Raw genomic sequence first — 72,089 nt, 5'->3', positions numbered from 1 at the left:
AATACCCAAACACGTAGACAGAAGACTATCTAGTGAGAAATATTGTGAAACTTTATAAAATTCTCCAAATTAGAATTAACATTTACTGGGAATCATTCATTATGTGCCAGCGAGCATATGGTGAGCAGTGAGCACAGGGGAAATAATTACGAAACTGTTTGCAAACAAAATTAGGGACGCTAATGCAAGTGCGACAACGGCATTTTTTCTTTTTTTGGTATCGTCATGAGTTTTACACATATGTTACAATTTGAGTCTTTCCCACATAAAAAAATTAATTAAATTTCCCTAGTGATAAAAACGGCAACTACATTTCCGTGGGATCGAACCCATTACCTTCTGCATACAGACTCGTTGCTTTAACTAACTGAGCTATTTGTTTTCTTACATAAACTGAGCCTGTGCCGGTAAAGACGATATTTCATTACAATCGTGCTACCAATTCGTCCTTTTCCGTAGATAATTTCCACTATTTGCTCTATCTTTACGTTAATACTTAGCATATATTCATATATTTGGAGTTTGCAGATAATGCACATAATAAGACATATTAGAAATATTCGTTAAAAGTTTAGTTTGTAGATTTAATCCACATTTCTCTCAATGACATAGATGTCGCTCCTTCGTGTTGAACTGCAGAATTCCCTCGCGTTCTTGAAAATTTCCCACTTTAGCAGAGTTGGTAATTCTCGAGATTTCTGTCGATTTAATGTTTTCTGCTTCTAATTTATTTATTTTAAGCTAATATCTAACACAAATATTAAAAACAGGTTTGTTATTAACCTGTCCTGCTGGGGAAACCTTCCGAAATTTCGAACATATAAAGAAAACGTTGATATTTTCAAAAAACTTCAAAATAAAGAGACGCGTCATTTATTTTGCTCATAGTAATATATGATTTCATCCTCTCGTGATCATTTCGTCATTTGATTAAGTCAGTCAGGCAAATAATAACAACGCTCATATGTACATGATTTCATCCTCTCGTGATTAATCCGATTAAATATCAACCACGCTAGTACAAAGGCCGTGTGACGTCAGTATGCCGTGACCATACCTCTTTCTCTAGTCATTTCAACTCGTTTAGTCAATGTTGAAGGATGCCTCTGCAGAGTTGTCCGTACACGCGGAAACTTCAGTTCATATCTTCAGTTCATCTGTGATGGATGTACGAGAACAACTCTCTATATATGTAGCTACTCCGTATACGACGTCTTTCAGATTATAATTCCCCCAAGTTTTCTTTAATGAAAACGAACCAATAAATGATGAAGTCCCGCATGAATAAAGATTTACCTCCCATTTTCATATGCTCACATAATTTTAACAAGAAGTTTTTTTAACTTCTCACACATTGTTCGAGTAATTATTTTTACAACTAGCTTCTAATGAAGCGCAAGAATGAAAAAGAATATTTAACATAAATATAATTTCATTTCTTAATTCATTCATTCAGGAGGAGGAGGGGGTGGGTCATTTTCTATAGCTGGCCGCTGGGAACCAGGGGCAGACTTCAGGGGCTATTTTAAACAATTACTTAAGCTGGGGGATCATCCGGTGTGTCCCTGAAGAACCAAGGAAGGGTCATGAGGCCTGGGGGACATTCAACTGCCACCAGGAAAAAAACCTAACTCAATTTTATCAGCCTCTTGCATCAGCTTCCTTGTTGTGAAACATACTACGTATCAGCCTTATCCATAGTTAAACAGTAGCTATATGATATCAAAGCGCGGTATCTCTTTACCGTGTACAAAAACCTATCTTCCTACTTCGGTCATTGTGGATTATTTTTACATGTCTCGTGATCCCCTTTATAATGCCTCCGTTCCTTACCTGTTGTGGTATAAATGTGAAAGTAAACGCGGTTTTCAGATTCACCAGCGACCCCGAAAACTATGGATTTGACATTAATATCGGTCATTTTAGATTATTTTTACATGTCTCAGAACTCCCCCCTCTGGTGAACCAAGGCCCGCATACAACGGTGGGTGAGTTTGAAAGTCATCGCTAATGGTAGTGTCACCGTTGATTTCACCAACCGCGAAAACTATGGATTTGACACTAATATGGATCATTTTGGATTACTTTTACGTTTCGGTTCCAACCTCCCTTGTTGACCCACGGCCCGCAGCCGAATAGGGTGAATTTGGAAGTTAATGCGATCGGAGTTTTACCATTGATCTTAGCGACCGCGAAAACTATGAAATCGACACCGATATCGGTCGTTTTTTACTACTTTTACATGTCCCGCTACTTTTACATGCCCTCCTGAGCCCCCTGGTTCGAATTTTGTCAAAACGCTTCGCTTTGTTGTGGGACCTAGACCAATGTATCTTTGACCAAAATTTGGTAACTCTCGGTCAACTTGTCTGGTTCCCAGGCCGGTACCGGTAAACTCTCCCTGAGACTCCCTAGTTCGAAATTTGAAAAAAAGCTCTTCGTCTTCATCTGGGGTCTAGACCAAGCTACCCGTAACCAAATTTTGAAAAGTTTTGGTCCACTCGTCTGGTCCACAGGCCGCGCAAAGGTAGACAGACAGACACGAACAAACTTTATTTTATTTACATTAGAATGTTCAGATCCGCCCTTATTGTAATAGAGCGGTGCTTGAGCGATTGATCGTAGAAATTCAAACTCCGATGAGTGATAATTTCATAGGCTTGTTTTATTACAAGTTTAAACTCTTTAGCCAGTAGAGAAGAGGTCGTGAATCATGGATCAGAGTTGATGACAACGAGTTTTGGTGGGTCTGTGTGTAACGATGGGTAGTGAGTCAATTGGCCATGGCTAACGTTTTCATTGCCCCACGCCCTCTCTGAACTACAGTGTTAAAAATTAATCAGTGAAAATCAATTGCAATTGATCAATCAATTGAAAGTAATTGCTGTGGAAATCAATTGCAATTAAATTAATTGCCAATTAATTTCAATTGCAATTGAATGACTGGATTCAATTGCAATTACTTTCCACTGCAATTACTTTCAATCAATTGATTAATTGCAATTGATTTTCCATTATTAGTGGCCAACTGCAATTAACAATTAACCATTACTTACTTCAATTGTTAATTGCAATTAACAATTAAATTTACAGATTAATTGTTAATTGTTAATTCAATTGAAATTTGCCCAACACTGCTCGTAAGTTAGAGGGTAAAAAAAGATTTACTTATTCTCTTCCGTTTAAACAGTATTTTTTTCAGAGATGACAAGGACCGAAGATGTTATCCCCAGAGTACGAAAAACACGACGCCGAAGTGGTCGATTAATTCGATTTTCCAGACCAGGTCCATCAGGCCATTGCTCCATTTCAACTTGGAACACACAGAGGCACATGAAGTGCGTGAGAGAGAAGGGGAAAACGTGAAAGATGCAAAGACAGGATAGGGAAACTTCAAGAAAGAGAAAGAGACAGAGACGAATATAAATATGAAACATAATTATCGTTACAGTGTATGATGAAGACCGCACACACTGTTTACTCGAAATCTTGCCAGTGATGTCTTGTCAGTTCTCCAACGGAAGATCAATCTCTCTTTGCAGCCATTATTTTATGCAAAAAAAATATGCTATCTGACGGGGAATCGGACCGACATTTTCCACTTGGAAGTCTACCACTTCGCCACTACTTCACCGATTGCTTTAATAAAACTGTATTAATTTTGTTTATTGTAATATTTCTTTCTGAGAAAGATAACACGAAAATTGTATGCAGCAAATCAATGAAGTGTTTTAAATGTTCTGGTTTTTCAATTGCCCTATCCCTAATTACATTCGTATATTGTCTCAATCATGATACATGTGTTTGCTTCTACATTCTTAAGTATTGCTAATTTTGTATGACAATTCAATTCTTCACAATAACTTTTAAAAAAGAACAACTTTATAACGGTGACGGTAACGGTTTAGGTTATTAGCGGTTAAAAAGCGGAACAAGTTTTTCACAACCTCCCGTTAGCCAGGACTTCGGTAGCAGGAGCAAACGCTCCGAAAACAGAGCGTATCAAGAAATACTGAACTCAAATTGAATAAGAATTGGTTTTATGATTCGTTGCTGTTGTTTGCCATCAACACTAAAATATCAAATTAATATTAAAACACTCTTGGGTCGTAATCGAATACTTACTATTCAAGCCTTCAATATAAATCTCCACATTGATGAGGTTCACGATGTTGTCAGACGTAGAGTAGACTTCACTGAGACGACGCAAGGAACGTATACTCAGAACTTTCAATATTTGCTTCAAAACTATATACATCGATGTATTGTTTCAGAAAGCATGCTATTAACGAATTTATATGTATTTATTTACATCATTGGTTCCTATAATACCATAAAATTTTATTAATATACACCACTGGTAACACTCACTACGAAAGAAGATTTTTGTCACAGTCACTTCAAAATGATTTCAGAATATAATAGACTTTATTTAATGTTACCGTTCAACACAAAAGTGCATCAACACTAATCAGCCTTTTAATTGATATTCACAAGTATTCAAAAGACACAAGATACATAGAACAATTAAACATACAAAAAATACAATATACAAGAAAAATATTACATGCAATAACGTTCCACTACTATACTTCTATAAGCCTTTGCAAAACGAATCAGAGTCCACACGGTAATAGCGAATTACATTGTTATTTCATATGTCTAGAAAGAACAATTTATATAGAAAGAATTGTCTTTATTCTTATTTTATTTAATCTTTTTCTTTCTTGGATTCAGATCGTGATTCCGATTGTCATGTTCAAAATGTATATTCGTATTCTATCAAATTTAAGTAAAGTGCCATTATGTTATTACGAATAATACTTATTTAGCCTTGCACAAATGTAATTCAACTTTGCTTCACATCTATTTTCATTTAGGTTCTTAATTTTTCTTTGAATTAATACTGTACCTAACGAAGCCTAACCTAACACAATCCACTTATTCAACATAACAGTATGAAACTAGTGAGTGTTATAACACATAAATGCTGTACAGAACTTTATACTTAATCGACTGATATCACTGTATTATATTTGCGTGATTTCAAAGTAAGCGAATAAAACGAAATCATTTAATGGAGAAATAGCTAGTAATTTATTTGATATTTGGATAGTTTTCACTTAATTAATTGGCCAATATGAAAGACAATATAATTAGCCCTATACTTATTTCCAAGGTGTAATTTTACGTGATTAAATGAAAGATTTAGTTTATACAGACAACTTTTGTAAAATGCTTATGGTTTTTTATATTTCGTTGACTACCGGTAGTAAGATTTTATATTCAAGAGCTCTTTATTTTAATTGAGTTTTTTCTGATTGTTAACAGTAATCACGTGACTTGAACAAGTGTCTAATCAAATATACCTATGTGAGCGCAATGCTTCCTGAACATTAAAGGCTAATTTTCTTTTGTCTGTATCTTAAACCCGAAGAATGTCTAATAAACTTTGTATCGAACTATTATTGATTAGAATGCAGGCAATTAATTTAGATATGTCGAAGGTCGTATTAATTTCCAGTTCCTTTCATAAAATCCTTGGTAGGCAGCCTCATGCTAAGAACAGGCTGCTTGATGGATGCTGTTGCTTTGATTTTGAAATCTTACCTTGATGTTTACATACACTACTTTAGTCTGTGGTTAAATAGCACACTTTGATCAAAACAATATCACGCTTCCGTAGTTGCACTAATACACAAAATGAAGTATTCTTTTAAAATTTGAGATGATCTTTTTCTCTGTACCTTCTATCTCTTCTTCGTACATTCCTGCCGGTCATGCGCTATCAATGTTGGCAGTCAAGTTTAGACAGCTAACGTGGAGTTCAGAAGGTTACAGAGCGCAGCGCTCAGTTAGACCGATCGAAATGAGTGAAACGTTAAATTCGCCAAACCAACTAGTTCACAAATACTGATGGGGTGGCGTGGCGTGTTACATATGTCGTACGAATAGGTTGGTCCCTGCGCCGTCGCTAAGATTTCAGATATTAACTTTCACTTAGTAAACACAAATACTTATGAGAGCACGATAATACACAAACAAATGTAACCTGACACTTACACTTATATACATATATACACAATATTTCGAAATGGGTACAGTCTGCAATCTATTGCACAGTATTCATCCGGGAAGTCGTTAAAAATTTCACTGGGAAAATTCTCCTCTGCGCTCTACCGCTATTTCCAGTACACTTCCCTACTGCGCTACCACAATTTACACCGATCTCCGGATAGGTGTCCTATCGGTTTTTCATTGTTCGGTTTAATCAACTCCACAACCTTAAGACTTGCCTTGCGAACACATAAGTATGCTCCTGAGTACAGATTGAACATCCTTTTTTCTGCTATGCTGTTAAACCACTGGTGGTATGTACCCTGAGGAACACAAGATCGACTACATTAGCATGCCGATCCGATGTAATTTTTTCCTTGATAGGTTGATTCTTCTTCGCTATCTGAGACTTCTCGCGGTGTGCAATCATAAGTAGCCGATTGTCACATGAGTTCCCATCTTCATCAGTTTCTTCTTGAAACAGTTGTTTCATCACAAGCGTTATATCTTTTACGTTTAGATGTGCTTGAACTGGAGTAACTTTCAGATTTTCCACAATAGTATAATTTAGTAGCATAACGATATTGCACAAATGCTTACAACAATCCACGTGTTGTCCAGCACAGTACAACCTCCAAAGCCTATTCTTTTCTCTATGCATCTTCTACACAGGATTTGCTTGAGGAAGGTATGATGTGGTATGGTATACTTTAAGTCCTTAGTAGCCATAGATCTTAAGAACTTACTAGATACAAAACATGGACCGTTGTCACATATAATGGTGTCTGGTATACCTGAATTCATAGAATACAAATCTAGGCATCTAAGAATTGTAGTAATCGTAGCTCGCCACATTGTATACGCTACTAGATGTCTGGAAAACACACCTACGCACGTGCACACGTATGCCATGTTTAATATACTGCTTGGAAGCTTCCCTACCACATCAAGTGACAGTAATTCTCGAGCTCTCGAGACGGTGACTGACTGTAACTTCCTTGAGAGAGGATGAGGAACAGCTTTGTGTCTCATACGCAATACACAATTGTGGATGTATTGTCGCACATCGGTATACATGACTTTCCAAACGAAATTTTCCAGAAGCATCGTGTGGCCAAAATGACCCCTGTCGTCATGGTGACATCTCAGTACTGTCTTTACTAAACTTTTGGGTACAACTATCCTCCATTTATCCTTCAAATGAAAATCGCGCTTTAACAGCACACCTTGTTGAATCTTATAATACAGCCGTACTGATTTACCCCAACTTATCCCTGGTACTTTGGTCTGATCCTGTTCTAGAGCATCAATATACTTCGTTAACTGTCGATCTCCACGCTGGTATTGCTTCCAATCTTCACTGGTCATATTTGCTAAATCTCCTGAAAGGACATGAAAGTTCAAAATTGTATCAATTCTAGGTGATTGACATACGGTAATACGAGACAAAATATTCTCTGCAACATTGATTACTCCAGGCATGTATTGGATTTCCAGTTCTACATCTTGCATCTCAATACACCTCCCATACAGACTGATATTCCAATATTTTATATTCTTAAAATGTATCATAGCCTGATGCTCAGTTTGTACAATCACATGATGTCCAATTAATAGATTGTGACATTTCCTTACAGCTTTTGCAACACCCAACATTTTTATCTCGGTAATAGTATAGCGAAATTCGCAAGGCTTAAGTGTATGTGCAGTGAAACCAATAACTCGCTTCCCATCTTCATATTCTTGTGTCAAAATAGCGGCAGTCCCAATACTCAAGCCGTCGACTATGACAATGAAATCTTTAGACCTATATCGATGCACCAAATGTTTATTTTTACAGATCTCGTGTTTTATTTTCTCAAACCATTTCGTATGTTCAGGCACTCAGGTCCATTTCTTCCCTTGTTTAACCAGCTGTTATAAAGGTGCTGCCTTACGAGCAAAATCATGTATGAACTTGGATCAACACTGAAAAAATCCTAAGGTCCGTTGCAGTGTTTCGATAGCTGTTGGCCTTGGCAATGACTTTACTAATTCCACGTATTCTGGATTTTTCGCTATTCCCACAGGTGTTACTACAAAACCTAAGAAATTTTCATAAGACACCATTAATGTGCCTTTCATCAAGTTGACTGTCATATTGCTTCCTCTAACTTGCACAATACTTGGTCTAACAACTCAATATGTGTTACTGCATCAGTTCATGGAATTAAAGTGTTACCTATATAAAGGTCTTTTCAAGGATAGCAACTCCCAACACTCTGCAGCGCTGCCATTAAATAAGCTCCACAATTCTTGTAACCAAAGGGTACTTTGCAATGTTGATACATCTAACATACAAAAGAGAATGTTACAAGATCTCTAGAATCCTCGGTTAACTCGATCTGGCAGTAGGAATGCAGCAGTTCGAAGAACGTTGAACATGCCATCCTATTAAATATTGCAAAGAGGTAATCGAGGCGTTCGACTTTCAAATTTGTCAATGATACGAAATTATTAAGTTGGACCAAATCAAGAGAGACTCTAACCTCACCTGAATTCTTCTTTCTCACTACTACCAGAGAATGGTGATGTTCTGACACTGCAGGCTCAATAAACACCAAAATACAAAACATACGACATACATAAAAACACGCAAAAAACTCAATAAAACAAAAAAAACACGCAAAATCTCACAAGACTAGAAATGAGAGTAGAGTTAAGCAAATATTAACTTGTTATTTTTGTTTCTTTTTTGTTCGCTTTTTGATCTTTTATTTTTCGTCCAATCCCTTGTTTTGGTTTCACGTGCTTTTTCCCTTCTCATTCCTTCTTCAAAATTATGAAATAAATAAACCCAAAAGATAAATCATTCGCAATGATGATACTTCGCCTGTTTTGAATATTCAAGGCACCGACTGACATAACGCGGCTGAGCGAATAAAAAAAAACAGCATAGCAGTTATTATCACATTTCACATATCTATATGAGTTCCGTTATGCTATTCTGCACAATTTGCTAAAAAATGGTAATGACCCTCAGATGTTAGGTTAGACTGAGGTTCGGGTAGCTTACGTTAATGGCGGGTTTTTATGTGTCCTTTAGCTCCGTGAGTTGCGAGCGATTGTGCTAAACCGCCAATGAAATCACGCTTCGGAGATGGCGCGTTATACCCGCGTCAGAGTAGAAATTTGTTCAATGCTGACGGAAGTAGCGCGCGTACACTGTTGTATTGACTGTAGCGCCCTCAAACGGGTCGGGTCGGGTCAGTCGGGTTAGCTCGGGTCGGGTTGTCACATTCTTCACTTATTTTTGTAGAATTCAATTCGAAGTTGGTGAATGAATAATAATTATGACTAATTGTAGCTGAAATAATAAAATTTTAATTTAAGCCTATATTAACTAATTGGCACGGTAACTGTAGTTAATATTACGACTGACTTTTTTCTTTCCTTGTTTTCTGACAAGTTAAATGTCACATTAAGTGAAATTGAAGTGAAATATATAGTTAACGTCCCACATTATGCACCAGCGCTAAGAGAGACAGTGATGATGAGAAATGGGAGAACACCGAGAAAACCCATGGACACGGTGTTTTTTCACCAAAAAACTTACTAGGCACGAGCTGGAATCAATACCCATGGATCTTTGAGTCAAACATCTGCCTTTGGGCAAGATACATTATTATTATTATTTTAAGAGTGACCAAGGAAGTTCTATCGCTTTTTAACCCCCACCTTCGAACATTGATATGTAACCTAAGACGTACCGGTACCTGGAATATGAAAAATAGTCTTCATCGGCATCGACAACCTTCTGCCAACGTTCTGGAAGGCTACGGATTCCATCGCGGTAGAACTTGGTGGGACGTGAAGCGAAGAATCTATCAAGTGCATATTGCACCTCTAATAGCGTTTGAACTGGCGTTCTCTAAGGTGATTGCTCAAGGAATGGAACAGGTGTTAATCGAAAGGTGCAATGTCCGTGGAGTATGGCGGATCCAATTGTGTTTCCCATCCAAGGCGTAGAATGGTGTCCAGGGTCATCTTAGCCACGTGGGGCTTAGCGTTGTCCTGTAACAGGAGGACGCCTTTGCGATTCAGAAGTGATGGATCCAGAGTTTTGAGTTTGTCTTGAACACGGCTCAACTGCTGGCAGTACACAGTTGCATTGATGCTCTGACCAGCTGGTAGTACTTCCCGATGGACGATGCCGCGAGCAGTCCAAAAATGCACAGGAGAACCTTGTTTTGTTGTAGTGCTGGTTTGGGCTTTTTGAACCGGTTCATGGAATGCTAACCAACGGTGACTGCGCCGTGAAGCTTTGTACAATACCCACTTCGCATCACATGTCAACATCCTGTCCAGAAATGGCTCCTTCCTCAGACGAGACACCAAAGAAACACAGGTGTCTACTCGCGTTGCTTTCTGGCCCCAAGTCAAATCATGTAGGACCCATCAATCCAACTTGCAGTGCTTCTCAAGTTGATGGTGGTGGGTAACTCCACTCGCACTGAATTGTAGTACCAGTTTCTCACATGTTTGTCTTCGCCTCAATCGCTCCCTGAAGATCTTTATTTTGAACATCTGTTTGTGTTCCAGTACGTGGTGCATCTTCGAGTGTTTCGTCACCGTCCCTAAACTTGTTAAACCACCGGTGCTGTCCGGGTAGTCACGACAGCCTCACCAAAGGCCTGGCATATCTTCCGCCCCGCGGAGCAGCGTTTTACCCCAGTTTGAACTCGTACAGCAAACAAGCCCTTATGACGCTCTATGGAGGTCTCATGTTCACTCTGTCCTTACGCACGTTCAGGGTGTAACTGAACAGCCACAACCAGGTAGTATGTTGGATATACCCACTAGTGTTGCTCACGAGACCAGGTTTGGGGCACTCTCGTCTCGAAAATGTGTTGTGAAGGTAGTCTCGTCTCGAAAAGTACATATCTTTCTATTGAAAGAGCTCTATCTCGTCTCATACCCCTTCACGAAAATTCTTTCTCGTCTCGTCTCGTCCAACAACTGCCGTCGCCTTATCTCCATTCGCATTCAACTCACGGTGTGAGGGCCAATTGAACACACACCTCCACAAAAAGAGACAGAACTTTCTTGGTCACCTTCATATTATTATTATTATTATTATTATTATTATTATTATTATTATTATTATTATTATTATTATTATTATTATTATTATTATCAGTGCGGTAGTGATTTGACTTTCTCGGCACTAAATTACTCGCTGATTTTATATAACACTGCAAATATCTTCTAGATAAATTAATCAAGAAAATCCCTACAGAATATGATATTTCAGTGCAATTAGTTCTTTATGATTCTATCAGACAGCAACGCTGTTTTTAAATAGAAAAATCGGAATGTTAACGCGATAAAATTTTTGTTTATCTTTATTGCACAGTAAAAATTATTTAAAGAAGTTCTAAATACATTCCTTACTAGAAAATCATGTTGTGTTCAGCACTTCAAATTTTATTTTTACTTTCGACGTTGATTGCCTAAATTTTAACCTTGGAAATTTGGATGTAGAGGAAAATAGAGAAGGTTAGCAGGGTAGAGAGGAAAACGAATTAGGAAATGCTGTAAAAATGCAAGAGACGAGAGCAATATTGGGCGATATAAGGAAGAGAAAAAATGGACGGATCACAAGTTTCGATATTGTTCATATATTACATTCTGAGAGATGTAATAAAGGGGGTGATATCAGGAGAGCGAGTGTGTGTAAGAAGGTTGCAATTGATAGATTGTAATAAGGAGGGTGGTACATTATGTTGGGTTGCGAGGAAGATATTAGCGGGAAATCGCAAGAATGGAAGCTTCTTACCTAGTTCACGGAAACTGGCCTGTCATTAATGGCAGAACACTGAGGAGGAAAAGGAGAATAATTATAATACAAATAAAAAAGCCGAAACAGTGGTTGATGCATACGAATTGACCAGCACTTTTTTCTGGTGGCAGCTTTGTACGGTTGTAGTTTTCTCAAACGGGTTTGACTGTCAGGTCAGGCCACCTCGGATCGAATTGTCGGGTCGGGTTATTCGGGCCAGCTCGGATCGGGTCACGGGTCGGGTCGGTCTAAAACTCGACCCGATCCGACCCGTTGAGAGCACTAATTGACTGACTAACATGGCGAAGATAAGAGCAACTTTTGAAGAACTCCTTTTAGAACAAGTACGAGAAAACGAAATTTTGTACAATGTTAAGCAACCGAAATACAAGGATTCAGTATTAACCCATATATTACCAAGAATTTTTTTATCGAGTTTTTAATTCTTCTTTGGTTTTATCTGTTCATGAAGTCTCATATAACATGAAAAATGTTGTTATTAATTTTTCTGAACATAAACCTTTGCACATGGAGGTCGCTAAAAAAAAAATGGGGCAGTGGGAACTGCAGGGTATGTGTAACCTGATACAATAGAGCTCCAGAAATGGGGCAGTGTGATATGGAGGGTAGAATAACATTAATACCAGATAGCCATGAATGTTTCTGTGAACTTAATTTGTGTTATGCATAATATGTGATTTATTAAATTTAGTGTTAATATTATCCTTAAAGATATAATGAAGTGCTTAAGTATTAACTTATACAATGTTAAAATATCTGAGTCTGTAATAAAAAGGAACACCTAAAAGTCAGACAACGCTTTGTGCTACGATCATTATGAGTGGAATGCAAGAAACATTTAGTATGAAGTCCAACTTCATATTTCACACATATTTTTGTTGTATTCTTGTGACATTGTCCACATCTTTTCTGTGTTTCACTCGAACCAATAGCATGTCCTTTTCCATTCAGTCGAGCTCTCTCTGGAACACGTTTCTTTGCTGACACTGATTGAGGTGTTCTATCCGTTAGTGGGAGTACAGTATACATTGCGAGATACGATTGAACCACTATTCTAGTAAAATCGCTTCGTTGTGCTTGGATACTTTAGGATCCGTTCATAGTTTGAGATGCGGCGCTAGTAGCGTCGTATCCAAAGCTGATTGTTGATATACAGAGCCAATTAATAGATAGCAAATACAAGGATATTTAACATAAGTTATTGATAGAAATAGCATAAAATTTACTTAATAGTGTGCGTATAAGTTAGTTTTCGTAGTGAATCTGTAATGCTTCGTTCATTGGAAAGTAAGCCTGAAATTTAATTAGCGAATTTATTAGTGGTACGGTAAAATGTGAGCAGCTGAAGGTAGTAGGAATGATAAATAATAAATAATATTAGTTTAGATGGATGGAACGAGTGTTTTCATGGAGTATATTTTTTTTGGAATTATATATATATATATATATATATATATATATATATATATATATATATATATATATATATATATATAACTTAATATTATTATTGAGTATGAGATTATTGAGTCTATGGGCTATTTTGTGAATTGGTTGGTGTTTCATAGTATTGACTAGTACTTCAGAATATAGATATGTTAATTCGTGATTATGAATATTAAGAATATAATAGGAACCCTAACATATGTATATACAGATGGTGATCAGAAAAATGAAAACACCTGAACGAAATTGCAACTTACCAGATTAATATGGTGTCGGGCCACCTTTCGCCTTCAGAACATCCTTGATGCGACGTGGGATGGAGGCATAGAGGTCGTGAATGGTAGCAAGTGGAATTTTACACCATTCCTCGTGCAGGGCATCGGCCAGTTCTGTGAGAGAGGATGGAGGTGGAAATCGTCGCCGGAGTCGTGTTTCCAAGACGGACCACAGATGTTCAATTATGTTGAGATCTGGGGATTGGGCGGGCCAGGGGAGGTGTTGAACTTCATCCCGATGTTCCTCAAACCACGCTGCAACAACACCAGCTGTGTGAATGGGTGCATTATCATCCTGGAAGATGGCGTCATTGTCCGGGAACAACATCCGGACCATAGGATGCAAGTGGTCTCCTAAAATTGCGAAATAATCGTTGGCAGTGATTCGTCTGCTAAGTGTGACCACAGGACCAATGAAAACCATGATATGGCGGCCCACAGCATCACGGAGCCGCCACCATGTTTCACAGTTGGGCGGAGACACTGCAGATCATAAGCTTCTTTGGGCGTTCTCCACACATAAACACGGCCCGTGGTTGGGAATAGGGTGAAGGATTATTCATCCGACCATATCACACGTTTCCGGTCCTCAACGGTCCAAGTTGCATGGTCGCAGCACCATTTGCGGCGTGCGAAAGCGTTATGGTCCCTGATGAGCGGTTTGGCCCGTGCAACACGACCCCGTAAGTTCATGTCATGTAATTCGCGGCGGACTGTGATTGTCGAAACAGGGTGGAGGAGGTGCTGATTGAGTTCCTCCGTCAGTTGCTCCGCAGTGGCACGACGGTTCTGCGTGACTATGCGCTTTAATACCCGGCATGACGTGTTACTCATGATTTTCTTCCGCCCACTGTTCCGTTTCCCCGATGTGGTTTTCCCGTGTGTTGCGTAGGCCGTCATCACCTTCGACACTGTCCCACGCGACACACCTAACACAGTAGTCACTGCCGTCACACTCACTCCATATAACCGCGCACCAACAATTTGCCCTCTTTGAAAATCTGAGAGGTGTCCATTTTACACTACCTCCGTCTGCTGCAGCCGTTCCACTGCGCCTGACGTATTATGGAGACCGACCTAACACACCACCACCAGCGGTCCGGCGCTGTGGGCGCCACGACACCACTGTCAACCCATACATATGACGTGTTGCCAACTACAGGTGTTTCCATTTTTCTGATCACCATCTGTATATATATATAAGCCCAATGATGAATATACATATGAGAGGCCACTAGATCAAAATGAGTGAGTGTATGAATGCGATGGGAGTCTCTAAGGAACGCTAGGTATCTATCAGAGCTCGATTTTTATGAATCTTTGTATATAGATAGAGTACCTCGGGAAACACGCACAGCCAAAATTGTAGCTGCAGAGTCCAAGACGTTGGAGACTAGGGCTCGAGAAAGATCAAATTTGGAACGTCAGTACAATAAGAACATGGTGAGAAAATGTACGTTTTTCTTTAAAACTGGTTATTGTAACGACACGAAATGAGCATACGTGGATACGAGGTGATAGATATGATCTGTTAAAAGTGATAAAAGGAATATCCACCATCTTGGAAGATTCCATGTTGAAACTGGTGCGATTGGTGTAAATGAGAAGAGGGTCATGCGATTCATCAATTTGAACGTAAATTGACGCAGAAACCTGTTGGTGAAGTCTGTTGTGGGATTACACTATTTCTATGTTTCTGGTAGAGTGGTTTAGATACAAAATGAGCAAAGGTATCTCATGACATTCGAGCAGATGGAGGGTATGGAGTGCTATGAGTGAACTGATAGGCGTTCTGATTTCTGTTCGAATTAATGGAAATATAATAAATAGTTACAAGTTAATGCTAACCATGGCATTATTATGAAGAACCCGTCGTATCAGCACATCCACACCAATTATATGTTGACTCTGACACAAATCATGTAGTGCTAAAATTATATTTCGCTCTGTTTTTCTAGTTGAACTGATACCACTCATAGCGCACTTTAACCTGCATCTGTTCGAGTGTCATGAAATACACTTTGCTCATCTTGTACCTAAACCACTCTGTCAGAAGCACAGAAATAATGTAATCCCACAACACATTTCACCAACTGGTTTTTGTGAATATTTATCTTCAAATTGATGCATCGCATGACCCTCTTCTCATTTACACCAATCGCACCAGTTTCAACATGGCCTCTTTCAAGATGGCGGATATACTTTTCATAACTTTTAACAGATCATATCTACCATCTCGTATCCATGTATGCTCATTTCGTGTCGTTATAATAACCAGTTTTAAAGAGAAACTTGCATTTTCTCATCATGTCCTTATTGTACTGACGTTCCACATTTGATCTTTCTCGAGCCCTAGTGTCCCAACGTCTTGGACTCTGCAGCTACAATTTCGGCTGTGCATGTTTCCCGAGGTACTCTATCTATAGACAAAGTTTCATAAAAATCGGGCTCTGATAGTCGAAGATTATAATGTCGGAAAAGCTAATATATAAAGTTAGGTTGAGTGGAAATTAGTCGCGATTCGGTGTGTAAGTGAAGGCGAATAGTGTAATGACATCGGTGCGTATTGATATCTTGCGAAACTTCATAAATACGTCCACATATTATTTAGTGATGTTATTATACAATATATTTACTATATTTCCAATAACGAGGAAGATATAGTAAGGAAAAATTAATACAGGTTAACATATCCTATAGATTCTTTTTTAATATTTCGGTATTTTCCAGTTTTTTGTTTTACTGTTTTCTTATATTCGAATTAAGTACCTTCTTCCTACTTTGTTTTGGTGTGAGAGGAAGTTTTCATCTCCTCGTACACTTCATGGCATTTGTCATGGTTCCTTCGGAGCAGAGCGATTTCGTCATGTAGAGGGACATGTGTCTGAGCTCACAGTAAGAAAGATTAACGTTATTTTCCATCACCGATGAACTTGCACTATAACTATGCGATTTAATTTCAAGCTTTCCTCTGGACATGTTATTTATCTCTTATTAAAGCCTGTTGACATTCTGACTGTTTTGATAATGACGCTAATCTATTGCAAAATTTCGGGATGAAGAATTGATAATGATGATGATTCAAGAGAAAAAAGAATATATTTACTTAGTTCATCTTTTGATTATAGTATTTTTTTATTTACATTTTCTTGAACTGGATTTTTTTGGGGAAAATTTTCCTTTTTATTGTTTTCTTTGATTTTAACCGACTTTTGGTGGTAACGAAGTTTGTTTGTTATATAGAATTTGTTTGTGAATTCCAATTCTGAAGGTCATCTAGCGGAGACGGAATAACTAAGGCGCAGGTACTAAGAGGGAACTTTCTAACAGTGGTCCTCCTTCGTATCTCTGCTTGATCACAGACTTCTAGCGGGTTTCAGGATAGTATAATCGGTCTGTATTTTGAGGACCGTATGTTTTTGGGGTCTATGTCTAATTGTTTTGGTTTAAGTCAACAAATGGTTGCAAGTTTTTGTTATCTTCGATTGCAAGATGTTACCTAAAATCATTCGGTTTTTCTTTTTGCTACGTCGGTTTATTTCCTTGTGTCTCTGATCAACGATGACTCCAAGATGTTGATTATTCAAAATCTAAGAGGCTTGCGTTATTAGGAATGGGGAGAGAATAAATTTTAAGTTAGTTGATATTTTATCGGCTTGGAGGCATTCGATGTTCGCTCTTTGAATATTTTTTCTTTCTTATCTCTTTCCTCGAACTAAAAATTTTTTACCACTTCCTATATTCCTTGATATAAGTAATTTTTTTATATCTATGATAGAGACATTACAACGATAACGTTGTATGTATCTTTGGCAATCTGTGCCTATTTTCAGAAAGGGATCAGAGGCGAATTATGTGAACAGTATAATGTATAAAAGAGAAAGAAAGATATGTAGAGATTTCGAGATTATTATTTTGTAATCGATAGTTAAAAATAAGAGTTGTTATTACTATAGCAACGATATAAATAATTGTACATGTACGTAGACATCTTGACGAGGAAAGAAGTGTGTGTATGAAGGTCCATATATTTTGTATATTTTGTTATATGTGCAGAAAAGTTAACAATATATACTTTTCAGGGTCAAATAATAAACGTCAGTTAAGAAAGTGATAATACGCGTTGAATTATTTTGAAGATTAATAACGCACCAGGAGACCTCTTACAAAAATTGGTGCCTCACCACGGGAGTTATATATAGTGTCGTTTCGAAGGTCTAGTAAAAACGGCATTTCAACGTGACCTTAACATCACTATATTAAGAAGTGGAAAAGTAATTAAACGAAATATGGCAATGAGTACAGAAAGTATAAATATGATTGATGGGCAAAGTGTGAATCCTGAATTGATTCCGAGTGACAATTTGGCAGACATTTTAAAAGATTTGACTCAACAGATAAGAAACCAGTCCGAGGAGATGAAAAACCAGATGAAAAGCCAATCCGAGCAAATGCAACATGTGATGCAACATGTGGATGAAAAATTAGACCAGCAAACGCATCATGTGGATGCAAAATTAACTCAGTTAGTCAACGAGTTTGATGAAAAAATGGTGAAATTGAATCAACGTAATGAAGATAGATGGGAGCATGTACATCAGTTAGATCAAATGAACTTACATGTGGTGGAAAAATTAGAGAAATACGAAGAGAAAATAGAAAAAGTCGTACAAAGAAACACAGAAATGCAAGAGTCCCTGGATGTTTTAAAATCAACAATCAACGCCCATGAAAACCACATTAAGTTACTGCAAGATGAAGTTAATTTCATCAAAGAAAGATGCATTCCCGGAACTTCATTCCAGGACACCGAAGGCACGAGTCATCCTATAGCCACAGGTTGGGTACCTGATCATCCTCCAAGAGCAACATTGGAATTTGTTGAATCAGCAAGTGGTGCAGAGAGTAGTGGCGAGGAAGAACGAGAGAGGCAAACATCCAAACGCAGACGCATTTCCAGTAGAGGTATGAAGACATCAACAGGTAATCAGTTGCGTTTTAGCGAAGTAAAGTCGCCCAAAAAGTTTAGTGGCGTACCAGGAGATATACCCGCTAGGGCATTTCTCGAAAAATTCCAGGATGAATGTGAGCTAATCGGTGTAAATGAGTCTAAATTCTTAAAACTATTACCGCACATCTTGTTGCCACCTTGCTTGACATGGTTTAAGGCTATTAGAGGTAGTCTTCATTCGTATTCAGATTTTAAGAATGCTCTTTTGTCAAATTACGAAAACGATTTTATGGTAGCAAATAGAGATGCTGTTTTGCGAACGAACCACTACAATCCAAAGTTACACCGTAGTATTACTGAATTTGTAGTATCGACATATCATGAGCTAAGATCATTAAATCCGAACCATCCGGACTCCCGAATTATAGCTTCAATTAGGATCTTATTGCCATTTAGACTACAACAGTTGCTAATGTAGGCTCAGTGCATTAACTTCAATCATTTAATTATGCTCATTCAGAGTTATGAGAGTCAGTCTGCAATTCAGAGTAACAATAAGATGCAGGATAGAGGTCAGGGTAATTATGTACGTAATCCGACACAATATGCTCCAGTTCGTAATGTAGATATACAACCTGAAAATGATTCTAATGTTCGTCGTTTCAATAATAGAACGAGTAGGTATAATGGTACCGGAAATCAAACGCAACCTAACTATAGAAATGGAGCTAGGAATTTCAGAAACAACAACAGGAATTTCAGTAGGAGTAATAGTTACCGCCGATTCTCACAAAATCAATTTGCAGATGGCAGGAACTTCGTAAATAGGAATCAAAATATGGTATCATCCTATGAAAGACAAGCACGCACACAAGATTGTGCTATACAATGTTCCTTAAATGAACCCTTCGAACGTATAACTTGAACTGACAAAAAGGCGTCCGATGGATTTGTATTAAATTGACATTTGCTTACGTCCATGGTTAATGTGATCTTCATTCAATTTAATATTAAAATGTACGTTGAAAATATATGTAACAATGAAATATTGTTCCAACTTTGTTATTCTATCGTTGAATTTCCTTTAATAGTATTAACTGAGAAAATATTAATCTATGTTTCATGTCTTTTGCAAAGTTATCTTATAATTACTTATTTAAATATTATGAATATTTAAAAATAAAAGATCATAATTTTAATGTAAACTTATGAAAGTAATGACATATATAAAATAGATGCACCTTATTATATGGAAAGAATAAGAATAATGAATATCGAATTTTTTGACTTTTCAAAGTTTATTAATGTGTTAAGTGATGACCGTCAATGCGTTTATATGTACCAACTTTGTTGATTTCTGATCCTATCAATATTTAATATTATGAAGATCTTTGTTTGTAAATAGTGTTGTTTATATATGAAGGAATAGTTAATTTTGTACCCTATAAGGAAACTACTAGTTAGGTTTAATTCTTGAATAGCCTTAATTATAATAATTGTAATTCGTCGTTATTAATGTCGAGATATTTTCACAAATAAAAAAAATGTTATAGTATAGTATATTATATATAAATGGAAAAGTTAATTATGTATGTATATTAAAGGTGATATATATATGAGGGCTATTCAAAAGATAAATGTTTCATGATACTTAACCCAGGGTTCTTTCCTTCATAGTTAAACTATTATGGGATTCCCGTTCGAGGCGACATCTACAACGATAACGTTGTATGTATCTTTGGCAATCTGTGCCTATTTTCAGAAAGGGATCAGAGGCGAATTATGTGAACAGTATAATGTATAAAAGAGAAAGAAAGATATATAGAGATTTCGAGATTATTATTTTGTAATCGGTAGTTAAAAATAAGAGTTGTTATTACTATAGCAACGATATAAATAATTGTACATGTACGTAGACATCTTGACGAGAAAAGAAGTGTGTGTATGAAGGTCCATATATTTTGTATATTTTGTTATATGTGCAGAAAAGTTAACAATATATACTTTTCAGGGTCAAATAATAAACGTCAGTTAAGAAAGTGATAATACGCGTTGAATTATTTTGAAGATTAATAACGCACCAGGAGACCTCTTACAACATCTTTAACAGACGACATGTTACATATATATAATTTCATTTAAAATAACTTATAACTGAGGTTCTGGAATTTTGGTTCCGAAATGGGTTCATGATCTTGAAAGTCGCTTTCCATATTGCTGAGAAATTACTCTCCATTAAATAGTCTATACCTGTAATCCGACATTCATAGTGGTTCAACAGATTATATTTCTGCCAGTTATAGCAAAGTAGTATCCTTAACATCAGCTAGGCCTAGCTAATCACCAATAAGGAGGAATATTAATCACCTGCGTATGCAATTAACATTACTTTTTAATTTTGTAAAAATAACTTGATGAGTTAAAATAAACTGTTTATTGATTAAAAACTTTGGGTTGGAAATTTGCGGAAGTTCTTTTATATTTATGTATTATTTTAATTTTTAATAATTAACGTCCTTACGAGAATACTACTGTATAGATATACAAGCTTCTGTTATTACGAACTTATAATACTCTTACTATACTATTTTTGTAACTAACTTAATATACCCTTTTACTAGACCGAGACTGTATAGCAATATTTGTAGTTAGATGTAATTATCATAAATTTTGTTTCATACTGTAATACCTATGTTTAAGACTTTTAGTTAATTAAATAAGAAAATCTTTTGTAAATTGCTTGTTTGCACTTCAATCTCAATTTTCTGCGCCAGTCTGACTTAGCGATGAGTATACTGACGACATTTTCTGGAACTGTGTCTATGTTACGAAATTTTAACCTTTATTCGAAATAAATTGGTGGAAAGATAAAATATTAACATTTATATTCGATGTTGCCATGTCAATATTTTTGTATATGATTTCTCTGTACAGGAGAGAGTACCATCAGGAACTATGGAAATTTTCGTAATCAGTGAAGAATCCGTAGGAATCATTCCATTGCAAAGGAAAAAAATCCAACACCCAAATTGAAAGTTTAATTTGCGTCAATTTAGTGCGTTCATCTTTATAGAATAGTGTTTCCATAGTTATTCACTTGGAGTTGCCATAGTGCGAAATCACATCCAATTTATTCTAGAAGTGCAAAAAGTGACAGATTAACGCAGATATCCAAATATGCCGGTAACAAAATAATTTTGTAATTTAATAATTTTGCCATGTAATTTTGTAACAAAATGGCAAGCGTCTATTTACTTTTTCCATAGTTCTAGTGATCGGCGACAGTTGCCATCTAAATTCATACAATTATACGCACCCATCTCAAGATTTTTCACTTCGTGATGTAAAGGCAGGAGTTACTCTTGACCCCCGGAGCTCAAATATTGTCCTTCTAATAAAAATTCGTCAGAGAAAAAAAATTATAATAATAACTGCATGCATTTGACTGGCGATAGTTCGTGTTGGTCCCTTTGCGATTCTCCGTGACAAATCAAAGGAGCGCGGATCAAGATGAAGTACTCGCTGTTGCGCGGTGGTAACTTCAATACCCCCCTTCGATTCTAGATATCTGCTTCGACTCGACGAATCCCTGCCACTAGTGGCACACTAGCGACAATCCTTCGACGCGTCGCTATATCGACAATTGCCATTTACCGGCAAGTGGGCCACTAGGTGTTGGCGACGTTTACGGCATGGGGAAGCTAATAAACAAACAAATCAATAAATAAAAAAAGTTTATAAAAAGCCTTATAAAAAAGTTTTCCCAAAATTTACATGTAGCAAAATCATTTGTTGGTATTCCAGAACTGTAAATTCACCTTTATTCACAATTTACTTCTATCGTAGTTTTGATATGAGAATGATATGTCTGAAATTGTAACACAGGTCATTAATACTTTTTTTTTTTTGCTTTAGTCAGATTTAGCAGTTTTACTTAGCAGTCAGTCAATTTGGACCTGTGATTTCAGAGTTTTAGAGATTTCCTTAAATTTTTCATTTCTCCAACAGTTTGCAACTAACACCATTAACGTATCTCTTTCGATATTTCCATAGGTAATGACTTGGTCACTCTCAGTATATTTCAAACAGTAAACTATGGTGTCTTACACCATTAATCCGAACTACATTTAATATCCAACAACTCTGGTATTTTAAAACAAATGTGTTCGATACAAGTTTTCATAAAGTAGTCGCTCTCTCCTATAAATAATTTCAGAGGGGCCGCGGTGGCTCAGTGATAAAATGTTCACCTTTGTTGCATGGGATCCTTGGTTCGATCCCAGCTCGCACCGACTGAATTTTGTGATGGACAGACACCATGTGCATGGAATTTCTCGGGGTTCTCCCGTTTTCTCCCACTTTCTTCATTCCACCATTTCATTCATTTCTCATCATCACCGTCTCCTTTAGCCTAGCCGGTATAACCGTGGGTCGTAAAACTTAAAGATTTGATTTTAAATAATTCCAACCCAAACATTTGCAGGAAGTATGTCATTTCGAATAAAACAAACTATTCTATAAAATTCTGAGTATTATTATTTTTTTATGTATACAATTCTAGCGGACTTTATTTCTAAATCGAAGGGTAAGAAGACTAAATTCACTCTCTTATTATTATAGATTCATTTCAATTGAAGCAGTTAAAATAGTTGGGAAAAGTTAGAAAGCCATACCCTATATTCCAGTGTGCCACAGCCGGATAATACAGCACACTGGCATGCCCAGCAAAATGAACAGTGTGACGCAAACTTTTACCTATTATTTACAAGAATATTTGTCGAGTTTATTTTATTTATTATTATCAACGATTTTTCCACGGATCAGCTGTCTGTATACAGTTAAACAAACAAGTATCACATTGAGGGAATGAGTGTAATTATTTACTTAAATAGTAATAGAAAGGCATATTTTCTTCTATTTTCTACCGGGAATAACTGCATCCGGTCTAAAAAGCTGGAACTAACAACAAAGGAACCCGATGTGCCAACCACACACCACCCTATAGTCGTGAGTGCCACAATTCCTTTTCTACGTATTGGCCCCCTAAGGGTTGTTGCCTTCAAAGAGAGAAAGAGAGACATAACTTAAGTCCATTGCACTTCCATGCTTAAATAAATAAATTATGTAAATAACTCTTTCGTTTTCTGTTTATTATTATTATTATTATTATTATTATTATTATTATTATTATTATTATTAATTTCCTAGAAAGTTGACTGCCATATGTATGCACACGCCTCTCCCGTGCAGCGCTTCGTGTATGATTTTCCATACACAAACTATATATTCCAAGTTTGCTGTGTTCGTGTTATAGGTGTATTTGTAATTAGATGCATATGGCGTAGAATTAGATGCATATGACAATAAAGTTGTTATTTCCGCAGAAATATGACGCGAGGCCATTTTCAGTTGACGGATCTTAAAGGTCTTATAAAATTACATACATGAAAGAAAAAAATATATATGTATTTATTCCGCTATATGTTTTAAATGAAAATATTTTTTCTTTTAAAAAGTAGTAAAAGTCCTCATTTGACAAATGCAGCCTGTTTTTAGCAACGAGTGATTGAAAGTGACTTTGAGGAGCTGAATTTAGCGACAGTTTGCTAAGAGAGTTGGAAACAGTGCTTGTTTTGTTATTTGTCAGATCGTCAATTGTTTTATTTATTTTTAAATCACTCATTCAATGGCACGTGGCAATGTATATAGAGTATTACAGGTAGCACATTTTCTGCTATCGAGAGAAAAAATTACCCAGAGTTCCTGCGCGATGTGACGTCACGTGGAAGAGAGCGAGAAATAAATACATTATAATGCAATACAGTGCGAGGTGTTGATGCATCAAATTTTTAAAGTGTAGTTTATTGTTGAGACATAAATGAATAAAAATAATAATAACTGTGCTGTTGCCCAATGTCCCAATTGGGGAAAGAAGACTCTAGATATAATGTATCACCGTTTTCCAAAGAAATTGTCGGTACAACGAGAATGGGTTTCTCGGTGTAAACATGGGGACAGAATCAATGTAAACAATGCACGTGTATGTTCTATTTATTTCTTACCCGAAGATTATGAGAGAGACTTACAACATGAGCTTCTTGGGCTACCTGTAAGAAACAAACTCCGACCTGACGCAATTCCTTCTTTGCATATCCCAAATTGGCATGGAGATGAATATGTTGTTGAGAGCACTAGTACAACGAACAAAAGTAAACAGGTAAGAGAAAATAATTTATTTTTAAATGTACATAATTTAAAAGATATCTAAATACCTAGAGCCTGGGCGCCGATTCTGGGAACGGGAGATAAAGTATGGGCCCCAAGTTTGCTTGTTCCTTCCGCAACTGGATATATTTGCCTGCATTTAACATATCTCCTTGAAAATCCTCCGCTCCCCAAAAAACCAAATCCGGGCTCGATTCCCGGCGGAAGCTCGTGTGGTTCAGATTCCACGTTAATCAATAGGTTCTGTCTCATATAGCCTTGCTGCTGAAAGGGACGTTAAAATCAAAATCAACTCAACAACAATAATTTTACAGAATTCGGCGACCTTGGCTAGGGCTTCATTCCGTATCGGTCTGCATCAACGCAATGCAAAATTCACTTTTGAATTTGCGATACTTGATATCAGATCTGATTTTGCGCTATAAGTCACTGATGCATATTTTGAGTTCGCGATCATTTTGGCTATATTGAACTGATACACAAATTGCCGTTTGCGACCTGTAGCAGTAGCTCGGCATTTTTTTAATTTTATTTATTTATTTATTTTTATAAAACAGATTCACCATCAAAAGTTCTTAACACATATTTTGCGTTGCGTTGTGGTCAGAAATTTTTGCGAAGACTGATTCGAATTGGTGGAAACAGTCCAGATAGGGGTTTCTCAAACTTTTCCACAGGCGTACCGCCAAAACATAATTATTATACTACCATAAGCCATATGTGCCACCGAAAGCGGCTCACGTACCAAATGTTGTACGCGCACCACAGTTTGAGAAACCTTTATGTAGAGTAAAGTTTTGACACACGTAATTAGGAGGCACGTAAAGTCGAAAATATATTCCACTCTTTATCAAGGTGTGTCTTAATACTGTGTTCTAATAGGCCTATAATAAATCAGTAATATATTTAATATAGAGATTATCTATATATATAAAAGAGAACGTACAAATCCTTTGTTAGCTCATCACGCTAATACGGCTGAACCAATTTCTTTCATTTTTGGGGGGTTATTAAGATTTGGACCCTAGATGGTTTTTATCATATCACTTTAATTTTCAATTACCAGTGTCTTGAGATAATTGACCATTCAAGTGTCCATAACGTAGAAATCCTTTGTTAGCTCATCATAGCTAAATCTAACCGTATTTATATGCAACCCACATGACCGTGTCACTCGGCGGGTTAACATAAATGACAGGCGATATAATGTTAACATTTACTGCAATCTTCTATGGTTTTTATCATATCACTTGAAAGCGAAAAAGTAAAAATTATCTAAGTAACAAAGTTTATTGCGTTCCGGGGTGACCCCAGCGAAGCGGGGTGAACGCTGCTAGTAAGTAATACAAATGAAATTATGTCATTATATTGGACAGAAAGCAGTACCAAAGTTGCATATTAAAAAAAACAATAACTGTGTGATATTTCTAATTCCGGAGGCGCGGTGGCTCAGTAGCACAGCGTTCACCTCTGGTGCTTGGGGTCCCGGGTTTGATCCCAGCCCCCGCCAAGTGAACTTTGTGGTGGACAAACACCGTGTGCGTGGGTTTCCTCGGGGTTCTCCCGTTTCCTCCCACTTTCTTCATTCCACCATTTCATTCATTACTGATCATCACCGTCTCCTTTAGCCTCACCGGCATAACCGTGGAACGTAAAACTCAATGATTTAATTTCATTTCATTTTTCTAATTCCGAACGCTGGATATAGAAAATACGTATTTCCCTGTTCTTTTTTAAAATTTTATTTTAATGTTACTCTTGATCGTGAATAAATGGGAATCTAGAGTTGTGCTGGACGAGATCTACACGAAACCTGGATTGAACAGCTATCGCACGCATCACGAGTTTTTTTTTTTATTTATTTATTTATGGGGGAGATGTAGGCTATATGTAATTAGCCAAAGCAAACATTGCGTGAATGCGATTAAAAAGTCTGGAGTGAGGACTCGACTGTCCACGCATCGATGCTGTCTGTATACGTAGGCCATACGAAAAAAATCGAGCTTGAGTGAAAAATTGAGGAATCAGACAATTTTTTTTCGCTAGTTGTAATTTTAAAAGCACGGAGTGTAAAGCATATAGACCTCCAAGTAAATTAAGGACGTCATGAATGCATACTGGTATTTTGTGAGCCCGGTATCCTGCTATGGTAATATTGTATTTTAACTGCAATGGCGTAAATTGCAACTTTTCCTGCGGCGTGAACATTCCCCCGCCGAAGAAAATTTGAAGTTGGTCCCCTAGGAAAATATAAAATTTGGGCCTACCTAGATTTTAAAAGCTCAATAAACATTGTAATTAGTTATAAGTGCCCAAGTTCGTATTTTACTGAAGTAGAGCCCATATTGCATTTATGCTTTACTTAGAAACGTATATTGGGGAAGCAGCAGCATCCTAAATTATTTTCAGTTCTTTTGGAAATAGCATGATAGGCGCATCCCATCTTTTTCTAGTTCATTTTACGAAACAATATTTGACACAAATATATATATTATTTCTGGGGGACCTAATGGTAACCAATTTACTGAAATTGTCCCAAAACATGTTTTCTTTACCTTTTTTCCTTCGTTTCGATTTTTTTTTTTTTTTTTTTTTTTTACGTGGATATGAGAAATGTATTCCATGCTTCATTTGCACCTTAATGTTCGTATTCTATCATATGGAGTAAGAAAGTTTAATAATGAAGTGAACCGCTCGAACGAAAGGAAGCTTAAATAGGGTCAATTAGGAGGCACCCCCCCCCCACACACACACACAAGTTATGACACTGTTCCACTGTATAATTGTTAATGCACAACCTGAAATGCAAATCTTAAAACACATTATTTTCTTTTTTAGGGCTCGAATGATCGTGGACATAGAAATGAAGTAAGGAACATAAGGAAAAGAGCAATTTCTAATCTTGAGACACTATCCCCGAAGAAGAGAAGACTTGAGAAGACAACAAATACAGAAACTTCAATGGATGTAAAGAAAGATCTAGAAATCCAGCGTTTGAAAGACAAAATTGAAATGCTACAGAGGGAAAATGCAGCTAAAGAAGATGCTCTGAAGAAATGTGACATTGCGTTAAAGCAGGCCAGAGCCACAGCAAATAGAATGCGTTTAAAGCATAGGACTATCCCATCATGTTCCAAGAGCATAGTTTTTAGAGAAGTTGAGAAGATTCTGTCGAAATGTTTAACTCCTGGGCAGATAAAATGTTTAGTAACAGGGAAGAAGAGTGTACGATGGAGCGCAGAAGATATTGCCATAGCTTTGGCTTTAAGAGCTCTGTCTCCAAAAGCTTACGCTTACCTCCGGAGAAAGAAAACTCCTCTGCCATGTCGTGCTACACTTCAGAAGTGGGTCAAAAGTTTTAAATGCAGTCCAGGTATTCTTGAGGAAGTTTTATGTTTATTAAAGGCCAAGGCAGCTACGTTCACTTCCCTGGAAAAATTAACAGTTTTGTCATTTGATGAAATGCATTTAGATGAACGGATTTGCTATGATTCCACCGACGATAGAATTCTTGGTCCTTATAGTAATGCACAAGTAGTTATGATCCGTGGTTTATGCAGCAAATGGAAGCAACCAATATTCTTTGACTTAGATACATCAATGACTAGCAGTTTGTTACAAAGAATTATATGCAAAGTGGAAAACGCAGGATTGAAGGTGGCTGCTGTAACATGTGACATGGGAGGAAAAAACTCAAAAGTTTTGAAAGAATTGGGAATTAGTACGTCAAAAACCTTTTTCACGAACCCAGCAGACGAGACTAGGAAGGTATTCTTCTTCTGTGATGTCCCTCATCTTCTCAAACTTCTCAGAAACTATTTACTCGATGAGGGAATAACTCTTTCAGATGGGACTAAAATATCACGAAAGATGATTCAAGATCTAATAATTAACCAGCAAGGTGATCTGTTGATTTCCCATCATATATCTGAAGCCCACTTAAATGTACGAGGACGAGCACGTCAAAATGTAAGGATGGCTGCACAATTATTTTCGCATCGCACGGCTCAGTTACTAAAGTACCTTTTGCACAAGGATAATGAAAGTGAGTTTGTTGAATTCGTAAATTATGTATTTGATGTTTTAAATTCAAGGATCCCAAAGGATGAAAAATCGCCTTTGCGGAGTGGATTCGGTATAAATTTAAATAGGAGCTCCTTTGTGGCTAAGCGGTTGGCGTACGCGCCTTTGGCGTGGGAGACCCGGGTTCGATTCCCGGCGGGAGCTCATGTGGTTCGGATTCCACGTTAATCAGTAGGTCCACGTCTCATATAGCCTCGCTGCTGAACGGGACGTAAAACTCAAAGTCAACTCAACTCAAATTTAAAGAGTAAAGAAAATACTTTGCTGAGATTTTTGGATGTTTGTTCCAACATGAGAATCGGAAACAGAAAGAGTTTGTTACCTTTCCAGAAAGGATTCATAATTTCAATCAAATCGCTTTTAGGGCTTTTTGAAAAAATGCAAAGTGAGAAACCGACATATATTTTAACATCAAAATTAAATCAAGATTGTTTGGAGAATTTTTTTTCACGAATTAGAGGACTTGGAATCTTTTATAATAATCCTACTGCTTTTGAATTCCGGAATAAGCTCAGACTTTTAATTTTAACACGAAATGCCAGTGATATACCACTATCAAGAAGAACTTCAGTGTGCGAAGATGTTCCTGCCTCTAGTAATGTTTCTGGGCTAGAAGAAGACTCGGAAGAAAACTTTTTAAATTTCGTTACAAGTGAACTATGCATTGACGTAGTAGACGAAGCTTCATCTGAACAAGTGCAGGAGGATATAGAAGTTGAATTGCTGAGTGAGGAAAACTGCGCAGATCACATCAACAACAATGAGGATGTCCCATCAGATGTTGTAAAATACCTTGCTGGATATATTGCTTTTAAGTGTCATAGCATTGACAATTCGTTGGGTACGCCGGGAGAAATGTCGATAAACGAACACAGAGACTGGATAAGTATTATCTCTCGGAAGGGACTTACAGTTCCATCAATGAAGTGGCTTCAAAAGATCTTAGATTTTGAGATAATATTCGCTGCTTTTCACCGCTCTAACATTTCGATCTGCAAAAATGTTATGAAAACCTTATGTTCAGAAATAGGTTCAAAATATCCCGAACTAAACCCAAAAATAATAGAAACATGTAAGAACAAGGACATTTATCCGTGTGCGGCATCTCAACCAAAAACATAAAGCCCAAGTAATGAAGAAATCCAATACGAAGAAAAACAAACAATGGGTTTTGGCTTCTGTAAGTTTTTCCGGAGACTACAATTAGAACCACCACTAATACTCCCTATCAGTACTCAAAATACAATAAAGGTAAGTGTATCATAATATTAATATATACTGTATTTATTACATGTATAACAATTTAACTTGCTTATTTGTAGTGTTAGAATTAATATTTTTCTCTCTATGTTGTTTGAAAAAAAAAAAAGGAGCATACGAAATTATTAATATAACACGCTCTGAGCATACGAAAAGTATATGCTAAAAACAGACGACGCGACTTCCTCTCTTCCACGTGACGTCACACTCCCAGCGACCAATCCAGTTCGAATCGCATATTTAGCAGCCCCTGGGCACGTGGTTTGAGTTGAGTTATGATGACATGACTACTCGTTTCCTCAGTACTATGCTTGTACACATGCTTTTTAGCCTGTAACATTAGTGAGGGAGAGTTCTCATCTTCTCCATCTGTGAAAGGAAGTGAATTATATGGTAGTTTGGCGTTTTCTGCATTTACAGTTAGGTAAATCACGTACAATTACGTTTCTCTCTCAGCATATTTTGGTACAGGTTAACGGGCAAGACTTTAGTTTATGCAATTCATTAATAATAATAATAATTCAATGGGTCGACTCCGTAAGACACATAAAACCAAAGCAAACCCAGCCTACCCTAAGCTAACTTTTCACTACTGAGTATGTATCTTCTCATATAGCTATGAATAGTAACTCAAAAATAGTCATTATATGAATTGCCTAAAACAAAGTGTTACCGGGTAAGGATATGGGAATACTTTTTGGATAAGGGAGTCAATTACGAGTAAAATCCATTAACTTCTGTCAGATTTTTTATATTTTAGGTTAAGTTAGAGCTCCCAGGTTGGTTCTACCAAATTTTGATAGATTTAACATTTTCAGGTTACCATTCATATTTCCGTACAGGTTTAGTTTTGTTGCATCACTAGAAACAGTTTTTGAAAAATTATACGGTAATTTTTTCACTAATTTCTTTCTTATTGTCCCCTAAGAGGTTTCACAGAGCGACAGGTAAATATCTCACTTGGCATAGTTAAAACTCAAGAAGGCCGCCAGAAGTAATTGTTGAAAAGGTACTGTTGTAGCTTTAGCGCACCACATTTTGGAAGATTTACTGGTGAAATTGAATACTTTGTATGAAAAGATGTATTCATTAGAAACATATTTCTGCAAACGGCAAAATATTATGCAAAGTAATACAGCTGTATTTCAGGTTTACAAGTGTAGGGTTACGAGTGTAAAATCATTACAAGTGCTTTACGTTGGATAAAATAAGTGAGTGCATATGAAAGATGACTCTATTAAATGTTATTTTCCGACGGTGGTGTGTTTCTGCACGTAAAGCCATGGCAAGTTTTATTGAAACTCGCATATTTGCCAAAATCCATTTCTTTTACACTGTCCTCGCTTACGCATATACCCATCATCACTGACGCGCCTGCTCCCTTCGGACGCATCCTCGAGCGGGCCCATCTCCTTCACCCTGCCCTGACTCGGTTAGATAGCATTCGTACTTTTTTAGTGGCCACCTAACACAGGTTTGTGCTTTTGCACTGTAGTTCGTATGCCGTACATCCGGAAACCGTATTTGTCCGCTAATCGAAAAACAATTGTAATTCTTCAACAATGATCTACGGTGTCCCCCTTGAATTTTTTCTATGCCAGGCGAGATATTTTCGTGTCATCTAGCGCGAATCCTTTAGGAGACAATAGGAAGTAAATTAGTGAAAGAAGTACAATTTTTGAACAATTATTTGTAGTGGTGTGCCAAAACTACACCTGCGCGATTGAAAAGTTACAATTCTTTTACGATTTGCGTATAAATACGGATTCGGATGTGTAGTATAAAAACTACGGTGCACAAAATGCAATTCAATTTGTGATAGGTGATCACTAAAAAGCATGAATGCTATCTATCAGTCAGAGTAGGGCGAAGCTGGAGGGCCCGCGCGTTATATCCGAAGGCAGCAGGCGCGTCGGCGATGGTGAGCATGCACGCAAGCAAGGGTAGTGGAAAGAAATGAGCATTGGGAATGATACGTGTCTTAATAGCGCTGGTATTCTTTCATAGTATTTGGTCTAGGAATTAATTCGTGCGGTTGGTACGCACACATTGAAGCTGTAGTACAAACACAAAATACATAAATACCTTAAGAAAAATATTGTCCATCGCTAGCCACCACTTTCGCCCATCTGTCAGGCAATGTACGGATTCCGTGGCGAAAGAAGTCCTCATCCTTGGAAGCGATCCAGTCAGAGACCCATGTTTCGATATCTTCTGAAGAAGTAAACCGCTGTCCAATCAAATCGTTGTTCATGCAATCGAACAAGTAGTAGCCCGAAGGAGCAACGTCTGGTGAATACGGCGGGTGGGGTAAAACTTCCCATCCGACATTTTCTAAATAGGTTTTGACCGGTTTTGCGACATGTGGGCGAGCGTTATCATGTTGAACAATAAGTTTATCATCTCCCATTCTGGTCGTGTTCTGGCCAGAGTTTGCTTCAAACGCATTAATTGTCGTCGATAACGTTCTCCATTCATAGTTTCACCCAGTTGCAGCAGCTCATAGTACACCACACCTTTCATATCCCACCATATGCACAGCATAACCTTTGCACAGTGAATATCTCGTTTTGGTTGTGATGGACCTGGTTCACCTGGTTTCACCCAGGCCTTTTTTCGTTTAGGGTTCTCGTAATGGATCCACTTCTCATCACCCGTAATAATTCGATGCAGAAACCCCTTTCTGCTCTGTCGTTGAAGCAGCAATTCGCAAATGGGTTTTCGTCTTTGAACGTCTCTGTCTTTCAATTCATGTGGAACCCAATGTGACATCTTTTGAATCATTCCCATGGCTTTCAAGCGTTTGGAGACTGTTGTTTGATCAACGCCTAATGCTGCTGCAAGTTGTTCCTGCGTTTGAACGAATCCTGCTCGAGCAATGCTGTCAATTCTTCGTCTTGAAATTTTTTTGGCTGTCCAGCTCGCTCTTGGTCTGCCAAGCCGAAATCACTACTTCTAAACCGTGCAAACCACTTCTGACACGTTCGCTCAGCTAGAGCATGGTCACCATACACTTCCACCAAAATACGATGACTTTCAGTCGCACTTTTCTGCATGTTAAAGTAATGTAGCAGGACACCCCGCAAAAACACTTTATCAGGCACAAATTGCGCCATGTTCACTTAACTACAAACTGGTGTTGTTGACGCTTTAATCCACTGCCCTATACTACGAACGATACGCGATGACAGGGGTTTGCAACACATGTGTGGATACACGGAACTGTGGGACGCTCCGTTCGTTGCGCCATCTCTTGTCCACCCGCACGAATTAATTCCTAGACCAAATAGTAACGCTTCATTTGTAAATATTAAATACAGGCTCTGTACACTGTGCAGAAATATACCGCCGATGGAAAATAGCATGTAATAGGGCCACCTTTCATATGCACTCAATTGTTTTATCCTCGTAAAGCACTTGTAATGATTTTACAGTAGTAACCCTACACTTGAACACGTAAAATACAGCTGTATTACTTTGTATATAATTCTATCACCTGCAGAAATTTGTTCCTTATAAACATATCTTTTCATGCAAAATATTGAATTTTACTTGTAAATCTTCCAAAATTGTGGTGCACCAAAACTACACCTGTACCGAAAATTCACTTCAATAGGCTGTGCAGTGACAGAAATTATTTACATTCACACACTCATTTCTTCACGAAAAATTTTTCACATCGTATTTTACCTATAAATTTTATTTGGTACAACCGCCTGCTCGAGTGAACCCATTGTGTTCGTTTAACATCCCAAAATTATGCTCTGAGCTAAAGGGAAACGGAGAAAATGAAGGAAGTGGGTGCAAACAAGAATCCCGAGAAAACCCGTGCATATTATTCACCATAAAAGTAACTTGGCGTGAACTGGGATCCAACCTTGGATATCATTTACCAGATGGTGGTTTGGGGACTCACTGGTAGATCGTTCACCTCCGGTGCTTGGGGTCCCGGGTTCGATCCTAGCTCGCGCCGTGTGAACTTTGTGATGGGCAAACACCGTGCTCGTGAGTTTTCTCGGGGTTCTCCCGTTTCCTCGCACTGTCTTCATGATTTCTCATCATCACCGTCTCCTTTAGCCTAACTGGCATAATCGTGGGACGTAAAACTAAAGATTTTATTTCATTTTTTTTTAATTTACAAGATGTGTGTTATTTAATGATTTTGAAAGTTAGTGGAATGAAAATGTGGTAGGAAATACAAGAAAAGAACACGAACACTTTGTTAATCCACTAAAAACCTCAAATTTGATTTAATATCGAAGCAGGGAGTAGCACGAGACCTCTTCCACGGATCCAGTGTGCCTCCAAATATATTTTGTGACTCATTGAGAAGTATGAGAACCGAAATGAGGGAAATATAATATTTTATTGTTATTGAGCTTTACAAGCAATAGATAACATCCAAATAAGATACGGTTAGGGGGGGAAAAAGTCATAACATACAAACATTCAGTTGCTGGTTAATACTATAATAAACAACCTAATAATACATGAAACAAAAGGACACTGCAAATTACAATACAGTTTCTTCACATTCACTGAACTCGTGGATCGAGTAAAATGGATTTGCTATTAACCAATCGTATGAGTTCTTTCTATAAACCTTTTACGACAGCTGCTGTATGGAGGTTGCTAGTTTATTAAACAGCTTTGGTATTAAGACTAAATAACTACCTTTGATCGTAGATAATCCAGTAAAGGGTACATCAATTTTCGTACATCATCTAGTGTTATATGTATGTACTTCATCTGTACTGTACTGAGGGATGGATTTGTTTTCCATAAATGAGGAAGCTCACTTGTACCACTATTCTTAGTCATTATGGGGTTGCAAACTTACATGCCATACAATTGATTTTCCAGTGTCTGGTGTTCACTTTTACTAGGTATGCGTGCCGATGGGATTTGTTTCATGAACCAGAAGTAGTGTGGAGCTCGTAGAGAACGATATCGAGAGAAGGTAAGCGAATAACGTTGAGGATAAGAGCGCAGAGGCGAGAGATGTTCATAGTCACCATATGAATATAAAGCATATAGGAGCCCAGTCTTTACTGCTTAATTTCCTTACGTACAATAGCATCATAATTTTTCATACTTCTTAAAGTTCTTTCTTTGGGTCAAAGTCGAATGCGTCATGCATAGCCACGAGACAGGGTTGGCAAAAAGCATGGTTTTTATTGGAAAAAACAAAAAAAACTTTTTTTGGGGGTTTAAACCATTTTTTGGGGGGGTTTAAATAATTTGCTCTATATGTATTTATATTACATATGGACAGAAATAAGTTTGTTACGCCTTGGTGTTATTATGCAACAAGAGGGTTATACTGGAAGAGGTCACATAAGCTTAAAGCGGAATCCAAACTGCTTCTCGGTTTACATTCAAGAGAAATTGTCCATTTGGACACGAAACCGGGACTAACTGGCCACAAATGCGATGAGTCTGCCGAATCACTCACGAAGGACTCCCGATAAAAATACGTTGTACCGTTTACGTAGGCCTACTTGTTAATATAATTGTCAAGAGTAATTTGAGAAGAACAAAAAGATGAACAGTTACACAAGTAAAAACATTATACAGAATTATATATAAATCGGGAAACTTCCGCCTTAGCCATTGGGAAAATCCTGTTTACTTTAAATGTATTTGTATGTAAAATTTTAAGGTCAGCATATCGTAATCAGTACGCTAGAACTGAGGTATTAAATTACAAATTTAGTATGTAGATATAATTTAATAAAATTAAAACAAAGGCTAATCCAAGCTAATGTTGGTAGTTACGTTCGTAGGTAATCGATTCTAAGTCCATTTCATTTCTAGTTCAAATGTATTGTTGTCAGTGAATTAAGGCTTACTCTGTATAATAACGAGTTAAACTCATAATTATTTACGTATGGAAATCATATGATGGATATTGAATACAAGCTTTCGGGTAGCTGGGGACTGCGCCGCCCTTCCCCACACACACCCTCATTTGCCCGGCGTAAATGTCCTCGCATCTCATATTTCAGTCTTTGCTTCCGTTCTTCGCACGAATATTTTAAACCCCTTTCTCCCTTAGAATACAAATATCAATCAACGTAAAATGATAAAACCGATGTCGATGGTGAAACTAACAACCTCAGAGTTATCTTTGTGTGTTATAATAATAAAACGAAAGAAATTGAGCCTTCTCGTCAAAAGGGGAATTTCCGGGAACACTATGGCATTTACCCACTTATTTTGAGCATGGAATTTATATACCAAATTTCATATCCCTAACATATGTCTAATTTTTTATGTCTGAGGGACTTCGAGATATAGCCATCTTATTATAACAATTGCAACCTCACTCCTTTTTTCTTTCCTTCGAAGGGAAGTATCAAAAAACTCTGAAACACTTGTCGAATCATTTAAAATGAGAAGTCCATATATCAAATTTCATGTCTCTACCCTTCAGAGATTCGGAGATATGAACATTTTAGTATAACAATTGTTTCCTTTATCTCCCTCCCCTTCAATGTAGAATTTCCGAAAATCATTCCGGAGTGGTACCTTATGCCACAAATACTATAAATTGTCAAATATCAAGCTTCTAGCCTAATTCTTTGGTGTGGTGTTGACCAGGAAGTAACTCATTCACTCAGGACTTCTTTTATGTATAGAGATTTAAAGGAGAGAAAAAATCTTACCGTGCAAGCAAATAGTTTCAAGGGTTTTGTTACTCCTTTTATCAATGTGTCTTTTTCCACTACGCTACCAACTAAAACATGTTGATTGGTTCTTTCCTTCCGTAAAAAGCCATGTTTAAGTATAAAACTTTTGCAAAGAGAAAATAAAGAAGTTCAACTTACACTACGTTTGATTAGAGATGTAGAAAACTCCATCATGTGGAAAGCCACTACAAGGCAGTAGGTGTTTCATATTTTGATGTTAAGAACTCCTTTAATTCCGAAGTATCGTTTATAGCTGAAACGTCAAAAAAGTGGAATCCTGTTATTACAACAACATTAGGTTATGAAATCTGTTGTATTAGTCATTAATTTCCATGAAAATATAACACTAAACACTTTTTGAAGTATCATTTCAGAAACCAAAAATCAATAGTTGATGTCGCATGATATAAAACTTTAATATCCTGCACATTACATATATAATATGTAGACACCCCGAAATAGTTTATCATCTCATGGCTCTCGTACGGTTAGATGTTCCTTCTGTCTGGTATTGATATTCCTTTTGTTTATAGAGCTCCTCCCTGGCTAAGCGGTTAGCATACGCGCCTTTGGCGCGGGAGACCCGGGTTCGATTCCCGGCGGGAGCTCATGTGGTTCGGATTCCACGTTAATCAGTAGGTCCACGTCTCATATAGCCTCGCTGCTGAAAGGGACGCTAAACTGAAATTCAATTCAATTCAATTCCTTTTGGTTATACCAATATATGTGTCTAGGCATGGACATGATATCCCGTAAATGCCGCCAAGAAAATTTTTATCAACGATATAATTTTCGAATTGACTCTCAAACATCTTTCCAAAATTTTAGGTGGTTTCAAGCTAACTTTTAAGTTACGCTTCATTGCAATTATTCAAGTTTTCTAGGTTAAGTATCAATAAACGCGGAAACACGTGTTTAATTATTTTTGAATGAAAAGTGCAAATACCAAATTCCATATCTCCTACCTGGAGGCATTCCGAGATATTGGCATGTTATTATAATTACAACCTTCATCTCCCATCCTTTTCTTCATTGAATTTCCAAAAAATACGTAGTCGTACTTTACGTCATATTTTCTGTATATTGTCCAAATTTCAAGTTTTTAGCTTAAGCAGTATGGTTGGTCTAGGCGTTGAGTAGTCAGTCCGGGACAGGACGTTTGGGCGCGGACGTTTTGGCGCTGCCGTTTGGGCGCCGGACGTTTGGGCGCAAAGCCGTTTAGGCGCCAGACGTTTGGGCGCGAGGTACATAGTAAAAATCACAATTTACGACATATAAAGTAAGCTAGGCACTGAAAACTAAGCGCCAATCAAGATATATACATTTCCTACACTTCTATCTTTATCTCACCTCATTTATCTGTATATATTCTATCTCTATCTTATTTATTCATCTAAATTAAATAGTTTAATGCGTTTGTGGCATTTGTTGCCTAACCTCGTCATGGATTGATTTTTCGCTTGTTCACGATTCTTGTACTTCTGATCTAATTTTTGTATTATATAAGAAAGCTAGGAAATAAAGGAATCAGACGAACTGTTAATTTTCTTAATGTTAATTAAAACATATTGATTTAATTTTTGTATTTTTTAAAAGAAAGTTAATAATTACATATTTATGAATATTAAAATTTGTTTTCTTTCGTATTACGTTTGCCAAACTCCTCTCTTCCTTAAGTCCAATAAAGAACTACCAATAAAAGATTGCAGCGTAGTCGCTAACACTCTCGCCTTCGGTGCGATCGGTCCCGGGTCCGATTCCCGGTGGGGGCACTAGGTCGAAAAAGTGTAACACGCTCTTTCAGGCCAGCCACCCTGAATGAGGTTTTCCTGGGTTTTCTTCATTCACATCAGGCAAATGCCGGGGTGGTACCTAATTTATAGGTCCAGACCGCTTCCTTCCTTCCCTTTCCCCGGATAGTGTGCTCCCTCAAACGTGACGGGCTAAATGGCCTTAGATGCCGAGAGCCTAGAAATCTAAAAGTCCTAAATCCTAATCGAGTTGAGAGAAAGATATTTGCATACATGGTGTGTAAGACATATTTTGCATACAGGATGTCTAACACATTGAGTTTAGGAACTGTAGTATGCCGTATTTCTGGTATCACTTTTTTTTATTAACATTCCAATATAAAAATCAAAACTTAACACACATTTTTTTCGTCCCATTGTAAGCATTTAATCTGCATTAAAGAAAGTGGCGAAAGAAAAAAAACAACGATTTCAAAGTGAAAAATAATAGTTAAGTGTACATATATTGGTCATTTAGCCACTAGAAATGTGTTTGACATTCACACTTATTGCGTAACTACAGTAGAAGGCCTGCTTTAAGTTTTTTAATGGAATAGGCTCACTATGTATGTAATGCAGTCAATCATATGTAGTCTGGTCGACTTACATTTGGCTTGAAAAGTTATCAAATAAAAAGCACACTTAACTTTCGTTGAAACTTAAATTTACAAAATTTAATTGTTAATTCAGTTTTTATAATTTTGAAATTCCAGTATTTCTAGTATGTAAAACAAAATCCAGTATAATTCAAGGACTTCCACTACAGTAGATACCTTGTGATATCTTGATTCGAACTTTGTACTCAGCGCCTAACATAACGACTTTTTAACTCGCGCCCAAACGTCTGGCGCCCAAATGGCTTCGCGCCCAAACGTCCAGTGCCCAAACGGCGGGGCCCAAACGTCCGCGCCCAAACGGCGGCGCCCAAACGTCACGTACCGAGTCAGTCAGGACTACTTCTTTTATATAGAAACATCGGCCTTCGTGGCTAAGCGGTTAGCATACGCGCCTTTGGCATGGGAGAGCCGGGTTTAATTCCCAACAGGATCTCATATGGTTCGGATTGCACGTTAATCAGTAGGTCCACGTCTCATATAGCCTCGCTGCTGAACGGAACGTTAAGCTCAAAATAAACTCAATTTTATATAAAAACATTGTAATAAACGAAAAGTTGGTTTAAAATTGAAAGCATTGTACTTATTCTAATTTCAATGAGAATAATTAGGGGCAGAAGTTTTTCGCAATTTGAAATTACACATTTCGCATTTGAAATTTAAAATTTCGTATTTTGTCGCATTTTGAGATATAAAATTTCTGATTTTGTCGCTAAGTAAATTATTTTACAAGCTTTAATATACAATGCGCGAAATGCAAGGTGTATTGCACTTTTGAATATGGAACTTTTTCTAAGGGTTTATTACACTTCAGCAACATCTCGATAGTCTCATTTATGAACTCAATATTGTCTACTTTTGCCTTTTGCGCATGTGCAAAACCTTCCAGTGTAATTTGTCGCTTCGCACTGCTTGGTCCACATTCAATTCTGTCTCTGTTACGTTTACGTTCTCCCGACTTAATATGTTTTCGTACACTACGTTTCTTTTTCCATTCAGTGCTTGAATTACAAAATTTACACATTAACGTTTGGATATCACTTACGTACAAGTTTTCACTTGCAAATTCATTTGCACGATCTTGTACCGTCCCCTTTTTATTTACCATTTTATAAACTCTTTTAGCGTACGTATTCCACAAAAACACTGAAGTGAGGATTTCTGCTGTTTTAACACGAATCCGAATGTTCCATATTCTACAAATACCGGCTATGAACTTGAAATGGATGTTAGTAGTAATCAGTGTTACCAGTTGCAAAAGGAAAACGTTGCTTGGCAAATTGTACTTTTTATTTCTGTATTTTAACAACTGAAATTGACGTTTTAAAAAATTCGCAATTTTGCGCGTTTTGCGGCATATTTCGCTCAAAATGTCAGTTATCGCATTTTGTCGCGACTTCAAAATGCCTATTTCCTTACTCAATCTGACGTAGTTCGTTGAAAAACCAACTCTAGGCTTTGTTGGAAAACTTTCGCGATTTCGCAACTTGCGAAAAACTCCTGCCCCTAAGAATAATCTGTGAAATCAAATATTTTGTTTCCTTTTCTGTATAATCCAAGACATTTTCGATCTCATTCAACGCGAATTATAGAAATATTCTATATGTATGACACTTTTTTTCTCGTGAGTGGTTAAAGTGTATCTGAGAGTTTTGTCTTTCTTCTCCTATCTGTCAGAATTGAATTGTTCTCACGTTTATTCTAAATGTTAATGTACTGTATAACTTATTTCTTTTTTTTTTAAAGGGCTGAAAAGAGCACAAAAACAGCGAAACCTTCCAAATTGTCAACAGAATCCATGGATAATATTGAAAACGCTAAGGAAAAAGCACAATCTGGTCCAGCAGTTGACTTCCTTTCAGAAGTGCCCGTTAAAAAGTACAAACTCTCCACATTCTCTTCTCCCCTTTTCCGAGTTGATGTAAAAAGCTCAGCACATTCTAGATTATCAAGATTAAAGTTACTGAGTGGTACTGGAGGTGTCAGAAGGGAGGAAGAACCACGATCTAATCACGAAAGTAAAATTGTTTCGAGAATGCCCATTGAAATACCTATACCCCCCAGTTTCACATCTCCTCTTCTCAGAGCAGAGACGTTGACAGTGAAGCAATTGCAGTCAATATCGTCAAAGAACGCAGCTGAAAAGAGTACTGAAAACGCACAGTCCTCACAAAAGTCCTGTAATCAGCTGTCAGCACCGGTGTCAAATGTACAAATGTGTCAAGATAGAACCATATCATCGTTGTTGAACTCGACAGGACAGTGCCAGTGTCAGTGTTGTGCTGTCGCAAAAGGTGTCGTGAAATCTGATAGTGGAGTGAAACCATATAGTATTAGCTCATCATCAATAGCGCCATCAATTCAAAATGTTCGTGGTAGTGAACGTTTGACGAAATGTTCAGGTGAGAGTCAGAGCACTGAGAGGTCTTCCAAAACATCACCTTTATCCGATTTTATGTTGGTTCAAGTTATGTATTATAGGCCCAACGTGAAACAAATCCTCTGGTGTTCATCTGTTGTCTGCAACAAGACAATACGGTACGAATTGGTGGACGAAGGAAAGGCAGTTACGTAAGTAGATTGCACAGATGGAAGTTTTTCTTCCTTCTTTTTTTTTTTTTTTCTTTCTTCTTTACATTTTAAGTGTCATTAAACTATTGACAGCCTCTTAGAACTATGTTATCTTGATAACATGCGAAGTAAGGGTTTATTATATCGGTGGAAAATTAAGTCAAATTTGCAAGCGTTTGGATCTGTAGTGAAGCGGTTGGATCGTAATTTTTAATCTACCCCTTAACTCTAGTATCAACTTTTCAGTTTTTGCCTTGCTACGTTAAGCGAATGAGCTTTAAAAATGTCTTCGGGTAGAACAAAACACTTAAGATATGAATTTCCTAACATTATTCTGATGTTAGGGATGATCCTGTAAAGAATCAGGAAGAAAGTAGAAATAGGAATTTTGAAGAAAGAAATAAAAGTTTCTTTGAACGTGTTAAAAAAGAGAAATAAAATTTGGGAAAATTAAAAAATTATAGATGGTTATGCTTTCGGTTTTCCACGAAATCTTATTTGGGGTGCGTTGCTAGTGGTTTTTAGTAACCTAAACATAGCCAAACTGTACTATACTTCTAATAGTAAAGTATTATGACAAATTAAGACATGATAATTCTAAGCATGAACAAAAGATACAAGTCTCAATGTGTAATTAGTTCATGATTCTGAGTTTGTTATGTGGTGTGACGTGCATGGCAGTTGACAGATCTCAATTAAGCACGTACCTGCTTATTTCCAATTGAAGTGAATGTTCTATAACTTGATCTCTTAGAACACAATATCAGTACAAGTATTTGATATAGTAGAAGTCCACATATGGCTGCTATTTGATAATAAGCGTCACTTTTTCGAACTTTCATAAATATTGACTAAAATGTTTGAAGTTTGAGTTGGTATAATTCCAGTTTCAGAGCGACATAGAGACAACGTACGATGTAAAATCCGGTTACACACCATACCATACCGGAAGTATCTTAAGGTTTAATACTATTATTTTTGCTGAGGTTCTTACCCAAAGCGCCTGTGGTTATGACGTAGAGCCATTGGAATTTGGTCAGACGATGGAAATCTGTCAATGCAAGATTTACATAATTAAGAAGCTCATTCTTCTGCACATAAAACGAATTCACAGACGAGGTTATATAATAATTCTTAACATTTCACAATTGATTTTCTAACATGAAATTAATGTGTAGCAATCGTCATTTGTCATTTCATCTTAATGTGTAGCATCTGTATTCGTTCATCTTCTTGACAAACGATATCAGGGTGTCTATCGGTCACGAAAGTCACGAAATTTAGCTTTTGGGTCACGATTTTTTTTTTTTAACTGTTCAAATGTAAGTACAGATTGGAAAATTTTGTTGTATAAAACGTCAAAGTTCATCACCAAAAATGTCTATGATCAGCTTTAGACCCTACCAAATCGCAAGCAAAATACGTTTCTATCGCATGGATGAAAATTCGGCTTAATTTGCACTCAAATTCGCTCTTGAAAATGTTAGAAAATTTTATGATTTGGTAAAGAAAAGGTCACGAAATTTTACTTTGGGATTTTAGTAGACACCCTGGATATTAAATTTGAAATCAAAGTACAATAAGAATAAAATTTTATAATTGGCTGGTTACAATAATTACACAAAATTATACAGCCATCAATAATAAATAAATAAAATAAAAGTTACGTGCACCGGAGCCCGGGGTATGAATTCAATGTATTTTCTTACACAGAATCCAAATTTCAAAACCCCAGGACGATTGACTTTGTCAATTCCTTTTTATGGACGAAAAACTTGAGCGATTTTGGATAGGAAAGATACACGTAATACAGCTACGAAAAAAAAAAAAAAAAAAGTTAGCGGACCCCAGAGAGTGGTTTTCATGTATTTTGAAAGGTTTTCATGTATTTTGTTACACAGAATCAGTAATGGGTAAATTCCCGGGAAAATTTTGTTCGGAAAAATGGGAATATTCCGGGAATTTATGTACAAGCACAAAGAAAATTACATTCTCTTATTAAATTCGTTCTTACCACAGTACACTTATTACTGTTGTCTCCAGAAGATTCTTTAAAATGTACATTCTAAGTGCTATTTTGTTATTTTACTATAATTATTTGTTATTTAGAGACTACGCATAAATTATGTTTACTTACAATATGTTTCATGCTAGTAAACATTTAGGAAAAACATTTGGTATAGAAAGTCCACATACCTTTACACCGATAAACAATTTAAATTTATATGTAAGTGGATTTTCTTAATTTGACCCTACTACTAATATTATAATCATCTATCTATTAAAATGCTACAATAGCAATTAAAAGCGCCTGAGCTCCAACCTATAACTTTAACTTTCAAATCTTTCATTTACGGTTATGTGTGATTTCACGTTTGACAGAGACAAACATTTTAAATATTTGTATTTTTTTAAATAAATAGTCTAAATTAGTTAACCATATCTTTTACATAAAGTTTATGCATGATATAAAATTATTGTTCAAAGCCTTTGTATTTTAATAAGCCTTCTCTAAAATCAATGCAAGTGAGTTGTGCTTCCATCTTCCGAGTTCTTTTAAACTATGTTTATATGTTTGAGGTCAATCCTTTTGACAATGAGATCTCGGAAACTACAGGCTCTAGAAAGATGACGTTTTCACTGATCGATTGGAAATTTTGCGTAGATTGTCCAGTTCTAATTGAATATTTAAAAAAAAACATGGCCATTATTTCTTTATTACATTTTTAAAGGGTACGCTGGAAGCGTTGAAATAAATAAATAAATAAATTAAAAAAAACTAAAGCATCATATCCTATGCATTTTACATTCCAACACCACAATGTTGTATATTGGGGTTGTATATGTCTCAGGCGTTTGTTCCATGGCCAAATAATAGTGAAAAAGGAAGGATAACCTTTTCTCGAGTCTTAAGATAAATCTTTATTTTTTGAGTGTTTTGCCCAATGAACACCATATATAATTGTATATGCAATGTATTTGCTTATTACATACTGCATGCAAGAAGAAAGAAAACACTGGTCATACATGAATTTGAAACTCCAACCAGAAATAGGCTCAAATCTTGCAAACGGTGCGAGATATTGAGAAAAAATAATCGAAAAAAATCTCCCCTTTATGATACCCCTTGCCGATTTTTTTTTAAAATCAAGTCGTCTTTCACTTGTGTCTGTAAAGGGACATGTACATATGTTGTGAGGAATGAGAAGGAGATTTATGCTCATATGCTATTGATGCGCTGTGTAGAGAGCGTAGGTTCAGCTAGTATTAAATTTTAAAATGTTATAAACAAATTAGGTTGGTAACTGCTAGAAAACATAGGTAGTCTCTCGAGAAATTCGTAAGGTTACCAGTGTATGGGATGGCATATATAAAGAATGTTGAGTTGAGGTACAGTGTGCTTTGTTACTGTGTTCTTACTGTGTATTATTAAATCTCTAATTTAAGAAGATAGGCTGTTTCGAACAGTATTTATGGTGTTACAAAAATTCTCCAATAACGCTTGGTATCTGAATACGTACGTAAAAGGAAGCAAACAAATCCTAATTAACACTGATCCGGAAACACCAGTACTAATGAAACATCCTGAGAAGCAACCCTAATTTTGATATGTAGAAATTACATTTTAAATGTATATGTATTTACAAATACAGAGATTCCTTTATTCAATATCTGATTCTTCCTCAGTGTGTGAAATGCGAGTCAGAGACAGCGGAAAGACCGACATCTATTACTGACGATGGTTCCGGGTGTATTGACAGTACTTCACCTCTAGCTCTACAGAATTTCTATATTACTTTACAAACTGGTTCCTTTTAATCATTTATAAATTAGTGCTTTGCTACTATCGAGTGCAAATGGAAATGGAAATTTAAAAAATCATATTAATTAGTTATATAAAATATTTATACAATCAACGAATTTCATTTTTTTAACCTCCAAATTATTTAAAACCTAGAAGTAAATAATAATAAATGAAAATGAAGTAATTACTCATATTTTTCTGATAATTTGGAAAATAAAGTAAAGAAATGGAAATAAATTCCTTCCCGAGAATTTACATGGCAGGGAAAAAACCCGGGAATATTCCCATGTTTTTATTTTCCTTCCCACCGGGAATATTCTGACTGCCCATCACTACACAGAATACAAATTTCGAAACCCTAGTACGATTGAGCGTGTCAGTTTTGTTTTATTGGCGAAGAACGTGTGTCCTCCCTATCCAGAATCGCTCAAATTTGTCGCCCCAAACAAAAAATTGACACGGTCAATCGCCCTAGGGTTTCGAAATTTGGATTCTGTGTGACAAAATACATCGAATCTGTACCATGAAGTCCGCTGTACATTTTTTTTTTTTTTTTTTTTTTTTTTTTTTGTGCAGCTGTGTTACGTGTATCCTCCCTATCCAAAATCGCTCAGGTTTTTTGCCCATAACAAAAAATTGAAACAATTGGTCTTCCTGGGGTTTTAATATTTGGATTCTGTGTAACAAAATACATCCAATCCATACCCTGAGGCCCGGTGCGTAGAACTTCTATTTTTCTGGGTGGCTGTGTTATTTATTTAATATGTAATTACTTCCATAATTATTTAAAACATTCTGCTTCTCTTATCTCCTTTTATTTCAGCTCCACACTAACCCGTATTTTATTCGAAGAATTCCGCAGCCATAAAAAACATCTCTAGCTAACACATTCATGGAGTCTGCTTTCACAAATCTGCCTTCCGTAATTATATAATACTAGCCCTTCTATGTCGCACATTATCCATGTCGGGCAAAGGCAGACGTTTGCGGTTGACACTTCTAACATGGACCAATTAAATTGCGTCTTTCTGATGTCTCCAAATATTGAACAGTGGTTGAATAAATACAAGGTTGGCGGAAAGTAACTCCCAAGTTTTAAGTTTTTATTTCTGGTTAAGTAATGAACTTTATACTGTTTGTAATGTCTAAAGCATATAATTAATTATGCTTTTCCAGATCCTCTGAGATTCCAGAGATAGATGGTCGATTGGGCACTTGGGGAGGAAGCTAGAACTGCAGCAAGATATGAGGTGTGTTGTTAATCTGTGACTCAAGGGCAACGGGAGTAGAGAGCTCATCATGGAAGACATTCTGTTCTCGATGCACAAACAGTAAAAAATATCACAGAAAATTAATGACTACCGGTAATGTCATGGACATCAGGGGATCTGAGATGCTTTCGACTGCAGGATCTGAGAAAAAGGTGGATGCAGTGAGTGACATGTTTCAGCGAAGCTCTACAAAATCCACAAAGCAGGTTGCAAGAGAGAGTGCTTATGCTGTGCGTGCTGTTCTCCCCTAAGAGTTACATTGCATTCATTACAACCCTCATTCCGATAATTTTATCCGGCGTATTAAATATTGTGATACGATGCTTACATGGCATGAAGAGTATCCATAACTGTTTCAAAACAATATTTGAAGTAATGAAGCTTTGTTTTATAGGGGAGTTTCATTCACCTTTACACTAGCAATTATTGGTCAAATATTGATTCCAAAGAGAGAATTGAAAGAATGCAAAATAAACCTGAAGTAACAGTATAGTTCTGATTAACGTCTTCTCGTGTTATTGGTCTATCTGTTGAAAATGATCACTGAACGTTACTTGGACATGCTGGTGAACGTTGTATGACCTACAGATTTGAATGAGACTAGCCACGTAAACTGGTGTGTGTACAAAATAGTACTCCCCTCATTTTTGCCTTGAATATTAAAAACTGGCTCAATGAGCCCTTTCGAGGACTTGGATGGTCCAAAGGGGTCCACAGAATGGCAGCAAGAAATCCAAACCTAAGCCTGTGATTTCTTTTTGTGGAGGTGAACCAAAGGAGAAGTATATTGCAACAAACCTCAGACATTTGACGAACTTGAAAACCGTCAGGTCATAACCAGAGGCCCTTCTGAATTGTTTGGGGGGTGGGGGTCATAGAACACCTATCTGTCCATTTAAGAAAATGTGTAGCAAATACTGGAGCATACATTGAATTGTGATTGTGGGGGAGATAGTGGGATACAATAGGACAATGTGAGGAAAAATTTATGGTTATACGTTCAACAGTTGAGGAGGTAGAAATATTTTAAAATAGGCAATTACTTTTCACTCACCCTTTTAAGGCATTCATATCAATGCGTAAAATTGATTGTTTGATTCATATTGATATTAAATCTGTATTGTAGTGGAAATTCACACTGAGAATTGTAATTATTATTATTATTTGTAATTTGCAGGTGTAATTTCTACATAGAAGACCACCTATTGTGTTCAGCTACACATACAAAGACGAACGAAACTAAACAGAGGGTAGTGGAGAACAAAGCAAAAGATACGGTAGCGGAGAAAGCTATCAACATTATTAGAGCACAGTGTCCTACGCTGCGTGTAAGTACTAGAACCCTGTTTTAAATACAGATGCTTATCAGTTTAATGGAACCACCTGGAGTTGGAAACACGTCAGATGTCTGGGTTGGCAACGGTCCGACGGCGACTAAATTACTGGGTTGGTGGTGGTGTCAGGGTAAACAGTTCGTAAGGACCAGTAGAACAGTCTGCAATGAAGGGAGCAGGCGGTGATAGTGTAAATTGAGCAGTGTCTCTGATTTCCAAAGAGGGCAAATTGTGGCAAGTGTGTTGGGTGTATCGCGAGGAACATTGTCCAAGGCAGTGTTGCCATATAGGGCTACAAGTAGCGGATTGGGCGATTTTTTAAGTGCCTTGCTACCAAAATTTCAAATTCGGCGAGACGATACTTTTTGAGCTACTTTTAATTATCAACAGACTGCAACTTTTAAGAATACGCTACTTTTTTATTTTCATATATGAAATCACAAAGTGACTGTTTAGTATCCTATTCAGATTAAATAATAATTTTACTGAAACTATCATGTTCTATACTAATTGAATCCTTGTACTTTTTAATCTCCAAATCTGACAACACTAGACTTTTGTTGAGTTTACGATGTTGTAGTATCATTGACCGTATTGCTATTTCAGTTAATGCCTAGATCTAATACTTATACGGAACCATGTCAACGTGAACATAGCAAATTCAATTGTATTACTGTATTATCATATTAACATAATGAGTAAGTGGAGTTACAGTTTAAAAAAAAAATCAAAATTAATTACTTCCAGATAGATTTAATCAAATGAATTAAAGAAGTGAGAGAAAGCATACTGTAAACGTTGTAAAGTATATTTCAGAGGCCCACAAAACTGACTTAAGCAAAACTTCTTCTTGGAAATCAGAAAGGTCGCCATTTTATACTATCACCGTTTGCCCAGTTTGTTGCATATTGTAGTTCTGACGTAGTATGTGGTTTGATCTAACATACCATCACCAATCATCCCAAACTGCGGTCGCCATTTCGCCGTTGCCAACCCAGACATCTGACGAATTTCGAACTCCAGGTTGTGCTTTTGCGTTTTTTTTTCTTTTTTTTTAGATGCTTCCATTAAATAAGTATCTGTATAAGGTATAAAGTTTAAGAGAAATTAAGTTTTTGGAAACGTAAATGACGTTAGGTGATACATTAACTTTGTAGAACAGATAGATTAATGTATGTATAAAGTATAACACTAAAATTTAATAGAATTTGATCGATAAAATCAATTTTCCAAATTTTTCACCTGGATGCGACATACGTGTATATAAAATTACGCACCTAAACTACAAATTAAAAATCATATCTGATTAATATGACTGGGACCATAAACTAATGGAAACACCTGAAGAAAATGCAATTTAGCTGATTAATATGGCCTAGGACCACTATTACCGTGCAGAACAGTTCTGACATGTCGTGGAATGGAGGCATGCAAGTCGTGAATGATTTCCGCTCCAAAACTGACCACAGCCATTCAATAATGTTGAAATCTGAGGATTCAGCGGGGCCAAGGAAAGTATTGGCGTTCATTCTGAAGTCCATGAAACCACATATCCTCCCCATTGATTTAGCGGCAAGTACCTTTGGTGCATGGGATCCCGCGTTCGATTCACGGTGGAAGATCCTTGAAACTTAAACGCAGTATGATGGTTCGGGTTTCACCGTACACTCTAACTTCACTGCTTCATATAACCTCTATGTTAAAAAGGGACGCTAACTCCTATCAACCAATGGAACCGCACTACAGTTCCAGCAGTGTGAATTGGCCTGATAAATCTTAAAATATTGGGTCGATGCAAGTTCGTGTGGTTTTCTTTTGGGTTGGCAACAATGCGGCGTGAAGCGATTGTTTATCTTTATTCCGTTGTTTTACCGTAGTTTGGAGTTTGTGTGTTGTGAAACACAGGTTTTCTGATTGTAAACGTATTATTGTATATATTTCAGACAAACTAATATGGAATGTCAAGTTGAGAAAAGTGATCATTTCTGTCACATTTTACTCTTCGAGTTTAACCGAAGATCCAGTGCAGCAGAAGCTGCGAGAACAATTTGTGCAGTGTACGGGAATGAAGCGATTGCTAAAAGAACAGCACCGAAAAGCTTCTCTTGACCAATGGGTAATAGATGTCGTCCAGTCAAAATCAAAACAGTTCTACAGGCGAGGCATTGAACTGCTACCTAAACGTTGGCAGAAGGTCATAGATAGTGGAGGTGAATACATCACTGAGTGATTGAGAGTTAATGTGAGTGACACTAAAATGTATGCAATGTATTGTTACACTCGTAGAATATATTAATGTTATGTCTGTGTTGTATTTGTATTTAAATTAACAGAACAGCAAAATAAAAATAAAATATAAAAACCGCACGAACTTATGCATCGACTCAATATTTCGCCATTGGTCGGAAAAAAGGGGGCCATGGTGACTTAGTGGTAGAGCGTTCACCTCTGGTGACTGGGGTCCTTGGTTCTATCTCAGCTCGCGCCAAGTGATTTTTGTGGTGGACAACCACCGTGTGCGTGGTTTTTCTCAGGGTTCTCCCATTTTCTTCATTCCACCATTTCATTCATTTCTTATCTTCACCGTCTTCTTTAGCCTAAATAACAGTGGGACCTACAGCTTAAAGATTTCATTTTGGGGGGGGGGGGGGTCGAGAAAATCTGGAGCATAGGATGTACGTGGTCACGTAAAATGCATAATTACTGGTAGTGTTGGGTCGTATGATTGTAAATACAGGACCTGGGAAATGGCGACGCATAGCATCATAGAGTAACTGCCATATTTTATGGAGACAATTTCGTAGCGTCTGCTATACATAAGCATAGTGTATTGATGGAAATACGGTGCAAGAGGGCTCATCGGATCATATTACGCGTTTCCGATTTATGTTCCATATTCTCGACACCATTTGCTTCGTATTAAAGCGCTTTTGTCGCTATTCAGCAGTTTGTAGATTGCAACTTAAACGCGGGTATTCAGGTTATATAACTCACATTGGACTGTGATTGTCGTAATTCTATTTTATGAATAACATATAGTAAAAATGTTTCTGCAATATAAAACCATCGTATATAATAAATATTTGTGTTAGTTTGCCGTTCGCGTATTATGATTTATATGTTACCAGTTATTAATATGCCAGTTACAAAACACCATGGCACATTCTTGTTTCTTTTCTCTTTTTCACCTGCGACGCTAGATGGAGATAAAATCGTCCGTACTTTTATCACCTTCTAAATTATTCATCGCGGCTTTGGAAAATTCAAGAGCGCTAGTAAAACTCCAACTGACCAAAGCTATATATATAATGTAAGATTATATATTTGTGTTACAGTTTCGCTTGTGTAACATAACCTTCCTCAGACACATTATGAGAGAAATATCCAACTTTGACACTTATATACAATCTGAATGCAAGACACACCCACTTTCTTTTTACAAAACATAAAGTTTTAATTGGCTCTAAAAAGTAAACTTTTAATTAATGTAGTCACTTTTTCTTTTTGCGCACCTGTTATGAAAATTTTAATTAGGTGTTTGTCACTTACATTTTCTATTCGCTATTGCCCATCTGCTGTTCTGCATAGTACACCTGCTCCAACAGCTCGTGTTGATCCTTTTAATTCTTTCTTTCTATTTTGTCTATTATTATTTTCCATAATTCATCTATCACAAGTCCACTAGACCAAGTCGTCAACTACTTCTTCCCATATTTTTTAATCCACTGGGCTTCTTTCCACTTTCTTATTACACTCCTTTTCTCCCTTTCTAATCCTTTTATTCCTTCCCAATCTATCTCATATCCTGTTTCTTTAATGTGCTCATATATTGCTTTGTTCTCTCTTTTTAGTCTGGCATCGTTTTTATGTTGTTTTATCCTTTGTCCTAATCACTTTCCTGTTTCCCCTATGTACTTCATATCACACTCTTTACAGTTACCCTGGTACACTACTCCTTCCTCTTCTGATCTTATCACCTTTTCTTTATTCTTTCTTTTCTCTCTCACGAAGTCTATTACCCTCTTTCCTCCTTTCCTGTAAATTTTAACCCCTTCCTTCCTCAACAGGTTCTTCAGGATCTCCGTTTTCTCGCCTAAACTTTCAATACCAAACCATCCTTTTTCTTCTTTCTCTTCCTCTTTTTCTTTCTTCTAAATCTTCTCTTCTGTATCCGTTTCCTTTTAACAACTGGCACAGTATTTGTTAAAATTGTGTTAAAATAATTGACGAAGAAAAAGGGATTAGGTTAGAAATGGAGATAGAAGAGAAGAAAATCAATTTCATGGACATGACTGTAGAGAAAATAGAAAAATTTGAAACGAGATGGTACAGGAAAGAATGCGATGCCGGGATATACTACCACAAGAGGAGTGACGTAGACAGGGAAACTAAGAAGAATTTTATACAGAACATGAAAAAAAGAATAGAAATGATAGATAGCAACGAAGAAAGAAGGAAAAAAGACATAGAAATAGCGTGCCAGTTGTTAAAGGGAAATACACTATGTAGAATAGCAGATGGGCAATAGCGAATAAAAAGTGTAAGTGACAAACACCTAATTAAGATTTTCATAACAGGTGAAAAAAAAGAAAAGAAAAAGTGACTACTGTAATTAAAAATTTGCTTTTTAGAGCCAATTAAAAGTTTACGTTTTGTAAATGAAAGTGGGTGTGTCTTGTATTCAGATTGTATATAAGCTGTCAAAATTGGATATTTCTCTCATAATGTGTCTGAGGAAGGCTATGTTGCATAGCCGAAACTGTAACACAAATATATAATCTTAAAATGTATATACTGCTTTGATCAGTTGGAGTTTTACTAGCAATTTTGTCACCTCTATAAGCAGAAGAACAAAAGCGCCCCTATCGCGCTTTTAGACATAGCTACATTCATACTGCTAATGAATACTGACCAACAAAGGACGGAGCGAGAGAAATATTTGTTCTGTTGTATTTTCCTTTCATTTTTTACAATTTGGAATATGAATTCGATCGTTATTTGTTGTAAATCTCTTAGAAGGTAAAGAATTTGAATACATCCTGAGAAAACAAAGTATATTCATAGGTCAATATATGTGTCTCGGACTGGACACTTAAATATTTTGTAGGGGCCGCGGTGGCTCAGTGGTAGAGCGTTCACCTCTGGTGTTTGGAGTCCCGGGTTCGATCCCAGTCCCCGCCAAGCGAGCTTTGTGGTGGACAAACACCGTGTGCGTGGGCTTTCTCGGGGTTCTTCCGTTTCCTCCCACTTTCTTCATTCCACCATTTCATTCATTACTCATTATCACCGTCTCCTTTAGCCTAACCGGTATAACCGTGGGACGTAAAACTCACAGATTTCATTTCATTTCATTTTAAATACTTTGTTCTATAGAATATGAATGAGAAGATCTAACGATGCCAATCTTATAGACAATGTCCGAAGACGAGATATATTCCAATTGATAATCTCACTTAGCTGAATAAAATATGAGCGAATGTAAGTTTCTCATTCGTGGATTTCTAGAAAATAAAATAATAATAATAAATAAAATAAAAACAACTATTAATGCTGCACGATAACCACGACACTTGTCAAGGTGAAAGTGATACTGAAGTATAACCTCATCGAGGTTTTCATTATGCCACTAGCAAGACGACAGTACACAGTATAGTTAATAAAGTATAATAAAAATTATCTAACTCTTAAACTTTGATTTTGTGTAATGAGATATAACCCAAAATTATCAATAATTCTTGCATCCTTCGTAGAAAGGCCAATTGGATTGGACACATCTTGCGAAGAAATTGTCTTCTTCACACTGCCATAGAAGGAAAAATGGAAGGGAAGCGAGGATATGAAGAAGAAGAACACTGCTGATCGATGATTTGAAAGATAGGAGAAAATATTGGAAGTTAAAAGAGGAAGCTGAAGATCGACAAAAGTGGAAGAAACATTTCCAGGCCAAAATCTTAAAAAAAAAAAAAAATTCTCATTAGTCCCAGGACCTGCCGAAAGGCAGAATACTTAATAATAATAATAATAATAAAAGTTTAACCCAAAATTATTAATAACTCTCAAACTTTTATTTTGTTTAATGAGGTATAGCCCAAACTTATCAATAACTCAAACTTTGATTTTGTTTAATGAGGTATAGCCCAAACTTATCTATAACTCTTAAACTTTGATTTTGTTTAATGAGGTACAGCCCAAACTTATCAATAACTCTTAAACTTTGATTTTGTTTAATGAGATATAGACCAAAATTATTAATAACGAGGATTAACTTTACTGCTATGCGACTAGGTTTCAAAATAGGCAGGTGCCAACTTACAGAGTTACATAAGTAATACGTGTTTTATGGGATAGTGTAGAATAACTAAAATGAGTTAACAGGTTTTACTGTATTTCTGTTTTAATTTACTCATGCATAAAGTGTACTGTTTAACGTAATATATTGACTTAAAACTATGTCTAGCTCAAAATATTACCTTCCAATATACTAAACTTATTAATGATCATACAAACGTTGAACGTTAGATTTAGCAAGTCAGTGCATGCTCCTCGTTTTGTATTGAGGAGAAAACGAGCGAAGAGTTATATTTGCATATTGTAAAATTTCTGGTAGGTAGAGCTAGGTTAATAAAATCAAAAGTCCGGAAACCACTTCCACTACTGGTTTATTTATAAAATCCTTCAAATAACAACAATATTTACAGAAATACTATAGTACACTTTTCTCTATTTGTAAGATAGAAATTAGGCAGCCCAAGACCGTGCGGTTTTGGATAGGATCTCTATCGGGCTAAGCAGAGTGGCGTAGGAAACCTCAATCCTCTGAAGCAAGCAGTAAGGGGGATAAAAGTCACATAGCCCCGAAGCAGGCTAACAAGGCAACTGAGGTTGGGATCCCGACGAGGCTCGAAGCAGGCTAACAAAGCAACTGAGGTTGGGATCCCGACAGAGGCTCGAAGCAGGCTAACAAGGCAACTGAGGTTGGGATCCCGACAGAGGCTCGAAGCAGGCTAAGCCAGGAGGAAAGGAATAGCCAAGAGTACCGAACCAGACTACTGAGGCTTTGAGGTAGAATTCTCCTAGTGCTCCAGGCAAGGAAGAGGAGGGAGACCAGAAAACTGGTGCCTGTCCGCTGGTTACTGTTCAGTATATATGCGTTCCAGTGTGGTGGTGGCGCTGCTGCTGTGCTGTCATCATGTCACTTGTAGGAAGTGCTGGTGCTCGTCTGCTTCTTATAGTAACACCACGTGATATGTAGCATCCATAGTTAATCCCGGTACGTCTTTGTTACACACAATAAACATATAGTTGTTTTTTTATAATGGTTATCAAAAGAGAAAAAAAATTTAAGGGTTCAGTAATATAAAGGGATGACTCACAAAGTTGTAATTTCAAATTAAATGTAATTAATCGTATTTATTTCAGATCATGCATGAGTTGACGGGAGATGGAATGATATACAGATCGTTGCCAGGTCATAGTGAAAAAACAAGGTCGAAAGTCAAAGGGAACTCAAAGACAGCAGACTCAAACAGTGGTAATACTTCACTAGGTTGTGATAATTTATTAAATACTCCAAGTGCAACAGGAAAGGAAGGCACAGAACTGGAGATGAGGTAACTATCAATATGTCGATGTAATTTGATAAACATATGATGTTATGTTTAAAAACAGAAACTAGTCTATTTGTAGACTATCTTGTTAACTATCTTAATTTACATTCTTATACTATTGGAGATATCTTTAGATTCTTAGATTAGAATAGGGTTGCTGAGGAAGAATTGGTTGGTTTCATTGTAGTTTTTTTCTAAATATGTAAATTTTATTATTATGAGATTGAATTAGTAAGATAAAATACAATATGTACGACGTAATTCATACATATTTGGGAACAGAGAAACAGTACCGTTGTTAATTCTGATTCTGTTGTTTCGACTCAAATGGTGACAATTAGCAAATCATTGCCTGTTATTTTAATTATGTTATTTTAACTGATACGAGAACGAAATAGTGATCTCTGGAGAATTTATTATGAATTGTGGCATAATTGGAACATATGTGTGTTGTTCATAAAATAACAGTAAGCTGTTTTAGTCTGTTTGGGATGTTTAAGGATTTTAAGCTTATGCTAATTCCACTACGCATTTGTCAAACGTATTTTAGCCAGATCAAGACGCAAAACTTTGAGCAACAGAAGGGACCCATTTACGTCTCCAAGGATTGAGTCACATAGTTGTATTTTGAAACAGTATTTTATTTGTGGATACAGTATTATTTTACATACTTGCAGATATGATTGTAATGCTTTGAAGCATTCAATTTTTGACAGAAATTGATTAAATATTTTATGCGAGAATTGGAGGGAAACTTATAAACTTTGAGCGAATAGCAGTAGTGGTCCTTTAGAGTTGTTAATTGAAGAACAAATTAAAAGCAAAATAAAAGTTCTCGAAATTTCTTCGATTTTTCTGTGAACCAGTGGCTAAACCTGGTGGAAATAATACTGTAACCATAAGTAAAATACTGTTCCAATATACAACCATATTGTTTAAAATTTCCATAGTTTAGAAATTATATCTACATTTCTAAATTCTATAAACTTCTGTATAGTTTTAATGGATCAACCTAAAAATAAACCAATAAATAAACGAATAACTAAAGTATAATAATAAATTTGAAGGTTTGTACAGTACTGTGATATGGTAACACCAATGATGATTGCGAGAAACAAAGAAACTGCGTAATTGAAAGAACTTCTATTCGTTACTAGTACATAGGATTCAAACAAATTGTAGTTAAGGACAAACCTAGATTAAGGCTATATTAGAAATGGAGGAAACACTAATTTGCCACACCCTTTATTCTCCGCCGGTCCAAATTCAATTAAAAAAAAAAAAAAATCAAGAGTGGGGGGGACTGGACCGAGAAATCATGGTCTCCGTTTTGTCTATGGCAGTGCAAGGAATGAACTGGATAGCCTAATGGTTAACGCAACGGCACGGCAAGTCAAACACCCGTGTTCAATTTTCTATCCAGATCCGCATTTTCACTCTTAATTTCAGTACGACCTAGTTAACTGTTGATACTCAATTGTGGCTAGTTAGAGCTCCCTCGTGGCTAAGCGGTTAGCGTACGCGCCTTTGGCGTGGGAAACCCGGGTTCGATTCCCGGCGGGAGCTCATGTGGTTCGGATTCCACGTTAATCAGTAGGTCCACGTCTCATATAGCCTCGCTGCTAAAAGGGACGCTAAACTAAAAATCAACTCAATCAATCAATTGTGGCTAGATCAGCCTCTTGACATCAGTCCTCATATCTTTCAACACAAAATAGAAGCAAGATTAGTTTCCTTTCGCCGTATTTCAAGACAACATATTGGTGGTGGCTAAAGATTCATATGGTTGGTTGGTTGAAACTAAGAAAATTCTTCAAAGGTTGGAAGCTTGAATTAGGAATCATTAGCGTGTCTAGATAATTGTTACTTGAAATAGGAAGTTGAAGCAAAGAGTATTTGCTATGCACATTTATAAGGAACCCATATTTAAGATATTTGAGTCGTAAGGATGTGACACATGGTGGAATTAGATTGTTTATTTATTTATTTATAGAAAAGAGTGTAAAAGTAAAACTATTCCGTTAAAACTTTTTTAATTGCTCTTTCAAACACTGGGTAGCTCGAAAAAATGTCCATATCAGTTGTTACTTGATTATTTGTTTGAAACCTTTTCAATATCTTCTATTATATTCGACTGGGGTAAAATCGGTAGCTCACACTTAGCCTAAGATTAACACTCCAACAATGATTATTATGTCGTGAATGTATTCAGAATTTTATTTCTGAATACTATAGCTCTGTAACACCTCGTCATCTATTCTACAATATAACAGGAGTTACACATCACATATTAAGATGACGGAATCAACTTTTCTCTTTTTAAAACAAATATATCGTTGGCGTTCAGGCTGAAGTAACTTACTCCAAAAACATACGAATGGAGTTAGGTACGTCTTCCAGTACAACGATACACAAGGTGAAATATATGACGTTCTGATACGTGTTATGAGGCTAGATGTAGCAGATGGCATTGTTATGCTAAGGACAACTACGCTTAGAATCACAATTTCACGTGATAAATCTAGCCTGACAATGTTAGAACGCCGTGTATTTCACCTTGTATATCGTTATCATACTGGAAGAAGTACCTAACTCCATTTCTATGTTTTTGGAGTTAGTGACGTCTGCCTGAACGCCGACGATATAGCAACCAAACATTTCTTTCTTCTTCTTAACTCTTGCTTTAAATTGCCATGTGCCATCTTCTTTCAGCGCAAAGTTATCATTTTCTTGTCCTTCACTTTCCTTCAGTAACAGCTAAAATCATATTTAGGCATATTAAATCTATTTCATAAAAATTCCCCAAATTTATCTGCTCATCAACTGAACGTATTCGCTTCGTTGAGGCAAGAAAGGAGGGGGGAAAAGCAAGGCCACAAAAACATACGCAGAAAGCTTAATTTGTTCTTGAAATCCGAAGGCTTATTCATATAACCTAAAGGTAAATACTAGTCAAATGAAAACACTTAATATTTTGTTAATTGTGTCATGATAGTGGTTAATAATGACAAACAATGGATATATACTTGCAGTTTAAGTCTCTTTAAACATCTTTGGTATTGAAGATCTTCCTTTTTCATTATTTCGTACTATATTGTCAATTTCTTCTGGTATACCAATGGCTGAAAATCGCTTTCTTAAGATTGCGGGAAATAATACTCCAGTTAAAACGTTAACTTAATTAGAAGGATGAATTTTCTAGATGTTTCCACGTAATCAAATGATTAGACGCTTTGATAACGTTATTTCGTTGGATTCAAATCTTGTTGGCGTGAATTACCTGTAAATACTACTTGATACGATGTGGTGAATAAGACAAAGTCTGTGAGCGGTTTCGAGCCACTCATCACTTCTTTCTCAGTATATGTTAAGAAAAACTTGTTGCTAGATAATTGTTACTTGAAAGACATTCTTCTCTTTCGAATTTATGGATAATAAAAAATCTAGGGTATGTGGTTCTACCATGGATTAGGAAGAAAAGGAAATCTTAGTGTTGAACCTCAAATTTAATCCAATTCTATTCTACAGGACAGACAGAGAATTTCACACGTCATTTGATACACTACTTTTCTCGTATGTAGCAGCAAGTTTTTGTTCAGATGCGCTATGGAAGAGGTGAGAGCACCTCCTTGAAATCGTTCGTAGATTTAGTCTTCTGGATGTTAAGGTATGAGAATTTTCATTTATTTATTTATTATTTATTTATTTATGTTATTTGTGTATTTATTTATTTTTGAAGTGTTGATATTGATCCAGCATCATGAGATAACTAAGGGGAGCTACTTGAGGTAAGAGAAGAAACAACGACGATGGGAACTGATGTGCTGACAATGCATTTCCCAGTTTAACTTGCTCCCCTAAGTGGGCATAGATTCCCATGGACTGTAATGCCATTGTTTCAGAAGTGTGTGTTTTATATCAGATAGCTTTCATGGCTTTCTTTATTATTAAACAAGATATCTGTTTTGTAATATTGTGATCTCTCGAACTGTTATTTTAATATATTCGTTATATAATGTTATTTTAATTTTCCAGTACCCGGCAACGTGTAACCAAAGCACATTTATTATCAACGGAGACTGCAAAAGGAGTGCCACCAACTTCCAATTTCGAAACGAAAGCGACGAAGTTCATTCAAAACTACGTGAACAGTGACTCCGCTGATGAATTGGAATTCCCTCCGTCAGAGTTTACTGCAAAAGAAATCAGTATTATTCACAAGTAAGTAAACGGTTTTGTTTCTGAATCAGATATACTGCAGCTTCAGATATACTAGGGAAAACACAATTTGGCGCAATATTTTTATTCCAAAAACAACAGACAACTTATTTTGAAATACCAAATACTTTGAAATGACGTATATATTTAAATAAATCAGTTTGTTCAATCTCTGCTAAGAATCTGGTTTTTGACACTATAAGAACTTAAAAGTGTCTTAGAATGAAAGAATTTAATTGATGTGCGCAAATGAACATTCGTGGATTTTTTTTAATGTAATAACCGTAATCCTAACTTTAATATATTTCTCCCTCTAATTCTTTAATTTATATTAAAGGATAATGAAGATTAAAAAGTTTGAGTTAGATTGTTCCATTGGTGATTAGCTTACATTAAGAAAAATGAAATGAAATCTTTAAATTTTACGTCCCACGGTTACACCGGCTAGGCTAAAGGATACGGTGATGATGAGAAGTGAATGAAATCGTGGAATAAACAAAGTGAGAGGAAAGAGAGAAAACCCACGCACGCGGTGTTTGTACACCACTAAGTTCACATGGCGCGAGCTGGGATCGAACCAAGGACCCCATGCACCAGAGGTGAACGCTGTACCACTGAGCCACCGCGACCCAAGCTCACATTAAGAGACTCTATTTACCTCGTGTAATACTTTTCATGTCTATATTTTTACCTTACGCCATCCATATTTTACAACTCTCATTTAATGTATTTGCTCAAGAAGTATTTTGTAATTTCTTTTCTTCGATGACAAGATCGATTTTATATTCTTTGTACATCTTGGCAGTCGTATTTTAAAGTGATATTGTACTTAACATTAGTTAAACCATAAATTGTTGTATTAATAGTCTATATCATTTTTGATTTTTTTTTTTTTTTGCCTTGCCTTATAAAAGTGAACATTATTTTCTCTATTATTAAGGGTAGATTGCTCTGTACACCTGTACACAGGAAAAAAAAAAAAAAAAAAAAAAACGCGTATATTGTACTTTATACGATTTTCCTTAATACCAATTGTATTGGCCAAAATTATATAACTTGATTTTTCTAAATTTGATGACGGAGAGTTTATACATAATGATTGGCACAAAGTGGACATGACTTCCGTATTGTATGATATTAATTCCTGTATTGTGTGAAGTTGTACTTTTTAGTGGTGGCTGTATATTATTCACATATATTGAAGAGTAACGGTTTAGTGGACCCTTGTAGAACATCAGGTCCTATTCTTACATCATTACTTTCTTTCCCATTTACTAATACACACTATGACTTATTAAATAGAGCTTTTAACTAAAGAGATACGTTTCTGAATCCTATATTCTCATTCTCTAGTTCTTGTAGAAGAACATTATGCATGAAGGTGTCAAATGCTTTCTTCAAATTGATGAGTAGTCCTGCTGTAAGTTTATTATTACGTAGACCCCTTGAATGTTACTGTTATATTAATGACAGCATTCGAATACTCGATTTTTTTTTCCTAAAGCCATAATTGAACATAATGGTTAGTTGAGATACTTATATTCAACTCAGTATTTTCTAATGAGGTTTTCTTTCCTGCTGGTTCATTACCAACACTTGCACTTTGTTTTGCTTAAGAAAAACAGATACACATCCTTTCATAGGAGAGTTAAATCCCTTTTATTACTTTTAGGTGTCTTAAGTTGCTTTTTCCAAAGCATAAATCTACATATGGATGGTCTCATTCCAAAGTGAACCAACCGCCAAAAACAGTTTTTCGAGAAATCGAGGCTTAAAGTTTTAGTTGTTTCAAAAAATCTACATAACACTTGAAAATATAGCTTTATTTCTATCTTTTGTCACAAATATTGATCTTTTAACTACGATGAATATTAAATGCGTAACAACAAAATAATAGTGCAAAATACAATAATATTAGTACAAATTGTAACTTAGTTCACTATGGCATAAGACTTTGGTATTTGATTTGCCATTGATACGAAGAGAGAACGCTGACAGTATTCTAGTTTGTGCAAGTTATATTTTCAAAAGTCTGTTGTAACTCGCAGAAAGTAATGGGGGCGCGGTGGCTCAGTGGTAGAGCGTTCACCTCCGGTGCTTGCGGTCCATGGTTCGAGCCCAGGTCGCGCCGTGTGGACTTTGTGGTGGACAAACACCGTGCTCGTGGGTTTTCTCGGGCTTCTCCCGTTTCCTCCCACTTTCTTCATTCACTCATTTCTCATTATCACCGTCTCCTTTCGCTTAACCGGCATAACCGTGGGACGTTAAACTTAAAGATTTCATTTCATTTTCATTTTCGCAGAAAGTAGAATACTGTCAGTCAGCGTTCCCTGTGTACTATTAGTGTTTTCAAACGGGTCAAATCGGGTGAGGGAAACTCGGGTCACGGATCTGGTCTTTCTAACTCGGATCACGGGTTGGGTCAGAGTAACTCGGGTCGGGTTGGGTCAGATGTACTCGTGTTACGGGTCAGGTCAAGCTTTTAAGCTTCGAGTCGGGTCAAACAGCTACTCGGGTCATGGGTTGGGTTCAGCCTTGTAATACTCTTATTGTTTCGTCAGTTGCTCATACATCAGGATTCTGAGAGTTCTATTTATTGCTATGATCCATCTCTTTTCGTTCGAACTGATGAAAAGTGATAATACTCTTGACATGCCAAAATGAACTACATAAATACAAATTGCTCTGGAAATAAGTATACTATTCCGTATTTGGTCACTAATACTCAATAATTTTAACATTTACTGTGTAATATACTTGCGAGATTTGCCATACTGTTATACATCTAATATGTCACTCACACGAGCGTTCGCAAACTGTTTTTTAAAGTTAGTTCACTTTGGCATATGAAGAGTTTAACTCGAATTCATAACACAGGATAAGAAACACAATATTACTCTGTTGATCTAATTTGACCAATAAACAAAATATGCCTGCCCGTCTCAGACGTTCCCGCATTAGAATCTGGTTTATAGACATCTGAGGATCCACAACTTATGTCAGAACCGTCTTCATCTACATAATTAACGCGAACATTTCTCAGCGTTCGTTTTGAACTAACTCCCGGAGAAGCCATCTTGTTTGTGTAGATAGTTCGTTCTGTCGCCCTAAACCCAGTGTTGTTAACCTCATGCCAAACAAAAATCCTATCGTAAAAAAATATCATTTTACAAAATAGCTTGGTTCATTTTGGCATAAGAAAGACTACATAATTTGGAACTTATTCCCATGTTTAACTCAAAAAATTGAAATTTGGAGTTAGTTCACTTTGGCGTGAGACCATCCATATATAGAATACTAAGAATATTACAGTGAAGCCTGTGTTGACCACCATTCAGTTCCATTGAAAAATGGCCAACTTACAGAAAATAAGTGTGATTGGTACATTTTTAGAATAGGATTTCTAGTATTACTTGATTGTAAAATTTTAATAAATAATGGGACGACAGCTACTTCTAAATAATGTATATAGAGTAATCATAACAATATACAGAACGAGAAAAAAAAATACAAGAGTAAGTTTAATACGCACAATTCACTCAACTTTCTTTGTTTTGAATCACACACACACACACACACCGAAATCGGAAATCGCTCTTTTGCTGTTTCTAGATTAAGAAACTCTCATCTGAACTAATTAACCATTGACAAATATTTTCTGTAAATACCTTTCGAAAAATAGCGAATCAATTATTAATAACAAATTTATTCATGGTGGTTCATTCTAGACGTATTTTCTTTATTTTTTTATTTTATTTTATTTTATTTATTTATTTATTTATTTTTTTTTTTTGGCACGTATGCACATTTTAATCTTCTAGTTACTCTTGCTAATGAGCTACAACTGTTTCCCTCGGAGCAAAATGTGTTTTGAGAAAATCCTAAGGGAATTTATATCTCAAAACCTCCGCTACCTTTCGACAAGCCGTCAGGTGCCAATAGTGGACAATTGAGATGGTTAGATTTTAACCTTGAGAAATTTCCGGCATTACTAAAGCTTCCCACTGATGAAAGGACGCGATATAGCTAATGGTTTTACCAGAGTAAACAAATACGTACAACCATTTGCTGAATTCCTGTTCATATGTACAACCATTTGCTGAATTCCTATTCATGCCTTTCTTTATTCACAAATTCCTTCACCACCCCTTTATCAGGGTAGTATTCTGGCCATTGACCTCCAAGAATAAATCGTGGGAATGCATGCTTCTTTGTCTTCAGTCATAAGTACAGAACGTATGGGAATACAAAAGAGTTCAGAAAAATAACAAAATGATAGTTTGCATGGCCAAGATACGCAGGTAAATTTATCATTATCATCATAGGGTAAACATTGCTTCAATGCAGCCAACTTCCAAGATGGATAGGTGGCCAACTTACAGAGTAATAAGTAACGAATGTCTTATGGGAAAATGCAGATTCAAGATGAACCAGGCCAACATGAGCAGGTGGCCAGCTTAGAGAGGTGGCCAAGTTGACAGGTTACTGTATCATGGTAATGTGCAGTAACAAGGGGAACCGACTACTGATTTTTTTTTTTTTTTTTTTTTTTTTACATATAATGAAAAACCCTTAATGATTGAATTAATTCAGTATTGCAGCTGATAATGTTACATAGTGTCCTCAAATTTTACTCCTTCTCATTATAGGAACTGTATATATAATAATTTGCATAAACGGCTGACTACTTGCTCATTTAACCCTATTACTACAACATTTTGATTTGTCTACACTGTAAACGGAACACGCGCTGTTCTGTTGTTATTTTACAGTTCATGCTTTAAGTGACACACACCTGAAAACTGCCTAATACAAGAAGGGAGCGGAGCAACAATAGTTACGTACTAGCTAAAACATTCTCTCTTCTTTCTTCTGGTGTAAGCATAGGCAAACTAATTTGTGAAACACACTGTACATAAATATTCACAATTGTGTATTTATTTTCTTTTAGAATTGCTTCCAAATTAAAATTCAGCAGTTTATGCAGCGGAGAAGAAGCCCGGACGTCTTTAGTAATCTCTAAAAAACTGAATCTAGGACGTGTTGTGCATGAGCTGTTGAGGATAGGAAAACCCGCTGAGGGATTTGAGCTCTTGCCCCCCATGGGAACAACCCAATGATATGCAGTAAGTAAAACTTGAACTACGGCTTTTTTTTTTTTTTTTTTTTTTTTTTTTTTTTTTTTTTTTTTTTTTTTTTTTTTTTAGCAGAATATTTAGAAATGTTTGATTTCTCTCGATTCGAGAGGTTTGTTTTCACTCCAAACATATCGGTGACGTGTAACAAGTTTAGTGCCCTTACACTACATAGGATCAGAGTCCCTCATCTCTAATTATTTAAAGGTCCTGTTCGATTCTTGGCATGAGCTTATGTAGTTTGGATTCTGCGTAGTTCTGTAAGTCGATGTCATAGTCTTGGCGGCGAAGAAGGACGAAAGATTCCGAAATAATCAACAACCTTATCTGAAATGTGCAACAAAGATATAATTTTACTTTTCGTCCGTCTTAGGACTTCTGTCATACACGCATGGATCCAATTATAGCACTAGTGTACCGTTCAAAGTGAGAACTCCGTGCATGGAATGTTTCAAACTAGTCAGAAAATGATGGCTAAACACTGTGCAATAAATTATATTTGTAACAGGGTTGGCTGGTTTAAACCACGTTAAAAAAAAAGTTTAAACCAAAAAAACGAAAAATGTTCGTAAAATTTTGATAAACACATACTTTTGGATTATAACGTTTCACTCCCGTATATTATTAGTATTATGTTCAGACCTAAATTCCCCATTCGTAACTCAGAGATTATACTACAAAAGCAACTATTTTTTTTATAAGTTTATGAATGTTTCGTTTGTGATTTTTTATAGTTTATTATTGTTATGCAGTTGCAATCAAAGAAAAATTCTAAATATTGTTTCATTTTAACAATGTTTACTATTGACAAAATACATCGAAATGCCGTAATTTGGGAACGGGCGGGTGTCATACAAACCCCACGAGAGGCATTTATTGAAATCAGAAGTATCTTTGGTATCTATGTATAAATAGGTCAGAGCCAAAATGGAATCAAATAATTCGTATCTTTATTCACTTTTCTTATTGATATGCAAATTAAGTCGTTGTATTTGTTTAACTTGGACTAATAAAAGTCGTAATGAAGTAACTTGGACTAAATTAGTTCTTCTGTACTCTGCAGTATTTTAAAATTGTCCATATGTAATTCTGTATAATGGTTTCACTTGTGCAACTGTTTATCTTCTTGTCCTTCTGAAATGACTCTTGACAATTATATTAACAAGTATGTAAAGATCAGTACAATGTATTTTTTATCAGGAGTCCTTCGTGAGTGAGTCGGCAGACGGATCGCATTTGTAGCCAATCAGTCCCGGTTCCGAGTTCAAATAGAGGACAATTTCTTTCGGATGTAAGCCGAGAAGCGGTTTGGGTTCCGCTTTAAGCTTATGACCCCTTCCAGCATAACCTGGTTGTTGTATATCATCAAGGCAAAATAAATTTATTTTTGTCCATATGTGATATAAATACATAGAGCAAATTATTTAAACCAAAGAAACGTGGTTTAAACAAACAAACAAACAAACAAAAAAAGTTTAAACAAAAAAAAAACTTTTTTTTTTCCAATAAAAACCATGGTTTTTTGCCAACCCTGATTTGTAAGTTGCTTGGAGTCCAGCGTCTCTTTTTAGCACCAAGACTAATTGAAACGAGATTTACTACTTAATTTTTGTATCCAAAATAAGCACCCTACCGGGAATCAAACCTAGGGCCACAGCAAATAGAGCAAACGCGTTAACAACTTGGCCACGAGGAGCTACATACGTGTATTTAATAGGAAAAAAGAAATATAATTATAACCATTTCCAAGACTGAAGTTTCAGTGTACTTTAAAATGCTGATGTTCATTAAAAATACATTTTAAAATATACTTCGCCAGTAATAGACAGAATATAATTGCTGAACTTTAAATTTAGTTCGAAATGTATTCCTGTTTGCTTTACTGTTATAGCTTTTTTCACTTAGCGTGTGCCAGATACGCGTTTATGTCTTCAGAAAAGAGGAAGTATTAAGGAAAATAAGCTGATGTAAAAGGAATAGAAACAGAAGAAAAAAGTTAATAAAATTCTTATACAGAAATACTATACTTTTAGCATGGCATGTTGAAATTATTGTTTTTCATTTGTGTGTGATGTATTGAACACATTAGTAGTAGGGTGAGATTGAAGAATTAATTTGAACCGTAAAGATAAACGAATAACAATTAGTGTTTTTAATAATCATTAGTAGTAGTAATGGTTTATATATGAATCTATTTATTTAGTTATTTTTTGTTCCTTTTAACATCTCCGTATAGTTAGTTTCATACTTAGTACCTTGTCTTCGTTTAAGCGTAGACGTACATTCTGATCAAAATTAAAAAAAAAAAAAAAAAAAAAAAAAAAAAAAAAGGTTTGTAGTCGAAACTTATTTAGTTATTTGAAAGTTCTATTTCTATTAATCCTCAGTATTTTCATATCTTTAATAAACTAAAACTTCAAATTCACTAACGTAAAGTTCCCGCAGTCTTTTAATAAATAAAAGACTTATGGAAAGAATTCACCTATTTGTGTAATAGTTTAGTTTTCTTCGAGTCAATGTTGTTTCTGTTCCCTGCGTGCAGTCATGTGCTTGCCGGGGCAGTGATTTCTGTTTTCTAGCCTTAGCCACCTGCTGGCACTGTTTAGAAGCTAGTTTGAACCCACAAAGTTTACATTTTTGAATACCGACTATCTTTCATATATATATATATATATATACAAGGTGGCCCAAAAGTAGGTATATATCCCTGAATTGATCAAGTAATTATAACATTCTAGTTTATGGGTTTATTTTCTTTGGCTCTTCTGAGCTTAAGATGTAAGTAAAAACACCTTAAGAACAAATAATAAAGGAACTTAAGTCTACCTGATGGATAACAATAAGAAAGGATATAAAATACAATGAGCTGATCAGTACGGTAGTTAAATATATATATATATATATATATATATATATATATATATATATATATATATATATATATATATATAGATGGATAGATAGATAATGTAATCCTGAATTTACACCTTGATGTTATTTACACTATTGACAAATATGTTATTAAAATTCTTTAAATGGAACTGTTCAAATGACTATATGGGTCCGTTATAAGTAAACATATGAAAAAATGGAAAGTTATTGCAAATTGATGGTTTTCATAACATAAAAACTGAAAAAGCTACTGACTGGACTGGGACTCGAACCCCGGACCTCCGGCATACTGTACCGATGTGTTAACCACAACGTCACCCAGTCCGCTTCCTTGAACAGCCACCCACTCTCGAGGTCTGTGCTCTCATCTCGGATCACGTGGATTGTACCACAGACCCCCTACTGAGATTGGACAGTCCTGTGTCCATATACCGAGCACCTTATGACGGTTGTGATTTCATAGCCCTATATACTAATGAAAGAAGGAAACTTTTTTTTTTTTTTTTAAAAAAAAAAGCATGCCAGATCCTCCGTAGATGTGAATTCTATAACACACAAAGAGTGAAAAAGCGACTGACTCGAAAGTGAGAGTGGGTGGCTGTTCTAGGTAGCGTAGTGGTTAACGCATCGGCACGGTATGCCGGATGTCCCGGGTTCGAGTCTGTCTAGTCTGTAGCTTTTTGTGTGATATAGAGTTGCCATAGGAGGATCTGATGTGTTAAAAACAATTCGGTTTTTTGCTCCTGTCATTAGTATATATGATGGTTTTCAAGCTAAACTGCTGCAATTTTCCAATTGAATTTTGGATTGAAATCTTTAATTTTACGTCCCACGGTTACGCAGTTGAATTGAATTTTGGGTTCGACACTATTAGGCCGCCCTATGTTAAATGAAGAAGCTGCATTGCAAGTTCAGCAGGCTGTTCCTTCCGGCCCTCACCATACCAACAATACAGCATTGTTGGAAGACGGATTTGAGGTGTTCTAGTTTTCTTCACACAACAATGTGCACGTTCACCGTGTCATTGTTTCCTACCTTTACATTCCGATCGAACAGGCTGGTGAACTGAAAACGTTACTTTTTAATTCAGCATAGGGGGCCTTACTAATATGGAGAGCAAATGACTAGTCCACTATTTTAGATTGAAAAACCCTGTGTTTTGAATAACTTTCCTCTCATTCCATTTTTCTTATCTTTACTCATAACGGAGTTTGTATATAGGGTGTAGGAAAAGTTCGGGGCCATATACCAAGATATAGAAGGAGATTCTACAATCTCTTGCACTCATAAAATACTGACATTGTGTGAATCAAATATGTTTGTAGGTAATAATTTTGGCATCCTCTGTTCCTCACCGTCTTCGTCAGAGCATTTGGAAAGAATAGTTCAGAAAATTCGAGATGCGACAGAAAAAAATGTGCCGAAATTATTAGCTACAAATATCGAAACAGATTAACTTCGGTAGGTTCATACGATTTATTATTTTTTTTCTCCTATACTTTAACTTATTACACTGAAATTATGCTTACCTTTTCAGTCGACCAACTCTTCAAGTCCATATGAATATAATATGGATGTGTCAGTAGTCAGTCGACCGTCTCCTGAAGTTCATATGGATATATGCACGCACTGGTAGCCTGTTAATTAATATGGATGAACTTGGAGAACAACTCTTTTTCCATTGGCACTCGCTACTAGAAACCGTCGACCTATAGGATTGGCTGTAATCTTCGGTATTGAGGGTTGATGCAGATTGACTATGATGTTGCATGTAATGTGAATTTCCTTGCTATGTTGTATTGGAGGATGCTGTACATCTCCAAGGAGCATTCCAGAAACTACCGAGTAACTCAGTGATATTTGCTTGCACATGGAATATACAACTTTACATTTTACTATTGATCACTTACCTAAAATGATGATAAGACTTTATTGCTGTTTATATGAGGAGTTTGCTATCAAAAATGAACATCTCCGTATCTTAACGTAACTGACATTTCATGGTATTCTAATGTATTTTCAAAATCACATCATACCCGTTCCTAAATTGGCTAAGTGATTGTTTTCCACTGCAAGGAATAAAGGAAAGTCGGGTTTACTTGTAAGCCTTAACATATCTATCACTATATATTTTTTCCTGTTTGAGTATTTAAATCAAACTTTATACCATTATTGAAACTGAACATATCGAAGTGCCATTGTAACATTTCGCTCTACGAGTTGAGGTTTCATTTGATGCTACCAAACAGTGCCATTTTACTACCTGGGTTGACTGATATGTTCAGAGACCTCCAACAGATGTTACTGCTTGTGCTCCGCTTTACAGTCTTTTTCCTAAGTTTGTTGACGTATCCTTCAGTCATTGATTTATATGCATGCTTCTGTTATATGTTAAGTGTTTGCATTTATACTCATTGCTTTTGAGTATAATCATGTCATTGATTGTGCCATTTTGGTTCATCCCGTGAAGGGACTGGACGCTTGTAGCTAGAAAATTTCAATCTGTGAAAGCAGCAGCGCATAAGCGATACTAAATCACGAAACATGGTAAAATAAGTCCAGAACTAGTTCGGCTAAAGATTTCTCGTCAATGTTTACATAATTCTGAAAGTCTGTGATATGATAAGCTTTATGAGAACATTAATGGAATAAAGTGTAAAACAGTTGTGTAATTCAATTCGGCGCTGCCTTTTGGAAGGTAAAAAATAGAAACAACCAATTAGAAACGTAACACAAGAGAAAATTCATAAACGTTTTGAAGAATATTTTACTAAATTCTTTTAGGATAAATTTTCATGACTTTTGAAGATATACAATTTTTGTGAAGTTCTTATCCTTAAACGGTTGTACTTTCATGACTATTTTGTTATTTTTATTACCGTGGTAGTTTTCATGCATGTAATTTCAAGAAATTGTAAAGGGTTGTGTTGTTTCATATCTAGACAACATTGCGACGCTAAACAAAATTAATTTTGATTTGTAATTCAACTTATATGCATAAAGAAAATGTACAATTTGTCTTCCATAACAAATCGCCAATAAAAATATTAGAATACAGTGATTCTGTGTTCATATTTCAGTGATAATATCGTAACAGTATGCAGTTTCAGGGAGTCAGCATAGATTGTGATGTTAAACATGTTGGTTTTGTGAGAAAGTTTGGCAAAATGGGGTGCAGTTTTGAAAATGGGCTCCTCATATTATGTATGTACTTCGCTCACAGTGTGACAGAAATGTCACAAAGGGTAAATCTGTCACTTTTAGTCCTAAAGGCAGAGTATAAAGTATACGAAGAAAGTGTAAGTAATAATACAAATCTTCTCCGTTGTATTGCGTGAATGTGGTAGCTGAGTGGTAACTTGCAAGAAGACGACACACAAGTTTTTTGGAAATAAGGGTTTTAAGGAAAATATTTCATATATATATATATATGTCGGGTGTTCTAAAACCGGCGCCCACGGAAAACAGAGCGCTATGTTTCGGATCAAAATAAAGCTAAAATGCTATATAATGTTACACCTCCGGGGACTTCCTTCTGCCGGTATGGGAAATTAAAATTTCACCATGTGGCAACGTCGCAGTGGAGCCATTAGCATTACTCGACGAATCCGTCAAGCAGTTACATCGATTGTTACACTAATAAATTATGCCAGTGTCAACGTCTATCAACTTTACTTGCCATCTGGAAAGAATCGATGTCACTATTTGATGATTTCGTAAATCTCCATAGTTCTTTATCTGCGGCGTTGCCACATAGTGCGATTTGCGTCTCCGGATAAAGACCCAAAAGGTATACAATTTTATATATATATATATATATATCGCTTTGACTTCTGGAATAGTACTGTGTAGTCCGTTGGCGCCATTTTTAGAATACCCGATATATATGAGTGATTCCATTTCAAATCGTCCAGGGTGGTCCACACGACTGTCTCAGATTTAGTTCATTTTTTAAAATAAGAAACTACATACAAAATTATTAGACCCATATTTTTTCCTTTTGCTGAAAAAAATTTTTTCT

The 72,089-nt window shown here is 36.3% G+C and overlaps 1 protein-coding gene across 6 annotated transcripts; it reads left to right on the top strand.

Moving 5' to 3' along the window:
* Positions 1 to 30,375: 30,375 nt before the first annotated feature.
* Positions 30,376 to 71,129, top strand: LOC145685810 (uncharacterized). Of its 6 annotated transcripts, XM_081758374.1 has the most exons (8): positions 30,413 to 30,563; positions 35,003 to 35,099; positions 40,982 to 41,806; positions 48,060 to 48,210; positions 55,636 to 55,826; positions 59,859 to 60,044; positions 64,993 to 65,167; positions 69,606 to 71,129. In XM_081758374.1, the coding sequence occupies exons 3-7, from the start codon at positions 41,034 to 41,036 to the stop codon at positions 65,159 to 65,161; spliced, it is 1,470 nt and encodes a 489-aa protein (XP_081614500.1). In that variant the 5' UTR covers positions 30,413 to 30,563; positions 35,003 to 35,099; positions 40,982 to 41,033; the 3' UTR covers positions 65,162 to 65,167; positions 69,606 to 71,129. The 6 variants fall into 6 exon arrangements, with proteins under 6 accessions (XP_081614502.1, XP_081614497.1, XP_081614501.1 ...); XM_081758371.1 differs by lacking the exon at positions 35,003 to 35,099 and having other exon boundaries at positions 30,378 to 30,558; XM_081758375.1 differs by lacking the exon at positions 35,003 to 35,099 and having other exon boundaries at positions 30,394 to 30,532.
* Positions 71,130 to 72,089: the final 960 nt, after the last annotated feature.

Source organism: Thermobia domestica, chromosome 5 (assembly GCF_964235325.1).
Source record: "Thermobia domestica chromosome 5, izTheDome1.hap1.1, whole genome shotgun sequence".
NCBI classification, from domain to species: Eukaryota; Metazoa; Arthropoda; class Insecta; order Zygentoma; family Lepismatidae; genus Thermobia; species Thermobia domestica.
Note: the sequence above shows the minus strand (reverse complement) of the source record. Positions and strands in the feature narration are given on the sequence as shown.

Coding starts and splice junctions, on each gene's coding strand:
- LOC145685810 (XM_081758371.1), top strand. CDS start 30,530: ATGGTAGTTTGGCGTTTTCTGCATTTACA. Junction 30,559..40,981: donor TGGCGTTTTCTGCATTTACA/GTTAGGTAAATC, acceptor TTTTTTTTAAAG/GGCTGAAAAGAGCACAAAAA. Junction 48,211..55,635: donor CACAGTGTCCTACGCTGCGT/GTAAGTACTAGA, acceptor TATTTATTTCAG/ATCATGCATGAGTTGACGGG.